Below are 72,089 nucleotides of genomic sequence, written 5' to 3'. Positions count from 1 at the left end.
ATTATGAAAGGAGACTTTGACTCAATAGGAGATGGACTGACAGGGGGGCTGCAGCAATGGGCTCAAACATACCAACAATTTTGAGCATGGTGCAAGACTGGCCAGAGTTTCCTCCTGCTGTACATTGGGTGGCTAGGAGTCAGAACTGACTCAAAGGCACCTAAGTACAACAACCCTCCACTTTCTATAGGTTCCGTATATGCTAACTTAGTGTTTGAAACGACTTTATAGGATGAAACTGCCATGTCTGATAAAGACTGGCGACCTTTTGTTCCACTTGTAGTTCAAAAAGAAGTCTGTCGAGTCTAAACACAGCTGCAAACACCATCAAAGAGGGCCAGTGTACCCTCCTCTTTATACGTCCCGGTTCTTTTTTCTGTCTCCATCATTTTATGTTATTGGGCACAAGCTGCGCTTATATGGTTATTACTCTTTCGAAGCAACCGTCTAATTCTTTGTCCAAGTTCATCATAAGCAGACGCTAACGATGCATTAGTTTCATAGAGGGAATTAGAAACAAACATGAGTTTTGTCTACCATTCTATGAAATGAAAATGAGCATATTACTGCCTGAAATAAAAGCAAAAAATAGGTTTGAATTAACAGCAAGATGGATATTCATTTGATAAGATTTAACTTTCAATTACTGTTATGCTCATGCATGGGTAAATAGGCAAAGAGATAAGATCCACAGTGACAGACTGGGGAAAGAAAGATAATCCTGCTAATTCATAAGACATCTGGACTATTCATAAAACAACAGCCAACATTTATAATGTGTGTATTACATTCCCACGGGCTTGTCTAGCTCTATCAGAGTGTTCATTTTACTGAAGACGTGTTGGACTTCGATTGTAACTTTTAAAGTAGGTTTCTGAGGAATCAAATCTTGTATGAAACTAACTAAATCTATCCGTCCAGATTGTGTTTTTAAAAGTCAAAAAATAAGATTATAGAACAGAGACCTAGTGATATTTGAACAGCAGGCATGTTTTTAAATTATATATATATATATATATTGCTGAATGTGTATAAATTTAAAACTTGTCAGTAGGATTTTTCCCTAAGATACATATCTTAGAATAATGTTTCCTTTTTCCTCCCTCGACAGTAAACTTGAGTGCTTTCGGTGCTCCTTGCTGGTGTAGAAGGTGTATGCTTCAGACGGCTCACTCCAAGAGCAGCAGTTTGAAACCATGAGCCACTCCTCAGGAGAAAGAGGAGGCTTTCTACTCCCGCAGAGAGTTAGAGTGCAGGAAACCCACAGAGGCAGTTCCACCTTGTCCTATGGGTGTCTGATGTACCTTAGGTCAAAATGCAGTGATATAAACCAGTACAGAGATGCCAAAGATGGTTAGTTGTTATCAGGAGTGGGGACAAAGACAAAGGTAAGCATTTCATTTGTATTCATGGTGCTGAGGTAATGTGGGAAAGGAGAGGGATAAAAGTGGAGCAACATGAAGAATGTAATTAATGTCACTGGATGGTACATGTGGAAGCTGCTGACAGTTGTGTTGTATATATCTTCACCAGGGTTTTTCAGAAGGACCTCAATATTTCACTAATTTCAAGGAAAACATTAATCTTCTGTCCCATACTGGATTCATGGCAAATTGCTCACAACCCAGACACTACCTTAAACACAATTTGTAAGACAAGGTCAAGGTGGGAGGCAGTTCTCAGAGGAGAGGGGCTGTCCAAACATCCTATTTAAGGCCTACTCTTAATTAGAGCATTTTTATCCAACGCCAGGAAGTCACAGAGCGTTCCAGTGTCCTTGCTTCCGTCTATTCTTCCTGTTTCTAGGTCCACTCTATTCTTAACATCCCTGGCTAGGTTAATTTGCTTGTCCTGAGTGATTAATTGCTGGCTCTGAAGTAAATATTCTTTGCCACATCAAATTTCTTTAGATACACTGTGTGTGGTCTCCTCCCTGCCTCCATCCACAGATAGGTCTCTGCCGTTATTGAGCACAAATACACTCTCTCTCCCCTCCCTACCTCTCCTTCCTGCAGTACCAATTCCAATCGAAGCGCATATTCCAGAGCTGGATAACTGCAAAAGGAGGACCTTCAGTGTGTTGCGGAAGCGTCAAATTAGTGGAATTTTGTGCTTCTGAAATGTGTTTCTACCTGGAAACTTTCCTTTTTGTCAAAATGTCTTAATTAGAAGTTGAATGTCAGAGAACGACTTGGCAGAATTCTCCTTTTCAAAATTTAGCATTTTCTTGCCCACTCAATCCAATGAACACCAGAACATATTTCAAATTAATAGGCAATATTAGATCTGTGCTAAATATTTCCACCAGACAAATAACACTAATTGCATTAACTTCTGTACAGCTCAGAGGACTGCAGAATACTGAGAAGGACAAGATGATCTTTAGTTATTCTGGGTTGAAACAAAGGGGGAAAAAGTAAGGGTGGAGACCTTGACCATAAGTGCTCATTCACAACCCAGCAGAATAAGTTGCGGGCACGCAGAAGTTATTCTTAATGTATCTAGTGACAAGTGTGAATCTTGCAGTTGACCGGGTGGAATGCATCTGTTTCTTAGGCCAGAAAGACTTACTGATTCACATCGTAAGATTTACCAGCAGCAAAGATCTGAGAAACTAACCACGGCTGGGGTTGGGTGTGGGGTGAGAGACCATTTGTTCCAAGAGAAAAAAAGGGGAAGGAAACAAATCCCAATATATTTCCAAGTCTCCAAAAAAAAAAAAAAAAGACCCACAAAATGTTGTTTAAAATGTGTGGACACATATCAAATTAAATATAGATGTATATATTTTAAATAAAAGATCAGTACAAAGTAAAGTGAACACATTTCACCCAGTCAAAATGTAGAACTGGAGGCATGCTTACGAGCCTGGATAAACTTTCAAACTACAGTCTAATCCTCATTAGCTATCCACAGAGTGTATTCAGCATGGGAAAGAACACTCAGTGCTTCACAGCATCAGGCAGTCGAGACTACTGTTCTTTCTAACATACCAGAGACAAAATATAGCCGAAGAAGTACAGTAGTAAATTATAAACTAGAAGAAAGTTCCACAGAAAGGGTAGTGGATTACAGCAACATCATTAATGACAGAGAATTGTAGAAATCCAAACTTCTTACCAAAGGAGTGTACTGAAATGCTGGGCTTTTGATACAATGCAGAATCCACTTTAATGTTAATTAATAGCTAGTTGTGCTCAAAGAACTGAAACAGAGCTAAATGTACCAAAACTCTTGGTGGGAAAAAGGGGGGGGACATGACAGGAGGGGTAGGGTAGTTACTCCAAGAGCTTATGAAATAGTCTAGATAAAGTATAGTCATATGGAGACCAGATGAATATCCAATAGGAGAGAGAGAAAGAGCCAAAAGTGACAGGTATTTCATGAAATTTGGCAGGTAGTAGCAATAAATTGGACCATCGGTTTAAGCTTTACATTTGTTCTCTGTGATGATATAAAGTAACCTATCACAAGGATCTCTGAGTAATCCCCATGGGAGTCACTAGTCAAGGACTAGCAATAGGTTCCAGTTGCCATGGAGTTCCATTTACACAAATACTGGCAAAGCAAGCCTATCGAAGTCGAGTCCTGAGTTTTTTGTAGTGGGAGTTATGGAAGATTACCAGGCCTTTCTTCCTGGGTGTCTCTTAGTATACTTGAACCTACCATGTTTTCATTAGCAGCCAAATACATGAACTATTTAGATGACTCAGTGACTCTGGTAATGGAAACCATTAGGAAAAGAGCATGCAGGGCTCTGGCAATGCAGTGGTAAAGTACTGTGTGCTGTTAACCAAAAGGTAGGTGCTTAAATTCAGCAACTGCTTTCCAGTGAAAAGATATAACAGTTGGCTTCCACAGAGATTATACTATTGGAAACCCTACTGGGAAATTCTACTCTATCCTAAAGGGTCGTTGTAAGTAGGAAATCATTAGATGGCAAGAGATATCCAAGTGCACATGATCTTCTATGACTATGGAATAGTGTCAGAACAGTGTACACAGGACATTAAAGGCAGAAGACTCGTTCCATTGGTTTCCATCACTTTTTAGACAAGAGTACACCCATAGCATTAATTCCTCGGCAATTGTACTTCTGGGCTGCATGTGTGTGCCTATGGTAAGTCCCGGAGGATCCATATGTTTGCTGTGACATAAGAGAATTCCAAGACAGGAAGCAAAGAGTAGATGACCTGGGTGGAAAAGTACTGCCTGAGGTTGCACACACAGAAAAGTGCTCAAAGCCTGTAAGAGACTGGGGAATAACACAAGTTGGAAGAGATGGGGGTCCGTGTTTTGGGGGTGACACTTCAGATGCAGCCAAAATAACTCCAGTTGATTTCAGAGATATTAGCATCTAAACAAGAGAAAAACAACAAACAAAAAATATATTGAGAGGCTTGTTTGAACAACAACTTGTCATGCAATTAACAACAACACCAACCAAAATCTGGCCACTGAGTGTCTTCTGACTTATAGATACCCTGGCAGCCCATGAAACACAAAGAAATGGCACAAACATCTGTGGGGGGAAGGGGGAGTTAGATGCTTACAGACATCCTCCCTGAAGGCAGTTAGTCAACAGACTATAGGGTAGCCTTCCCCCACCTTCTTGCTGGGGACAATGAACTATTTCTCCCTGAGGCTTGCCACCATTAACTTGGTTCCTGTAGGTGGGGTTCACACCCTACCGATAATGGTCTCTATCAGTTGTGTCAGGGAACAAGTGAAACCAGCTCTGTGGCATCCAAAGTTAAGTTGCCATCCTAAATCTAGGATCCGCCCATCTTGCCACATGTATACCCCCAATCCTTCCTCTTCCTATTGTGTGGATACCCATAAATCACCCCCTCCCATTACTGTATTCCCAATAGCACAACCCCTTCCTGTGATGTGTGTCCTTACCTGTAATTAGGGGGCTTGCATATCCCCAGAGAATATAAAAGCCTGGGTTAGCAGGATCTCTCTCTCTCTCTCTCTCTCTCTCTCTCTCTCTCTCTCTCTCTCTCTCTCTCTCTCTCTCTCTCTCTCCCTCTCTCTCTCTCTCCACCTGGACCAACAAGCGGGACTGAGGTGAGCATGCTACATGAAATGTGTCTGACTCCATTATTTGACTTTCTTCTACTTCTCTTTCTCTCTATAACTTTACTATAACCTTTACTTATTATTGCTGTACAATTGCATCTACCGGACCCGTAATGATGTAGGGCTGGCTTCCCCTGGCAAGCATATAAGAAATCTATTGTTTAAAGAGTGGAGAGATATACTGGTTTGACAAAGAAACTAAAAGCATTGGCCCACAAAAATTATGTGACACATTAAGAATTAAAATAGCTCTATTGATCCTAGTATTACACAGGCAGAAAGGAGGTGAGGAACTTGGGCAAAAAGGAGGTGAGCATATTCCCCAATACTCACGTCAGAGGTTGCCAAACAGAAAATGAAAGAGTTTCTGGGACCCTGGACCTAGGATTACTAGATAATGATAAATTCAGGAGCTCCTCCCAAAAAAGCAGGTCCAAGGAATCATCCTGGGACCCTCCATCCCAGGACAAATAGATATTTCCCGTTTTCTTCCCCGATGATTTTCTAATTGCCACGGAGCGCTGGGAGCTATAACTCCTGCTCCTGGTGCGGTGGTAACTACTATACGTTGAATTGCTAAGCTTGCAGCCAGCAGTTCTAAACCTCCAGCTGCTTCTCAGAAGAAAGATGGGGCTTTCAACTCCAATGAAGACTTACAGTCTCCGAAACTCACAGGGGCAGTTCTACCCTGTTTACAAGATCACCTGGAGTCAGCATCTTGATGTCTGTGAGGCATTTTGTGGGGGGAGGTCAGATGCTCACAGGCATCCTCCCTGAGAGTGATCAGTTGCTGGACTGCAGTGGGCCCCACTCCCTGCTGTTAAAGACAATGGACGCCTGCAGTCATCTATTTGGTTCCAGTAGGTAGGATTTACACCCTACTGATAATGGTTCCTATGGAGATCTAGAGAATAGGTCAAAGTTAAGCAGCCACCCTAAACCTAGGATCCGCCCATCTTGTCACATGTATACCCCGATCCCTCCTCTTCCTGTTGTGTATATGTCCCTAGACCACCCCTTACATTACTGTATTACCTATAGCACAGCCCCTTCCTGTGACATAGGTCCTCACCTGTAATTAGGGGGCTTGCATGTCCCCAGAGAATATAAAAAGCCCGGGCTAACGTTAAATCTCCCTCCACATGCGCCATCAGGAGGGGCTGAGGTGAGCATGCTACTATGAATCGTGTCTGACTCCATTTATTTCAATACTTCTATCTCTCATGCTCTCTATAACTTTACTGTGATCTTTACTTATTGCACCTACTGGACCCGTAATGATGTGTTAGGGGCTGGCTTTCCCTGACAGCGTTTGAGTTACCAAGGGGAGATTTTCTATTGTAGGACATCCTGCCCCTTCTTCAACATTGCATATGGAAGGGATATGAGGGAAAGGACAGTCCAAACAGCTGCATCTGGACAAATGGAGATGTAAGGACCACCCAGAGGTCTTAGACCTGGAGCTAATATCAGTAACTGAATGGGATTGTGAATTCTCTCTGGAAATGGTGTATGTGTGCTAGGGAGAGAAAGAATAGATACTCCAGTTCGCTGGGAGTGGACTGGCAGAAGCTGTTAGGGAGTTGCAAATATCTCTCTGCTTCTCTACATCCCAACCTGCTTCAATGTTAAGCTTGAAATAAGAATGTATTTCTGGCAAATGGAGCTTGAGGGGAAGCGATATATATGTTCATGCTCAATTTTAGATGGTTAGAAGACATTCTTGGGTATCTTCCTAGGTCACATTCTTGCCAGTAACCTTGGAGTTAACATAGTTCACATGATATGACTGAGTCTCCACTTGGATGAGAATTGCCTTCGACATTGGCCCAACCAGCATCGGGTTCTGATGTGACAGAATTAAACTTTCCTTGTGTTAAAACCCATGAGATTTGAGGTCTTATTGGTTGCATTCATTACCATAACTTATATCGTAAGAATAGTCAAATTCCAAATTTTTTATTTGAAATCTCATAATTTTCCAAGGGAAGTAAAACACTGTAATTCATCATTTAAATGAGAGCTTTTGACATCTATCTCTCATCTATCTATTTTGCTACATAGCTTTGTTTCAATCAGACTCCATTTAGAGACAATAGCGAAAGCTGCACATGAATAACACAATGAACACTATTGAGTTGTAGGGCAGGCATCACAAAATGTGTGGGAAATTGGAATTTAAATATGAAGCCTCCTCTTAGATGTGAACATGAACAAAAGGTGAACATGAACAATATATATATATTGTTAATAAAAAGTAGATATATATATATAAAGTGGATATATATATATATAGTGGATATATATATATATATATATATCCACTTTTTATTAACCCAAACACACACACAATCTCAGAAATCTGCGAGTGATCTGGCTGCCTTGAAAATGTCAGCTCAAGAGAAGCCTCATTCATAAATCCATGCCTGATGCTCTTTGTCCTTTAGAACTGACCACACTGGCTTGCATTCCACAACTACCCAAATATGAGGAACCCGTGCGCATTGGTTTATTACAAGTATTGTCGGTTAGAGGTTATTGGGGCGCTCACAGGTCCCTCTGGGGACAGAGAGCAATGGTGGAAGTGGCACAGGCAGAAACAATGCCCGGTATTACAATGTAGAAGCAGTTCAATGGAGTCATCAGGGCTGCTGCTCCACGCATGGAGATGTCAGCTTTTGCTGCCAACACTGACAAGTATAGGCACTGAAGGGCTTCTGGAGCTTCATGCCTCCTGAGCCTGGTTCGAGCCGCCCTCCCCACACAGTGCTTGTTTATTTGGTTTCTTTGTGCATCATGAGGTTCCTGTTCGGAGGCTAGACTATCTAACCTACTGTGCTACAACTGAAACATGAGATGGAAAAGTGAGTGGAAAACAATTTATCGGAAAGGAGCAGGCAGTATACAATCTGGGGCAGAGCCCCAACAAATGAAAAGCTGTTCAGAGGCTGGCTGGTCCAAAGTAATGCCCGACCTCCATGAGGGACCCTCACAAGAACGTCAGAGATGCTTAATGCATCTCTCTCGAATGGATGGGATAACAAAGAGAGGCCAACAGGGAAGCATTCAGTTATTACTATTCACGCCCTATCGTTTTAACGGGCACAAGAGTGATTAGGTGGTAGCGCAAGCACTTCAGCTCCCATGAGGGCAGCCAAACCCTTCTTTCAGTTCTATCAAGTTCAACAGCAATCAAGGCCACAGCTACAGAGAAGGAGCTCTAATGGACCTGCTCAGCCCCAGCCTATGGATGGCCAAGAGGAGCTAAGAGCTTTATAGGATGCTGAAGAAACTGACGAGGCCTCCGCTCTCTCCTAGGAGTGGAGAATTAGAGCAATTTTCCCGACAGTCCAGGCAAAGGTGAGCAGTGTGCCTGCATTAGATAGGTCGGTACTTCAAACCCGCGCATTCACTTTGCCCGAGGAGAACTGGGCTCTTAGCTCCAATCACACAGAGTAACCAACTCAGAAATGCACATCGGAAAAAGCCAGCCTCATTCCTAACAACCCTTTCACAACTATACTCAGATGTCAGTGAGTTTGGGTCTCATTGATTCCGCCTGGACTTCAAAGCCCAACCTTAGAAAGTGGATTGCAAACGCCACACATGCTTAAATTGCCATTTCGTTGAAGACAGAGTGTGCCAAATCCAACTCTTTAATAAAAAAAAGAGAATCCAGGCTTGCTCTCAGGATTGATTCCCTCTTGGTTGTGATAGGAACGAATCATCTGTGCTGATACTTAGGTTAGGAACGTCATTATAATGAAGTGTATAATTTAGCTTCGTCCTCGTTATGTCTAGAGGATGGCAACATCTGTACCTCCTTTGACAGCAGCTCCACGTGGCCCTTGCTGCTTACTCTGGCACTGCTAATGGACACAATTAAAAGGGAAGACTGATTTACACAACCCAGAGGAGCCCCTGGGAGCGTGAGGTTTATGTATCCGGAGATGCTCTTACATACAATGGCTTCATTCCTGATAAGCAAATTCTTCCCTTGATCAGTGAAAAACTTGGCTCACTGGAGAGAAAACCAGTATCAGGAGAAAAAGATTTTAACACATCTTATATGTATTAGTTTCAATCAAGGACCATTGTAGTTTTCTGTTTCCTTTTTGAATCAGAAAAGAAAAGGGGACTTCAGTCTTGCCTAGTCCTCAATCAGGGGCACCACCAGGAAAGACTGACAGATCTGTCAGGGTACCTGCCTTAACACATCATCACGGGTCCGGTAGGTGCAATTGTGTAGCGATAATAAGTAAAAACTACAGTAAAGTCACAAAGAGCATGAGAGATAGATACACATTTCATGGTAGCAATGCTCACCTCAACCTCACTTGGTGGTCCATGTGGAGAGAGAGAGGGAGAATTAATGCTAACCAAAGCTTTTATATTCTCTGGGGACATGCAAGCCCCCTAGTTACAGGTAAAGGTATATGTCACAGGAAAGGGTTGTGCTATAGGTAATACATTAATGGGACAGGGGTAGTCTAGGGGTATACACGCAATAGGAAGAGGAGGGATTGGGGGTATACATGTGGCAAGACGGGAAGAACCTGGATTCAGGATGACAGCCTAACTTTGGATGTCACTGAGCTGGCTTGACCTGTTTCCTTTCACCATTATTAGTAGGGTGTAAAAATTCCACCTATAGGAACCAAATCCATGACTGCAAGTATTTAGGGAGTAGCTTATTGTCCTTAACAGCAGGGAGCTGGGTCTACTGTAGTCTGGCGACTGATTGCCTTCAGGGAGGATGTCTGTAAGCATCTAATCTCCCCCCTAAAGGCTAGCAAAAAGCCCCTAATTTTGGCATGTCTTTGGGGGAGACAAAGCTGGGGGAAATTCTCTTTATAATCCCACACAGATCACACCTTCCTAGCTGCTCCCTGGGAGAATGATGTGGTGATCTGCTCAGGTTAAAAATATAGGGAAGGAAACCCTAAGGAGCCAGTTCTACTCTGTCCCATGGGGGGTGGGGTGGGGTCTATATGAATGGGAATCTTGTTAAAGGTGCCTAACAACAACTCCTCTTTCAAGTTCACAAAGGGCTTATGTTTGACCATTTAACTAAAGCTTGATGGTTTGAACCTGCCCAGAGGGTCACGGAGAAAAGGCCCAGCAATGTGTTCCCTTAAAGAAACAGCCTAGAAAACTCTATGGAGAAGTTATACGCTCTTACTTAGCGACAAGCAGCAACCAACTCATTATTTTCTGTTATGGCATTATAAAGGATAGCATTATATCACCAGGCAGCATCAACATCTACCATGCTCTAGTACATAGTTTCCCCACTCTGAGAAAATCAAAAGATACAGAAGAATGAATACATTTTATTTATCTTACAAGGAAAATGAATGTCCATCGCATAGGTGGATTGAGGTTTTAAGTTATATATATAGCATTTTTACTTTATAACTCACCATTGGCATTTAACCAAGCCACTACTTGGTCCATCTAACTTAACTTCTTAACTAGAGAAATGAAAACAAAAACAACAAAAAAATACTGGGAATGAGTGACTATTTTTCACATGCTGAGTCAGAGAACAAAAACAGGGACCCACATCTGTCCTTATTTTAGTTCTGTAAGCCTTGCATCTCTTCTCAAGAGATCAGCATGAGCAAACTGCTGTTCACTGGGATAATTATACAGTTCTCTGAGCTGTGAGCATAATAACACTGTGCGTGTCCAAGGGTTTGAACAATTTGGACTGATTTTGTATTGTGTATAATTCACAATAATCAGAATGGTTTGTCCATGCCCACCCCAACCCCTCTCTATTTTCCTTTAAGAGCAGCTTTCTTCATTTGATCTAGATTATTCTACACAGAGACATGCATTCACAGTCAAGTGTAACACAGATAAATCCCAACATAAGCCATAAAAAAAAAAAAGGTTACTTGTATTGGCATTTCCTCAATATGATTCTCCAGACATGTCTATTTGTGATGGTTGGAGCCCTAGAATGTAGCTGTAACTCACCAAACCCACTATCGCTAAAATGGGCGAACCGTTTTGATGACAGCTTCAATCGATGACAGGCTCCATAGAATAATTAAGAAATTGGAGAGAAATGAGAAAAGCCCTTTTGAAACATGCTACCAGAGCAAGGAAATGTTCTAACGTCTAAAAATTGAAGCGAACTTTCATTAAGCTACACATAAGATGATTCATTGTAGTTCAGTAAACAAGGAAAGTGATTTTTTTTTTTTAAAGCACACTTCAGTAAGCTTCACTCACTGGCTCATTTATTCAGTCATTTAACAAAGAATCATTTGTTTCCAGAAGAGAGTAAGCTCTCCAGAATAATGAGACTACACTGCTCAGACACCTTTCAGGAAGAAACTCAGAGATTAACTTGTGGCCAAATGTCTAAGAAAGGGAAATCTAGTAAGGATCTCTGTTTCTAGGGTGCAGTGGACTCTCATCTCTCCCACAGCTGTTCAATTTATATTGTTTTTCCCTTTAACTAAAGATACTCAAAGGAAACCAAATAACACAGAAAGTATAAATCAAATGACATCAATGTTGTAATGAACTCACCCCACCATTGTTTTCAGTTAATTTTAACAAGGGTTGTAATGACAAACCCCACTTTGCATAGCAAACCACCTAGCCATGACTTTAGGCCCATTCATAATAAACTCACAAATTTCTCAGCTATTGTAAAGTTACTTTTCTCACCGGGTTTATCACTTGAAATCCATCAAGATTAGCTGCATAACTTGATTAAAATTTTCTATAATTGGGTGTTTTCTAATCCACAAATATTTACTTACTTTAAATAGAAACTATCAGCAGCCTTGGAAAATGCAATTATTAAAAATAGTTTGTATTTTTTTCCAAATGACTTCTAACATTTAAATGTAGACATGTGATATAACATGAGAATGGAAGTATTAAGTTCTACTCTACCTGTTTATGGACATGAATAATAGGGGATGGCCCGGGAAAGTGAGGCCCTTTTAAACAATCTATTATTAAGTATTTCACTATATGAAATAGTTATGGAACACACATCTGTGTCCAAAATTGACCTCACCTCTTGCAAGTAGCACTACCAAGTGCTTGGCTGTCAAGTAGATGCTGACTCGGAGCAAAATGCTGCTTCAGAGGGTTTTTCGATGACTGATTTGAGTTGAGTCAAACCTCCAACTTTCCAGTTAGTGTATTAATGTTTGCACTATCCAGAGACTTACAAAGGATGGCTTACCCAGGTATAATAATCTGTGGATTGCATTTCAAAATCTTTCTCTAAGTCATTGTTCTTTTTCTTTAAATTCACCCATATGGACTTGTATTCAACTGTATATATGTGAGTTTCTGAATAATTAAAAATATCATCTCTCATATAGTGAAATTAGTATCATTGATGTGCCACTTTATACATTTTTGGTTCTTTGTTCAAATGTGTCATCAAGATTAACAAATGTCCTATAATTTATTTATTGTCGCTGCTGTAGTAGTTTATCTTATTTAAGTAGACCCTTTATCTATCTATCATCTATCTATCTCATCTATCGATATATCTAATTATCCATCTATCTATTCATTTGTCTTCTAGTTGATCAACTTTAAGACTATTCCACATTTCATAATTGTAATGCTCCAGTGACTATTGCTGTCTATGAATTTAAAAAGAACAACAAAAAAATCAGTTTCTTTGCAATTGGCCTTTAAACTTCAATAAAGATACCCTTTGTTGTTAGTTGCTGTCTAATCCACTTGAACTCACCATAACCCATGTGACAGAATAGAACTATCACAAAGACTTCCTCAGATTTTTATCTTTTCAAATGCAGATGGGATCCACAAGCTTTCACTCAGCAGCCTGACCACCTGACCCTTGTACCGCCAGCAGTCCTTAGGTACATATTCCCCAAAGACATGTGAACAAACATAGTATGAAGAGATGCAATTCATCTTAGGATTTCATTGTATTTTTTTTCCTAAAACTGATCTGCCTAAGAAAATGCATGTGATAAAGTTATGTCCTACTCGCCCTCTCAAAATCACCCCTCTTGCATTCTACATCAGCCTATAACAGCAGTATAGGTGGCATTCCATGTACACGGGGTTGCCATGAGCTGGAAACAGCTCAATGGCACCTGGCAACATCATAGTGGCTAAAAGTAATTGTACTGTTGATACCAAGTGCTAGCAAGAATGTGGAGTTATGGAATTCTCCTAAATTGCTAATGGGATACAAACTGTCTGATTTTATACACGCTGGAGAATGGTTGGCAGTAATTTAAAAAGTTATGCATACAATTTAGCATATGACCCACAATTCCACTCCTAGAGAAATAACAGCCTATGTTCACAAAAATGTGTACACCAATGTCCACAGCAACTCTGGTCATAATTTCCTCAAACTGAAAACAACCCAAGTGCCCGTCAGTGAGTCAATGGATAAACAATTGTGTACACTCTTACCATGGAGTACTATTTGGCAACCAAAAGGGTACATCTCAAAAGCATTAGTCGAAGTAGAAAGAAAAAACCACAAAAGGTTACATACACAAAAAGTTAATATCAACCTCTCAGAAAAAATCTGAAAAAGGCCCATCTGCAGTAACAGAGACCAGAGTTTGCCAGGGATGACAGGTGGCAGGAGTAGCATGTGAATACACAAGGGTCATTGTTCCATGTGCTGGCATGGATTGTTGACTCACAGTGATTCCGAGTCACAAAGTAGAAGAGCCACATAGATTGCCAGGTCTTTTCCTCAGCTGTGCCGTTGTGTCAGTACCGACCTTTCAGTCAGCAGCCAAGCTCTTTAAAGTGTTATTGCGCCACCTTACAAAGCTTAACACAAAGACACTTTGTGTTTGTTCTCTTGGGTTTCGTTGTTAGGGCGGGGATAATGTAGGCAAGTGTTCTGTTTTCTCATTTTTGTGGGCTTGTATGACTTTATCTCTGCTAAAATTCAGAGAATAACATACACAAAAAAGTCTATTTTTCTGGATGCCAATTTAAAACCAAAGCATATACATGTTCACTCTGAACATCACTGTATCTTATTGGTTTAAAATATAACAGCCTATGGAGTATCAAAAACAGTTTGAAACATCAGAGTTTTTAAGAAAGTCATTAGCTCTAAGGATTGGATAACATTATCTTAACCCAGCAGGGGTCACTTTTAATTCTTTGCTTTCATTGGAATTGTAAAATGATCTAATCTTGGGGTGAGTTAATGCATAATTAAATTAAGCTTGGGTATGACGTCTACATGATTTTAAATGTGTAACTAGAGTCCAATTAATCAATTGATTACTACCAAGAAATTATTTTCTTCTTATCTATTTATTTATGGTCTGAAAAAAGATGACTCTCTCCTCCTGTAAAGTTTTGCAGTCTTGGAAACTCTAGATTCCTGTAGCTTGACACAGAATCAACAGGGTATTTATTGATGAACAAAGTTCATATCCTCAATTTATACACATGTTTACATATATACATGTACAAATATGTGTGTACATGGATATATACGTGTGTTTATATGGAAAATATAACCATAAAATTGATGCTAACCCTGTCCACATTTCAAGTATCTGTTCTTGTTTGGTGATGTCTGAATTTTTATTTTTTAATGGTCTTTTGTCCTGTATAGATGTTTCCTCAGTTATTTTCTAGTCTTATTTTATATTTAAAGTGAAGCATTGTTATAGATTGAATTATTTCCTCCAAAATATGTGTGATAAATCATATCCCCTATAGCTGTGGTTATCCTCACACTTGGGAAGGGGTTTGCTTTTTTATGCTAATGTGGCAATAATCAGTATAAAGCACGTCTTAAATCAATCTCTTCTGAGTTAGAAAAGACCAGATTAAGCCAGCCAGCAAGCACAGATGGGAAAGATAAAAGTGAAATCTCTAAAAAAACCAAGAAACAGAAACTGAGAAGAGAAAAGGACCTTGCTCTGGCACCAACCAAGAAAGCCAACACCCTGCATTTCAGCGTCCTCCTCTCCTGAACTGTGAGAACCTAAATCTCTCTTTGTTAAAGCCACATCTCTGGGCTATTTCTGATATAGTGGCACTAGGACAGTCATCTAGAAAGGACACCCAGAGCATAAATACATACATGGAGGTTGCCAGATTAACTTGAAACATATATGTTGGCATTATTTTTATATTTACATGCTTTCTATCGTTCTTCTTTGGCTGGTCAGTTTCTTCAAAGATGAGTCTACAATCTCCTACTGGGGAATCATGGATGTCTCTGTTGGGTTGTTGGTACTGGGTGGTTTTCAAAGCACATGATGCACAACAGAGTCTGGTATTGTCTAATTGGCATTCCCTGATTTATACCCTGCAGAGAGTCAATCTCCTCCCTTCTCCCATGGCATGAGAAGAAGTTGGAGGTTTAAACCACTTCGTGGAGTTTCTAGATGATGAAGTGGCTAACGCACGTTGAAAGGCAACCACTGGTACCTTGAAAGAGAGGCCTGATGATCTAAGTATGAAAGGCATAAAAACCCTTGGAAACTCTATGAAGTACAGTGTTACTCTGGCACAGGCAGGTCACCTTGAGTCGACGCTGACCCCGCAGTATCGAGTGTGAGATAACTCTCTCTCTAATGTTTAATTCCAAATATACATCCATCAGTGGCAACATGAAACAACTCAACTAACTGCTAAGTCTTATGGGGACTGATGTTCTGTGGCACAAATGGTGCTTTGGTGGTCCCCACTGTAAGTTTAACATATAGCTTTTAGGAATACTATCAATCCTATTATCAAAGTGTAATGCTTCCTAGCTCTAAACATGGTGATGCTAGTGTTTTCTCTCCCATTTTCTGTTCCTTCTGTTTAAATCCAGTTTTAATGGGCCTTCTAAATTTTATTATTTCTTACGACCTCAAGTATACCTTCTCAAAGATATGTAGCTTCTTTTGATATACATTTTGAATTGGGAGATTTGGAGGATGGCGTCTAATGCATGCACTCGGGCATAGCTTGCCTCAAGCCATTTTTGAAGGACTTCTATGCGTGTGAAAGCTGGGCTGTGAATACGGATGGCCAGAGGAGAAGTGATGGATGTGAATTAGAGGGCTGGTGAAGAATATTCAACATACCGTGAACTATCAGAACAACAAACATATCTGTGTTGAACTGAACAGCATTTTGTTCTGTTGTGCTTCAGGTCCCTATGCGGTAGGACCAATTCAATGAAACCTGACAACAACAATTCAAGCAGATAACTGGAAGAGCGCATCATACTACAGTACTTTCTAATATCGATTAGAATACACTAAATCATCTCTTTTGGTAATTTATAGTGCTTGCAGGTTGGGCAGCTAATTCCAAGTTCAGCACTTGAAACACCAACCCCTCCGTGGGAGACAGGTGAGGCTTTCTATTCCAGTAAAGAGTTACCATCTGAAAACCTCACAGGGACATGTCTACCCTGCCCTACAGGATCACCAAGACTCAGCACCAAACTGATGACAGTGAATTTGATTGGGTTTGGTTCTAGGATCTGCTCTTTGCTAAGAGCCTAAAATTTCCTAAGGGGAATTACATTGAATAGAATTTGGAAGCAGATGTGATTAATTTACTCTAATATATATTAAATTATTATATTGTAACATATACAGACAGTGCTCTAGAGTTACAATGATATTTGAAAATGATTTACATACATATCTTTGCCAGTAGAGAGGAAACTCAGTCTAGACATGTGAAATAGTGCTGGCTTTAACATTTATTAGCCATGTGTGTATTTATTAACCATTGAACAGCAACAATATATTAAAAACCCTCAGTTTATTCCTCCATATTAAGATATGTAAATCAGCTACCAGAGAAAACATTCCATAAATCTGATTTTTTTAAATCAGACTTTTTCAGGCCTAAATTATTCTGTTACTTAAAACGAAAAAATATAAGTATTGACTTCAGCTAGAAGGTAGCTTCCTAGATAGTTGCGATGAAACTGTTGTCTTAGTTTATTCTTATTAAATAATGAAATAATTTGAGATCCCCCTTTCTTAAAGGATGATCTCCTCAATGAATCTTGTACTTTCTAAAAGTTTGGGGCGGGGTGGGGACAGGGAGAGAAAACATTTCATGTGTGTTTGTTTTGTGGCAATATACATCTAACATTAAATCTATCACTTCACATATGATCATTCAGACAGAGACAGCAAGCATATTCACACTAGTGTACAGTCATCACTACCCAGTTCTATGCTTTTGCATCACTCCTACGGAAATCCTGCAACTCTTTGGCATGACTCCCCATTTCCCACTTTGCTAGCCTCTGGTTGCTACCAATCATACAATGTGTTGTCTTTTGTGTCAGACTTCTTTGACTTCACATAATGTTTTCAAGGTTCATTCATATTGTAACATCTGTCAGTACAGTAATGTCCTGCTTAACACCCATGATACGTTCTCTGAAGTAGAATACTGTGTGATTTGGACATTGGGCAAACACAATGTCCAAGCAGGATTTTGTATTTAAAATAGGATTGAAACAGGCAGTCCCCAGATTGCAAATGAGCTCTGTGCCTAAGTTTATCTTTAAATAAAAAACATGGAATTCTATCTTAAGTCTTATCTCTTCTTAATTATATCTTTAGGTGAAATTTGTACTTAAGCTGAAAAGCTAGGTTAGCTCATAAAGAAAGTCAGCCTAATATTTTTTCTTAGTATATAATGTAGTGAACTTTTCTAAATCATTTTATTGGGGGCTCTTATCGCTCATATAACTATCCATACATCAATTGTATAAAGCACATTGATTTTACATACATTGACATCATTTCAAAACATTTTCTTTCTACTTGAGCCCTTGGCATCAGCTCTTTTTTTTCCCTCCCTCTACTACCCTCTTGTAAACAAGATAAATTATTATTTTCATATCTTATACCATCCACTGTCTCCCTTCACCCACATGCTCTGGCCTAGCTGGATTTATAATGTGGACATGGGGTCATGATTGTGAGTGGGGGGAAGCATTAAAAAACTAGAGGAATGCTGTATATTTTTTCAGTGCTATACTGCACCCTGGCTGGCTTGTCCCTTCCTTGTGACCCTTCTGTAAGGGGATGTTCAATTGTCTACAAATGGGCTTTGGGTCTCCACTCTGGCCCTGCTTATTCGCATTGATAAGATTGTTTGTTTTTATTTTTGATGCCTGATACCTGATCCTATTGACACCTCATGATAAGGCTGGTATGCATCTTCCATGTGTGTTTTGCTGTTTCCCTGTTAGATGGCTTGTTTATCTTCAAGCCTTTAGGACCCCAGATGCTATGTCTTTTAATAGCTGGGCACCATCAGCTTTCTTCACCACATTTGCTTATGCACACATTTGTGTTCAGGGATCGTATTAGGAAGGTGGGCACCCACTGACATGATTTTTAGTTCTTTGATATTTGATAACTGGTTCCTTCTACACCTCATGGTCAAACATGCTGGTGTGCTTCTTCCATATGGGCTTTGATGCTTCTGAGTAGATGGCTGCTTGTTTATCTTCAAGCCTTTAAGACCCCAGATGCTACATCTTTTGATAGCCGGTCACCATCAGCTTTCTTCACCACATGTGCTTATGCACACATTTTTCTTCAACAATCATGTCGGGAAGGTGTGTATCCTGGAATGCCAATTTAATAGAACAATGTGTTCTTGCATTGAGTAAGTACTTGAGTGGAGGCCCAATGTCTGCCCCAAACGGTATTTTAAGGACTTCCCTTTGTAGTGCATTCTTTTGGGGAGGGGTTGACATAGCTGGGGTTGGGTATGGACATGCAGACCTGTTAGTTTGCTGCTTCATGCCCATATGCTGTCTGAAAGGTTTAGCATACCAGGTTGAGGTCTGGTGCCTTTCTCCCTTCAAAATATTTTTAAAACAATGTTTGGTTTGCATGACAAAGTAGCACCCATTTGTTTGTTTTCTTTTGTTTTTCATAATGTAGTTATTGATCTCCGGCCAATATTTTAAGTTTTTTATTGAATTTAGGTAAAAAATGTATAGAATAGTCATCAGATTTATAGTCAACAAATCATACACTATCTGGTCCACTTTATCCATTAGAATCCCCTCAATGTACCATGCTTTTTATTTAAATCTTACTTCTTCCCTGTGTTTCCTGTTTCTATTCCTCTTGATTTACTAAACCTCTGAACTTTGTCCTTAGGCAAATCCGTTCTTTTTGATCAAAAATAGTTGACTGTTCTAACATGGAAGTAGGTCCATTTTAGAACTCAAAGGTCAATAATGTCCAAGGAGTTCCATCAGTTTCTATCCAACTAGAATAATTAATCCCTTTTATGATTTTCAGTTCTGTTCCCTAGTTTTTCTCCCACCCTATCCAAAAATTTCTGATGTGAGTAGCCAAGCACCACCTAGTTCTCCTCTCAGTGTTATGGTGACTGATGTTAGCATGACCCATCTGTCCAGTGGCCTGATTAGTTCCATGTATATTTTTATTTTCATTATTCTTATTTACTCCAGAGTTGGAGAGACCAATATCTGCACTGTCTATTGTTGTGCACTAGCTTTCAAGACTCTAGAGCAGTGGTTCTAACCTTCCTGATGCTGTGACCCTTTCATACATTTCCTCATATTGTGGCAACCCCGCAACCATAAAATTATTTTCCTTGCTACTTCATAGCGGTCATTTTGCCAATGTTATGAATCAGGCGACCCCTGTGAAAGTGTCGTTCAACCCCCAAAGTGGTCAGGACCCACAGGTTGAGAACCACTTCCCTAGTAGCTACTTACCTAAAGTAGGTTGTAGAACATTATCTTTGTGAACCATGTTATGCCAATTAACTTTGGTGTCCCCCAAGGCCACAGTCCTGTGCTCTGAAATCAACTGACTCCTTCTTTTAAGTTATTTAGTTATGTCTAGTGTTTTTTCAAATGTTTTTCCCTTGTGTGCTTCACACTCCTGAATAGATGTGCAGCAAAGGTAAATACATAAATACATCTATCGTATATCAAACCTATATATTTTCATGGGTTTTTCCTACTCTGCTTCCCTCATCTGCACATCAGGTGAGCCGATCCATGCATCTTCTTGTAGGTTACCACTACTGCAGGTTTATATCTAAAACAGTATTGGTGCAGATAACAGCATTTTCCCCTTTTGCCTGAACTCTTCCAAACTCCCCAGTGTTTTTATGAATCACTGTATCTGCTTCAAATATTTAATACAATAGAATTTACAGGGGCATAGTACTGAAACTATGAATGTATGAACTAGGATTTCAGTTCATACATCAATGGATTTATTCCAAACAAAAGCTGCTTAATTGTGTCTCTGTAAACAGTTAATGGCTTCAAATAAGCTTTCTCTGAAAAAGCTCATCTTAGTTTACTTCTGGTACAATAAAAAGGGAGAGTTTATATGCCATGATTTTTTTTACCTCAAAACAAATATCAAAATTTTAACAAGATTTAAATTGACATCATCCCAAAGCATGAAATTCTGCCAACATGATGAGAATTAATGGATCTATCATGTTAAGGATGGTCAGAAAGATCTCAAAGAGGAGGCAGAAGAAGGAAAACTATTGGCTTTGAGGAATAAGGCAATTGTGACTGGAGAACAGAGAGTGGTAGTAAAAGAACAGAGAACCACCTGTGATGGAAAAGCTACCGAATATTCAGATCTGACAGCGTTCAACACTTTGAAACCAAGTAAATGTCTTTGTCTCAACAACATTTGACTTAGTAGGTGTCAAAAGTGGTGCACTAAGAATAGGTAGTTCAAAGTATGGACCTTTCTATGAGTGGTTAAAGCAAGATCAAAGCTAAGGAAGATAATTTTTTGAGCAAATATAACTCAAATCCATTTGTGGATTTACCAATATTATCTCAAAGGTCCAACCAAAGCAGTGGCTCTTGAAGGGATCAACTGGACCAGTTAAATTCAAAGCAGCATGTTCCTTTTCGAGCTAACTGTATTCTATTTAGGTATTCATCAGTTGATGCATAATTGGGCTAGTTTCCTTTCTTCCTTCTTGTGAAGATTAGTGCTCTAAATATTTATGTACAAGTGAGATAGTTAAGGTTTATTGTGCCTATCTGGCTGATAAACACATGTGTGGTTAGTTGAAGAGCAGAGAGATAAATGGCTCAGTGAGCCTTGCCTTTCGAGTTCTCGGGTCTTGCTTTCTGATGGTCAGACTAGAGTGTAGCTGCGTTAGCCAGTTCCCTGCTTCAGCTGGATAGGCTCACTTCCTGCAAGACATCCCTGAGGAGAAGCCACATGGACCTACCCGATGCATTCCTGGGTGCTGGAGCAGCTGTGTGGAGACCCCTGCCAGCACTGAGATGCTTACACATTCACTGACTCAGCTTTCCTCCTGCAGTTGGCATTATTGTGTATGTTTTGTGATATGGAGGAGGACTTTGTAAATTGGTGTCAGACATATATGGGTTAATGTTGGACTTATGGGCTTGGACAGCACTGGGTTGGGATGTTTTCTTGATGTGCATGTACCCTTTACATAAAACTCTCTCTTATCCATAGGAGTTTCTGTGTATTTATTTCTCTAATGTACCCAGATGAACACAAGTTTGTTTGGGTTTTTTTCAATTTTGGAATTACATGTGTAGGCGTCCACAATTTGTGTGTCTGTTTGTTATACTGTGGTGGCTTGTGTGTTGCTGTGATGCTGGGAGCTATGGATTTTAAATGCCAGTAGGGACACCCACAATGAACAGGTTTCAGCACAGTTTCCAGAGAAAGAACAGACAGTAAAGAAGGACTCACCTTCCCACTTCAGAGAAAGTAGCTGCTGAACACCTGATGCACATTTTTGAAACATTGTCAGCTACTAAAGGCCTGATATGTGAAAGCAGAGTATTGTCAGAGATGGTGACAGAAGTGGGCCTCTTGGATCTGTAGGCACTTCTAATGTAGAAGTAGTAGAGTTGACCATGAGGATGTGAATGGACGAAAGCTTTGAAATCTTTGTTTGCTGATGGACCACAACTCAAGGTAAGAGGAAATAGCTACCAAAATCGACTAATCATCAGACCTTGAAATTAAGAAAGTGAATCTAGAAAAATTTGAAATGGTCAAAACTGAAATGGAACACATAAAGATTTATATGCTAGGCATTAGTGAGCTAAAATGGACTGACATTGGCCATTTTGAATTGGAAAATCATATGATTTACAATGCCAGAAATGACACAATCAAGAGGAATAACATTGTAATTATTGCCAAAAAGGACATTGAAAAGTCAATCTTGAAGTGTAATGCTCTCTGTGATAGGGTCATAGCTATCCACCTTTAAGGAAATACAATAATACAACTATTATTCAAATTTATAACCAAACACAAAAGCTAGTGATGAAAAAATTAAATAATTTTATCAATTTATTCAGTCTAAAGTTGATCAAACATGCAAGCAAGATGCAGTGATCATTATTGGCTATTGGAATTAAAAACTTGGAAATTTAGGGAGGAACAGTAGCCCGACAATATGATCTTGGTAATAGAAATGAAGTTGTTCATAGCAAATACTTTTTTTCAACAAAAGGTGATGGTACATTTAGACTTCTCTAGGTAGAATACACAGCAATTAAAGCGATTACATCTGTGGGAAGAGATGCTGAAGAAGCTGAAAATCACCAGTTAAAACCAGACCTGAGTATGCCTGTGGAATCAACCATCAATTGTTCATATGTAAGTCAAGGTAGAAGCTGAAGAAAATTGTTAAAGTTTCATAAGACCTGAAATATGACCTTGAGTCTATCAAACCTGAATTTTGGGAACATCTCAAAAACACCTTTGCTAAATTGAACATCAATGACAGGAGACCTCACCTATTGTGGGAAAATATCAAGAACATGATTAAAGCATAAATCAGATGATCAATAAAAAGAAAGAAAAGATCAAGGCGGATGTAAGAAGAGATTCTAAAATGTATCCTTAATCATTGAGTAGCTAAGGCAAATGGAAAAAATGATGACGTCCAAAAGCTAAGTAGAAAATTTCAAAGGGAAGCTTAAGAAGACAAAGTAATGCTATAATGAAAAGCCCTAGAATTAGAAAAGCAAAAAGGAAGTGCATGCTCTGCATAACTGACACTGAAAGGATTCAAGAAATAACTCAAGCCTTGTTTGCATGGTTGGAAGATGCTGCTGGCAACATATTGAACGATGCAGGAAGCATCCAAAGAAGATGGAGCGAATACACAAAGTCACTGCAAAAAGAACGGTCGACAGTCCACCACTGCAGGAGGTAGCATAAGAACAAGAACCAACGGTGCTGAAGGAAGCAGTTCAAGCTGCACTGAAAGCATTAGCCACAAACAAGGCTCAAAGCATTGATGGACTACCAACTGAAATCTTTCAACAAAGGAAGTAATTACTTGCCTAATCCAGAAGATTTGTAAGACAGCTACTTGAACAACTGACTGGAGAGATCCATAACTGTACCAAATCCACAGAGAAGGGATTCAGCAGAACATTAAAATTATAGAACAATTTGATCAATAACACATGCAGGTAATTGTTGCTAAAGCTCATACAAAGAAGGCTGTAGTACTGAAAGGGAGGTGGACTTGAAACATTTGCTGATTTAGATCAAGAATTACATCCTTCAGTATGAATTACAACTCAATGTAAAGGATTCTTACAACTGGACCACCAAGTGATGTCATACTTAATGGAGAAAAGACTGAAGTTGTCAAGGATTTTGTCTTGCTTGGGTTCACAATCAATGCTCATTGAACCAGCAGTCGAGCAAATAAAAAGTGTGCTGTATTAGGTAAACTTGCTACACAAGACCTCTTTAGAGTACTGAAACACAAGGATCTTTCATTGAGGAATAAGGTGTGTCTGATCCAAGCCACTATATTTTCGACTGCCTAATATGCATTTGAAAGTTGGATGTTGAAGAGGGAAAATCAAAGAAACATTGACCCATTTGGATTGTGGTACTGGGGAAGAATACTATGGGCTGCTAAAAGAGCAGACAAGGGTGTCTTGCAAGAAGTAGGGACAGAGTACTCCTTAGGGGCCAGGGTGGTGAGGCTGCATCTCACAATCTTTGGACATGATGTCACGAAAGAACAGTCCCTGGAGAAGGACATCAAGTGAAGTAGTATAACAGTGGGAAGAGGGAGGCCCTCCAGGAGCTGGATTGACACAGTGGCTACAAGAATGGGATCAAGGCTAAGAACACGTGTGAGGATGATGCAGGAGATGGCTGGATTTCTTTCTGGTGTGAGTAGGGGTGTTTGATGGCACCCAACATGTGTGGTTTGGGGATTGATGGGTCCCTCAGTAACTTTATAAAATTATATATAGAGATAGATATTTCTAATCAAACTGATCTCCAAAGTATAACCACTGTTATGTTGTTTCACCAACAATATACAAGGTTTCCAAATCCTCCACTATTTCATTTACAATTTGTTAATTTTTAATTTTGTTATTATGGCCTATTGTTTGGGTTGGTTTTTTTTCATTCAATCTCAACAACTTTAATTAAGTAGCTCTTGCCGCTTAAGTCAGTGAAGTTAGAGCTGTAGGCAGGTATTTATAATCCCATTCTTAATTAAAAATAAAGGTTTAACATTGAAGGCTTTTAAAAAATTATAATAGAAATATTCAAACTTAGTGTAAATGAATTGTTTGAGAACAACTTATAGTTAAGAATCACCTGAGGATCTTTAACTCATGGGGGAGCTTGTCGACAGAGTTTTATTCATCATCTCAGGTGGAAATGCAAGTGCTCAACATGTGGACAAACCACAGAGAACCCACTGGAAGCTCTGAGAACAGATGAGTGCCCTGGATTCCTATGTGTGACCACAGGACTCTTGTCCGGGGGCTAGAGACTATAAAGGAGTGGCCACAAAATCAAGACACCCCCCCATGCTCCCTCAGACACAAACTTGGGGTACTGACTGATGATGCTCTTCCACACCCACCTGTGGTCCAATATGGGAACCCTTTCATCTTTCATCACATTCATTACAAAAACAGTGAAAATATCAGGAAGTGACTGACCTTCTCTTAACTTTGAAGTTGATCTGTGGCTGGGATGGACCAGTGAGATAAAGGAGCGGTTTTCCTCTCAGAATGTTTTCCGTCTGGATCCTTTCTTCTTCGGTCTTTTGTTCTTGCTCCTCCCTGCCTGCCCTTCAGCTTTTTCTTTTTTAATTTCTTCTAGTTCTGCAAGGAGTGCTCCGTATCATCAGATCACTCTCCTCCTCAAAATCTTCACCTTCATTCTCCTCGTCAGTGAGAGGGGGCATCTGTGTCACATTGGCGGCAGGAATCTGGTCCTGCCTGACACTGAGGAAGAGGTTGTCTGTTCTCAGGCTGGTGGATCTGTTTTTCTTCCATGCGGCAGCTCTCTCGCTCTCTCTTCCAATTCTCTTCTGAAGTCACGACTGCGAACTTCTTCAGGTTTGTCTGCATTTTATCTGCGTTTGAGAGGGTAGGTCCCTGCTTGAACAGTGCTTTGACAGTTGGCTCCAATCAACTTCTCCTTTTCCTCTTCCACCTCTTGCAGGTTCAAAAGTTGGCCTGGCTGCTGGGGTTTTTTATATGCTCCAGCCGCTCCCTGCAGTTGAGGTCCGATGTGGCAGTCTCCAGAGATCAAACAGACACCATTACGCCTCTGGCCGCCCAGATACCTCTATGGTGGCCTATTGTTGTGATTGTTAAGTGTTGTCTAATTCTGGAGTTTTGATCTAAATTTCCCTAATGACACTGAAAAGCTCTTCTGGTACTTGTTGGCCATGTCTCTCTGAACTGTAGTATCAACTTACTTCTTGTTTTAAAATTCATCATTTTATTGGGAGCTCTTAGGGATGTCACAACATTCCATAATTTAAATGGCTCAAGCATAATTTTACAATTGCTACTACAATCAGTTTCAAAACATTTTCTTTATTCTCGAAATCTTTTATGTCAGCTCCCCTCCCCCCTACCCTTTCCCCTAGAACCCTTGTTGTTATTGTTATATATTATTATTAATATTCTATTATATATATTCACCTACAATTTGATGCCTTCGAATGGAGTTATATAATCATCATTGCTATCAGCACCCCCACCCCCTCTTCTCTTATTATCAGGGAATCATTGATCCTGTTGCTGTTTCTGTCGGGTCATCTGTCCTGGCATTCCTGCTCGAACAATCTTATTTATATCTCGAACTATGTAGGTATAACAGTATTAATGATTTCAAATACAAGCCTTAATAGTAAGGGGAGGAAATATTAAAGAACCAGAGGATAGTTATGAGTTTCTTCACTGTTCTGCCGCAGTCTGAATTCCTCATCCCCCCTCCCCCCATACACACAGACCCTCTGCAAGGGCCTCGCCAATTTCCTTTCAGGTGGGTTTCCAGTCTCAACTTGGTCCATACTCCTTCATGTCCATTTGATTGCTTGGTTTTGAACTTATGATACCTATTTCTATCAACACCTCATGATCATGCATGATCTTCCATGTGAGGTTTGTTGCTTCCCTGATCAATGGCCACTTGTTTGCATACAAGCCTTTAAGGTCCCAGACCCTATATTTTTAAATAGCTAGGCACCATCAACTTTCTTCACCACATTTGCTTGTGTACCCATTTTGTCTTCAGTGATATGTTGGGCAGGTGAGTATTATAAAGTGTCACTATATTAGAAAAAAACTTTCTTGTACTGAAGTGAGATTTAAGTAGAGGCCCCAAGTCCATCTGCTTCCTTGTTGAATTTACATATATGTATATGTAGAGACAAATACACTTACATTTGTATAGTTATACATTTATATATCTATATTTAAACATATATATATGTTTGCTTTCTACTTTTTTCTTCTTTTTCTTTTTTCTGTTCTCCTGTTCCACTATTAGGCTTTTCCCTTGTTCATCTCTCAGTAATTCATCTCAGACATTTTTCAATTGCTGTAACCCAACCAGGAACACTATACCCTCCTCCCTGTCAATTGTATAACCCTTATTACTCCCCTGTCCCTGCCATTACTGGCTCACCACTCACCTTCCTCTGCCTTCACCCCTCCCATTCCCTCCCTGAACCATTGGGCCCATCATTTTCTCCATGGGGTGGCTTGTCCTGCCTATTTTATTCAGATAGGCACCAGAGAGAGGGGCGGGTGGAGAAAGAGAGAGCGAGAGCACATAAATAGTTCCAAGTCTAACTGATGTCCGGATCCAGAGTAGGTGGTTCTCTCTCTGTTCAATAGTGGGCACCACCTGTTGTAATCCCACAGCCCATTCCCTATTTCTTTCAGAGTTCCCTATCCTGGGACACAGCAATTAGACTTTGTTAGTCCCCAGTCTTTGTGTCCAATAAAGCCCTCCCTGCAGGTCCCTGTTGCTCATCTCGCAGTCCGGGATGGAACAGTCTAGTGCCCCCTACCATCACGTTACACCTTTAGGCTATCAGTGTGCCCAGTAATCCACAACTAGTTCAGGTGAGGTGCCAAGTGCTGTCTCCAGATTCAGAAGTCTATAATCAGGATTTCTCCAGGACTCCATGCCTTCTCATAGGTCTCCTCAAATTACTTCTTTTTGTTTCTTAATCGAGCGGCTTATATTTTACTGGTTCAATGATAGAAGTTCTTTATACATTCTGGAACTCCACCTTTACTAGATAAATACGGTAATCTGCAAATATTTTATCACCTCCTGTGGATTTTGTTTCTGTACCCTTGAAAAAGATGTATTCTTAATGACTCTTGGCATGGATGCTGACTAGAATACAATATAGTAGTACATTAACAAACACACACATATATATATAAAAAATCATGTTCAATTTTGGGTACTGAGAAATGGATTACAATTGAGATGAAAAGACACTGGCTTCAGGAATTTACAATTTAGTAGAAACTAAAAATAAGCAAATGCCTTGCCAACGAGTCGATTCCACCCGGTTTCAACGGTGGTAAATATATACAGAGCAGGCAGCCTCATTTGCTTCTGCAGAAGAACTGGTGAATCTGAAACTTTTACCTGAGTTAGCAGCCAAATGCTTACTGCACTAGGGCTTCCTTTAGAAAAAACGGCGGTGTAAGAAAATTATTAACACACATTTGGATAAAAGGAAGCCTACAAGAATTGTACTTGAACCTCAATTGGAGAGTCAAAAAAGGTTTATCAGTGGAGGAGATATATGATTTGTGAAGAAGCTTAAAATATGTGAAGAAGCTAAGAAGAGGCTCTGACAAAAATTCAGGTCAGAAGCCATTATTTTAAAGTTCTCTCTCTCTCTCTGTTTGCTGCTTATTCTGAGTTGCCTTTTGAAATTTAATTCACCAGCATACTTCAGGAAGCCTGCAGACACATTTCTCCCTTCCTCCCTCTTTCTCTCAAAGCCGGCCCCAAATAAGAACATCAAATAAGACTAGGTCTAGAACTAGCAATACAGTCATAGGGGTAAATGACTTAAACTTTACCCTCTGCAGAATAATGTCTAAGGGGTCTTGCTATTGTTTTCTGTCTGTTTATGCATGCATTTGTAAATTCCAGCCAATCAGAATTGTTTTCTTATAAATTCGTGGCTCCTTTGTATTTCCTCAGTAGTCTCAAGAGGATGAAGATATGGAATTCTAGTGCCACTAAGAGTCCACTGAAGCCTGTCCCCTTCCACAGCTGCGTAAGACAGGCAAGGTAAGCCTGTCTCCAAGATTGAGTTTCATCTTTGTATTTTGAGCTCTTTGAGATTTACTTAATGAGTTCAATTTTGCTCTTTCTTTGTCTACTTTATGTTTTCTGTTTTCATTGTGATCTTGGAAGACTTGTTTACTTACCTTTTCTCTGTCTCTGCTAATGTCAGTAGTGTGAGCTCCTGGACAATTTACTCTCCTAGAAAAGTTTAAATTTATAGACTATCGGGCTCCATAAGCTGCAAATACAGGGCACAAGATGACCCATAAATATCAGTAAGGCAATTACAAAGTGTGAAAACCATTTAACAACACACGTGACAGGGGGACAAGCAGTTCAGAGAATGGGCCAGAGAAAGACTACCTATGAGACACCGGACAACCCTGCAACAACGCACACATGAGTATAAGCAAAATACACTGTCAAAACTCAGCCGCGATCTCCGTCAGATTTTTAAGACTGATGCTGGCTGGTGGTTTTGAACTGCTGAACTTGAAGCTCGCAGCTGAATGTGTAACCACTATACCACCAGGACTCCTTTGCTGGAACAATTTGAAAAATGAATCTAAATTACTACAATATTTTGTAACTTACTCATTTTCGCAAACTCCTATCAGCCTCCCTTAGTGACAGCATAATTTCTTCAAACTATTAGGGATATGAAGATATAAGTTTTCTAGCTTACAAGCTTCAATTATCCTAGTTTTATGGTAACTACTTAGGTAATTTGTTTTCTGCAGAATAAATTTTTGTTGATCCTGGAAAAAAAAAAAAAAGCATCCTAGCCCCCAAACTAAGAAAAAAATTATTGAAATATCTAGGGTTTCATGGAAATTGAAAATTTTGGATTCTTTGCCTCATTAACCCAACCTCTGTCTGTATAAATACTTGCAAACCTTCAAACCAATTTTTTTCTAAATTGACTGGAAGATCGGAATGCATAATTAACCTTAAAGAACCAATAGCACTGCTTTTAAATCAGCATGAAGAACTGAGAGAAACAACTGAAATACTTGTAAAACTTAAGGCTTTACACACCAGGTTAAGTGTAGATATTTCCTAGGTGAAGGCAAACTAATATTGGCTCTCAGGATGGACAGGAACACTGAGAAGGCACCACAAAACAATGAACTTTTACATAAATATCTGAAAACCTCGAAACCAAAGTATTTCCAAGTTGACTGACAACCACACCTGCATTCTCTCCTATTAGTGCCCTTGAGTCAATTCCTTGTGACACTTTGAGCCTGGGCTAGAAAGCCTGATCTTTCTCAGGAGGATCCAGTTTCAAACCACTGATCTTGTGGTTAGCAGCCCAAGCTGTAACACCTATGCCCCCAGGGATTCCTGCATTTGCATAAACTGTTCCTAACTCTCACTTCAGCTTCTCCTCATTTGCACATGAGTCTCCTGAAAACACTAGAGCTCTTAAACCAGAGGCATGGGGAATGTCAGAGACCAGTTGCTTACTAGTTGGTTCCTTCAACGAAGAGGTTTCCTCCCCCAACATAGAGCTGTTGGTACTCCAGTCAAATTCATTTAAAAAAATGCAGTTTTGTAATCCAATTTAAGATTTCCAAGAGTATACGTCTTTACAGGAACAGTCTCATCCTTCTCATTTGGAGTGGCTGGTGGGTTTGAACCACAAACCTTGAAGTTAGCAACCTAGATTCTAACCTATAGCACCACCCACTATGTTAAAAAAAAAACTCAAAAGGAAATGGAAGGGCAAGGTTGCTTCTAATCCGTCTATCTAGATGCGTGCTGATATATTATTTAGCCTCTAACGCCTAATGGCTCAAAGTATACTAGTTGCAGTTGTTAAAAAATAAACCTTAGCTCAAAATTATAGTAAAATATTTGATTATTTCATCATTTAACTCTGGTAATTTTAGGAGCTTGAGTCTCCACACGTAGGAAAAATAACCTTAAAACTTAAAAAGCACTCCGATGGATTAGAGATGTTACAGAACGTAAATATTTTATTTATGAAGGTAAGTTTCCATTGTACCCCACTATTTCCTGGACACTGTGTTCAGATTAACAGGGTAATTTCTGAAGATTTGGCATCCACCCACTCGTAGCCCAGGGAACTCTTGGAATTTAAAGAAGCGCTTTCTTTTTTACATCAAACGTTAAAGTCACGGCTTAGTGATTGACTATACTTTTCTAGCTCCCCCAAAACCAAATGTACCATCCTGAAGAGCAGTTTCTGGTGCTGAGGAGGACAAGGGAAAGTCCGTGCTTTTGACGTTTGGGTCGAGATTTTTTTTTTAATCTGTTAACTTTTTATTCCATGAACAATGGAAAAGCCTTACACGCTATCTGCTATTATATTGTTCTTGTTTTCAGTGAAGTGGAATTTGGGGGGGTGAATATGTGGGCTAGACAAGCAAGAGTCCAATCATGCAAAATGTTGTCTACTGATCTCAGGAGACTGGAACCGGTCTCGTGGGACCGTGGGAGTGTTTCGAGAAGTGAGTGTCATAGAATAGGGTGTATGTTTTAGGAGATCTACATGCTGACTCCAGAGAATGAACTGAGGTGTTTCAAAACTTCAGACAAGAAAAGTTATAGATGAAAAAAATGAGATGTGGATTAGAGCTTAAATTCTGAGCACTCAGTGAGCAGAAGGCTGCACTTTCCAATGGACCTCCTAAATCAATTTTCAAGGATCCACATGGGGTCAGCCTCCAGTGAAATCTTTTTGATCATTTAATCAGCAAGGTATATAGCAGTGCAGTATTAGAAAGTATATTAGGACCATTCCCCTGGCTAGTCCAGGGATGCATGTCCCAGCTTTTATGCATCTGCCTGGAAGTGCCCTTGATGGAAGTCTGGGCACTGGAAACGCATGGAGCACCAGTCTCATCCTGCCTGCCTCAGGACCAGCCCTGTAAGCTTTTCTATACAGCTGAATGTACATGTCACACTCTCAGTTCTTTTCCCTAGTCGGTTGTCCTGCCTGTAACTGTGCTGTATCGAGCTGCCACCAATCATGTGTCTGTAACAATTAACCCTGAACTTCGTGGTCCTATTTGAGAGTCTAGCCTTTTGTTAATCTATAGATGCCATTATGGCCTCATGTGGAAGGTCTCCTCATTTGGATGAATTGTCTTTCTCTTTGTCTTATTTTTAAAACTTAATAAAAAATGTCTCTATACATGATGTTTAGATTTGGGGTCTTTTTCTCCCAGACACCAGCGATGATGACAAGCAAGGTATCAGCCAATGCTGCTCTTACATCTAGTGAACAACTCTCTCTCTCCTCATGTGTTCATTCCCACCAGGTGAAGCATCTACAGGGACAAGGAGACATGCCAACTGTGCTTCTACCCCCTTCCTTCTACATCCACATTCCTAGCATTCCTAGAATCCACATTCTTAGGCTGCACTGTGCCTGGACATATTGGTGAGGCTTATGGTACTTTGCTCTCCTTTCCTTTTAATCTTACAATTTGGGTAGAACCCAAGGTGAATTCTCAAAGGGTCACTATTTCCCTTGAGAAGTTAAGACTACCTCATCTCCATCTGAAATAGTACAACTTAAGTGCGGATAACAATACTTGCATCAGGAATGTGCACTCCACCTCCTAGCAAGTCAGACTGGGGAACCAGACAGCCTAACTCAGGCCAGACTGTACCAGAAGACCAGCTCCCTAAAGCTATGTCCATAAAACACCCCTTAACCTGTTGCTCAATAAGCAGACTTTGAGAGACATAGCACTCTGTATCATCCTGGTACTCACTCACTCCCTCACTCCCTCACTCCCTCGCTCACTGTCATTGGGTTGATGCTGACTCCTGGTAACCCTGTAGAGCATGGTAGAACTGTCCAGGTGAGTTTCCAAGACTGTAGTTTTTTATGAGTAGAAAGCCCCATCTTTCTCTGGAGGAGTGACTGGTGGTTTTGAACTGCTAAACTTGCAGTTAGGCACCAATGTTTAATAACTATACCACCAGAACTCAAATATCCTTAATCTTCCTGACATCCCTCTCTCATGAATTGGCTTCCTTTTGTGCAACAGGTTGCCCTAAAAGCTCACTTTGGGTCAACAGATCTCTTGATCAAAATGCCCTATGCACATCTAAGGATCGAATTTGTAAAAAGGAGTAATAAGTTTTGGTGTATATCATGTACAATTTATCCGCTCTCTTTAGAATGCCACCATGTATACCCAGTCTCCACAACCATAAAATAACCTTGCTCCCCATCCATTCATCCATGGACTTACAATCTTCACCTTTATTTCTCCCCACACCCCAGAAACTGTTTTTGAAGACATCCTAGCAGGAAAAGACCTCAAGCACAGACAGTATTAAGTCACAAACGAGACAAAGACAAACCATCCTAATGAGAAAAAAGCACCAGCGTGAGGCCGTGACGGTGTCCAGAAGAAGCATTTCCACGATGCTAACCCTGTAACGTCGCCCACAAAGGGAAACACTCATGATGGCAAATCTCTACATTGCCGTAGCAGGCAGAAGCATGAAACCAGCAGAGGGACCATGATTTGGATACATACACTAATACAAACTATAGATGCTTACAGGCTTGTGTTGAGGCCTCTACATCATCTTGATCAGGATGTAACATGACCATGTAACTTTGGTACCCCAATCTGCAGTAAGGTTACATTCAGGCAAATCCCTGGAGCAAGAATACTCTTAGAGGTGTCCCGGTCTCCTTTTAAACATACATTTGACTAAAGGCAAAGATTTTAGATGACCTGTGTGCGGTGAGGATGAACCCAAGGGAGGGTATATTTATGTCAAGACTCAATATGGAATAGGGCACCCCTTTGTAGACCATATCTTTCCCCAAACCAACTTCTTAGAATTTAAGCTCTAAAACAGCTAACACCGTGCTGAATTCCTCAATCCTTATCTTACATATTCTGCCAGAGACTTTATCACAGCTAGTCAATTCTTTCCTTAAAAATTCCCGTGGTATGTAGAACACCTTAAACACTTGCTTTTCACTTAGCCTCTCTGGCTTCTCTTGTTCCTTTTCTGATTCTTTCTCATACCCTGATCCTTTAACACTAGCATCCCCTAATCTATGCTTCCTCTCCCCACCCCACCCCTCCATTGTTGGAGGGGGATGCCATCCACCATAACTTCTAGATATCATCCAATGTAATATTTTAAATACCATCCATATGTTGTTAACTCCAAAAATTCTATTTCTTGCTCTGACCTTACCCTGAACTCTAGTTAGACTCCCTGGTAAGTATGTCTACCTGAATGAATAATAAGCACAACAAACACTAAGATTCAAAGCAGAACCTTTGTTACCTACTGTCCTACTGCTAATCACCAGGTCTTGTTTATCACCGTCTTTTTACGCAGATCAATAACTTCACAGCCAGCCTTGAGTTCTCTAATATTTTCACACCCAACACAAATCCATCAACAAATCCTGCGTTCTCTAATAACATAAGAAAGTTTCCATCTACATGAATTTGAAGAAAAGACAACAGTCATCGATAGTAAGGGGAGTTAATGGAGTCGTTAAGTCTGGGCATGGGAGTTGGATATTCTAAAAATATATATAGGAGATAATTTTCTGGGGTGATTGAAATGTTCTCAAGACAACCCCTCAACCTGCTTAACCTTTTACAGCATTGTACATTCCACATTTTGGCCAAAGAACTTAACCTTTGGATACGAGATACTGTCACAGAAGGTTGGAACACACACCTCTTATATAGCCCATAATTTACCCATATTTTCCTTCCTGATAACCTGTCTCTTGTGAGCCCTTCCCTTGTGAGAAAATTATATTATAGCAAGGAGTCTCAGTTATGACCATATCCAGCCTGTAGAAGATGTGCAGCAAAGACAGTCATACCCTTCCTGTCACCCCAGGGCAACAGTACTTTGGCCAAGGAACCAAAATATGTCACCAGACCAACTCATACGTGAGAGGCCCAATCTGCCACATCATGTGCAGACTCATAACCCACCCCAACCTATTCATAACCGATCTTGGGAAATCTGTTACATATTCATAATCTTCTTAATTGACTTCCTTGTGTACATGTATAAAACTGGAGCCCCGCCCTATACCCCACACCCTTTTCAGGAACTCACCTTGTCTAGTCTCAGCTTACTCCCAGCTCGATGAACCCAAGTGAAGCTTTCCCCTTTCGTTTCTCTCATCTCCCTATTTGCTTCTCAGCCACGCTGCAAGAGACCTGGTCTGGCAGCTCTACTAGCCTCCACTCTTGAGCTGGATAAGGCTTACTCAGATGATGCAAAAGTGGTTCGTGTCAAATCTATTCGGACTCATGGCAGTGCAGGAAAAGACCGACACTCTGCAGGGTTTTGGGGATGGATCTTTCAAAAGGGGATGTCCCAGCTTTTCTTCTGGGTGAACTCAAATGGCTAACCTTTCCTTTAGTAACCAAATGTTTCACTGTTCACACCACCTGGGGACTCCAACTCAAATGGCATATGAATAATACTTTAGCTGAATCCTTCAGTTTTGTGCTGTTTGTATACTTTGTCGTATGCATGTTACATGTGATTAAATGGTAGATATGCAAATGCTTGCCTTCATATGTGTATGATTATGTATGTTGCCTTTTGTAATCGGAGGACTCCCCCCACCCTCTTGCTTCAGCATAAACTATTCTCATCCACCCTGGTGGAGGTGTTTGGTAAAGTGTTGGACTTCTAACTGAACGGTTGATGGTTCAAACCCACAAGTGTGTGCTCTGGAGGAAGATGAGGCTGTCTGCTCTGATAAACATCTACAATGCCTCCAGAGCCCCATGTTTTGGATTTGGGTTTCCCTCACTATACCCTTAGTTTGCCATACTCACCCTCTTTTCTCCGAGGTAGTCTAGTATCACCACTCTTGTCTGATTAAAGTTCTATTCCTTTATTTCTCTGCATTTTAAATATTAAAACTTTATATCAACCTTCTGTCCAAACCTTCAACAACTATCTATCACTTGGCCTCTCAAATACTGTTTAGTGTATAATTTGATCCAAAGTACTTGTCTGATCTCAATTCCCATCACTTGCCTCCTGGATCACTACATTGCAGACACACCTGCTTCTTTGCTCTCCTTCCTCTGGAAGCACTCTTCCTCCAAATATCCAATCCTTACTGGCATAACTCCCTCTTATTTCCACTCAGCTATGACTTGGTCATACAATATTTTACTGACAGAGTATTTTGTAAAGGGGCTTATCAATTTTGTTTTCCACTTGTTGAGTTAGATTGAATGTTACACTTGTTCCTTTGGAGCTAAGAAGGGAGTCAGCTGAAATAGATTTATAGGTCATTACGAGAGGTGACTCCTTGTGACCCTGTAGGATGGAGGACACCTGCCCCTGTGGGTTTCTGATAGTGCAATTCTTGATGGTATGAGAAAGTGTAATATTTTTCCTGAGGAGCAGCTGGTGAGTTTGAATTGCTGACTTGCACTTAGCAGGCCAACATGAACCACACTATGCCACCAGGAGTGTGGTCGCCTAGAGTACGAATCAACTTGATGATATTGCATTTGACTTTTAATCTAGGTGCGATGACATTGAGGTCATACATGTGGAAAGACAGCATATTGTTTCAGTAGATGACTAAACCATAGTCTCAAAGTTAAAGAATTGGAGACCTTGACATTGAACCTAAATATAAGGCTCTTTTTAGAGACACAGCGAACTTGACATTTGAAAGCAGAAAAGACTGTGGGACTCAGAGGGAAGAACTGCCATAGGCTTCATTTACAACATCATTGAGATCAAACCTCATGAAATACAGACCTTTTGTTTCTGGTTGCTGAGACAGAGTAAAATAGACATTCAAATTTACCAAGAACTTTAATTTAGCACCCTCTCACCTGCTAAATGTTCTTCATAGGAAAGCAACAAGAATAAATGATTATAAAGAAAAAAGTTTTGAATTGTGATGAGTTGTGTGAGCCCCCAATAAAATGATTCACACACAAAAAAAAGAAGAAAAACTGGATTTGATATTTAGGTGATTTTGATCTGAGGCATTGTAACCACAAGTTGAATGGATCCTTTGTTACTGCCCCTGCACATGTGAATGGGATTCAAACATGAACACAAAGATAATGATGTATTTTACAACATCTTCTACATTTTAAAAGGAATTGACATTGAGAGGCTCTGATATATCCGTGGGACAAAAACATAGACACTCAAAATTGTTCTGCTTTCCCATTTGCCATTAGTTTCTTTTCTCGAGAAAGCTATAAGAGGAGAGATTCAAAGAGGTCACAGTGAAACACGTTGCCAGACTCCCATTTAGGGTGATCAGGTTGAGATGATGTTTTGAGGATTAACATAGAACATAGACAAGATGTTGAGCATACAATGCTGAGCACCCCCTGATAATACAGATCCCAAATCTGAACAAAGAATTTCCCCCAAAGCAGGATACTATCAAATACATGTGCAGTCAAGGTAGCTGAGGTGCAACTGGTGAATGGGAAGAGTGAGTCATCTGTCACATAACCGGTTCCTGAGATGGCCCTCAAGATAGTTCACAGGCTCTGCGAGATGCTCAGAGTCTGGCTAACTGTGCCTTGGGCAGCTTCAATAGCAACATGGTAGCACTTGTTTTTGATGAATGACAGAAAGCACTGTGTTTTTCATGGAAGATACACTGGCAAGAGTTGTAAGGAGGTTCACTTACTGTCATCCAGTTGATTATGTCTCATCCCAACCCATAAGACAAAGTAGTACTGCCTCTGTAAGTTTCCATAATTAACTCTTTCCTGGGTAGAAAGCCTCCTCTTTTTCTGTGGATCAGCTGGTGGTTTCGAACTTACGGCCTTGCAGTTAGTAGCCCAATGTGTAACCCACTATGCCATGAAGCCTCCTCTGGAAGGGAAGAGAGAGCACTAATTAGATATAAAATTAATAAGCCAATTGGATAGAATGTTTTTATTGTTATTTTATGGATCCAGTGAAAAATGATGGACGTAACTGGCATACCATTAGGGTCAGAGAATAGATTTATCAAAGCATAGTTGAAAGCAATAATTGGGAAAAAGGAAAAACATTTTATGCTTTTTTCTGGTTATAAGATTTATTGACTTTGTTTTTCCAAGATATCGCATTACTTAAGGCTTTTTTGTTGTTTATTTAAAAACAAAACAAAACAAACGTATTTGGAGTCCGCATTCCAGTTTTCATCTGGTACCCTTCTGCTTCAGTCTGAGAAGACTTAATTGAGAATTTCATGTAGTACAGATTTTACAGTGACAAATTCTTATAGTTGTGTATATTTATTCCGTCTTCATTCTAAGAGGGCCACTCTCATTCTGTAAATAGTGTTCCACCAGCCTTCAGCCTCTGCTCACTTCACAAGAAGCCCATGCTTATCTAACTCATCATTTCACTAAATTTAAGGTTTTGTCTTTCTCTTGTTCCTTTCAGCATTTCTATCTTTGTTTTTCAGTCATGAACTTTATGTTCCTATAAAAAGTGTTTCTTTGCCCCACTATCATGACATCAATTCTACCTTAAAAATCAGATTAGACCAGAACATGCACAGATAAGAGCCCACAACACAGGGAATCCAGGATAGATAAACCCCTCAGGGCCAACCATAGGAATAGAGATTCCAGGAGGATTAGGGGAGTATGGGAGTATGGGGGGGGGGATAAAGAGAGAACCGATCACAAGGATCAAAATATAACCCCCTCCCAGAGGGATGAACAATGGAAAAGTGGGTGAGGGGCAATGGAGGACAATGTAAGATATGGGGAAAAAAATAAGCTATAACTTATCGAGGGTTTGTGAGGAGGGCGAGTGGGGGAGTGAGGTGGAAGAAATGGGGAGCAGATGTCAGGGCCCCAAGTGGGAAGAGAATGCTTTGAAAATGATGATTGCGGCATATGTACAAATGTGCTTGACACACTGGAAGAAGGTATGGATAGTGATAAGAGATGTAAGAGCCAACAATAAAAGTATTTAAAAATTTTTCTTTGAATGTGTCCTATTGCACATTCTCAATATTAAATTTGTTTCTTTAAGCAAATTTGGCTAAATTTTGCGTTAAATTCCTTTGGTCCCATTATTTCCACCGCCTCTGAGACTTCAATTTTGCATATTTTATGACTTTCTATATTATACTAGAGGGCCCTGAAACTCTGACAATGTTTGTAAAACATGTTTCCATTTGTTTTTCAGATCAAGCTTTTTGTATTGTTTTCACTGTCACTTTCTCTTGCTTTTAATTCAGTTAAATAGATGGCACATTTTCCCCCAGAATTAGAAATTTTATTATTGTTCTATAAATAGTTTTTACTTCTTTGCTAAGATATGCTATATATATATATATATATATATATATATATATACTCTTATTCAAAGCCAAATGTTAGCCAACCGGACACCCCCTTACTGAATGGTTGTGGGGAGGAGATGAACCAGGCAGGGTGCAGGGTAGCAAACTTGAAACATATAACTTTGCTCTAGTTCTTAACTACTTCCGCCCACCCACAATCATGATCCCAATTCTACCTTACAAATCTGGCTAGACCAGAGGGTGTACAGAGGCACAGATAGCAACTGGAAACACAGGGAATCCAGGATAGATGATCCCTTCAGGACCAGTGGTGAGAGTGGCGGTGCCTGGAGGGTGGAGTGAATGTAGGATAGAAAGGGGGAACTGAGTATGAGAATCTACGTATAGCCTCCTCCCTGGGGATGGACAGCAGAGAAGAAGGCGGGGGGGGGGGGAGACACTGAACAGTGTAATATATGACAAAATAATAATAATATATGAATGATGAAGGGTTCATGAGGTAGGAGGGAGTAGGGAGGATCAGGGAAAATGAACAGCAGATATTAAGGGCTCAAGTAGAAGGCAAATGTTTTGAGAATGATGATGGCAACAAATGTACATATGTTCTTGACACAATGGATGTATATATGGATTGTGATAAGAATTGTATGAGCCCCCAATAAAATGATTTAAAAAAAAGAAGAAGACTCTTATTTTTGTCCTTCCACAAAATTAAAATCTGTATGAATTAATGACATCGGAATTATCTTGGGATCAATCTCCATTGATTTTCTTTTCTCTTGTGCATAACTCATGCTTCACTGTCTTCACACAACTGAGTAATTGTGATTGTATCCTAGACATAAAAAATTATGTATTTGAGATTCTGGACTCTATTATATATGCAGGTGAAATGTGAACATTGGAAAAGGAAGACCAGAGCAGAATCAATGCATTTGATTTATGGTTCTGGTGAAGAATATCGAAAGTACCATGAACTGTCAAAAGAATATACGAATAAATATGTGAAGTAAGTATGCTGAGGGCTGATCTTGTGGATTGTGGACATGTCATCAAGAGACGTCTGGTCCCGGAACAGACCATCCTGGTGGGTCAGGTGGAGGGTCAGAATAAAAGAGAAAGAAACTCCATGAGATTCATTGACACAGTGGCTGCAACAATGAGCTCAAATGCAACAATTATGAGGAGGATGGGACCAGGCGGTGCTGCCTTTTGTTGAAGATGGGTTGTACCTTCTGTTTTAGAACCAACAGAACCAACTCTGAGGCATCTAACGACAATGAAAATATCCCCTTATTCCCAGTAGCAACGAACTCCCAGCCAGATTTTGACTTTTAACTATAAACTCCCACATCATACAATTCCACAGTTCAATACTATTAAGAAGAGCTGGTCAATCTTCACTACAATCATCTTTAGAACATTTCCTTCTTTCTTGTACTCACTGTCGTTGCTTTTCACTCCCTCCAGCACCACCTCCTCTGCTATGCCCTACACAATCATGAATCCAATTACTATATAGACTGATGTGTCCTGGATTTAATATATAAAAAAACATACAAAAATAAAAGAAGGGGTGGGGTAACCCCATGTTGGCTAAATAAAACAGAAAAACATCAAAGGAAATGAAGGCAGAAAAAAATTTAAAACTGAAATATCTTCAAATGAGTCAAAGGGGAGATAAATGATAATATGTTGTATTTTAACCTAACTACAGCTGCTGTGATCCACTTTGCAATGCTCTCTGTTGGATAGCAACACTATTTATATCCCTGAACTATGGTCTGAGGGGATCTGTTGGTGGCTTGATCCCTGTGGGGATGCTGCAAATGGATGTTTGCCTTCTGCATAACCTTCTGAAAATGAGCTGTTCAGGATGTAAGATACCATTCTCTTCTCTGGCTTTGGATTATATCTTTAAATAGCTAAATTATAGCAATTTGTGGGTGATAATTTCCAAAGGTGCTATTTGAAAATGTCCTAAGCAGGACACTTTATTGTCTTTTTACATGTGATTTCAATATTATAATGCTCCACAGGCATTTTCCAAAATATTTAAAACTCAATACTGAGCAAATATCGACAGGGAAGTATATTGCTATTGTACCTAACAAAGATGATCAAAACTCTAATTTCAAACCAATAATAATAACAATAATTGTAATAATAGCCATGGCAGTAATACTTAAGTATTTTTCATAACTATCATGCTTTTGACAGGTAGAATTTTTCATGCTTTATCAGTATCAATCTATTGATACCACACGAACACACACAAAGAAGCATATACTATTATTTACTCTGTTTTGCGCATGAGAAATAGAAGAAGATAATGGCTAGGCCAAAAGTCACCGTGTAGTAGAAACAAGACTTGCCCTCGGGTAGTCTGAACGTACTTAGGAGCCACGCGGCATAGTGGGTTATCCGTTTGACTGTTTGCCTTCAGGTCAGCAGTTTGAAACCACCAGCCACTTTCTGCTCCTCTAAGATCGACAGTGTCCACATCCCACAGGGGCAGTTCTACCCTATCCTGTAGGCTCATTCTGAGTCAGAGCTGATTCAATGGCAGTGAGTTTAGTTTGGATTTTGGAGTTTGACTGCTGGGTCTCCAACCCACAGGCTCCATCACCCCTGATTCTTCCCCACCAGGTGATCATGTACCTGAAGTCAATCAAAAGAAGTCTAAATCACATTGTTGTCTGTGCAAGTGTGTTTTGAAGCTGTCTTGTCTCAAGTTCTCTGAGAGTACTGGAATGAGAGGCAAAGAGATGTGTGAAATAGTGGCTGCCTGTGTATGTATGTTTTCTTAATCAGGGATCAGTGACTTTAACAAGAGTTAAAGGATCAGAAGGCTCTGCTTTGGGTGATTATTCCCATCACCATTCTCTGAATTTGCATGAAATGCCACAGATGATTGCTGTCAAAGAGTTGTCAGAAGACAACATCTCCCTAAATTTTGGAAACTAAAGGAGCCCTTGTGGCATAGTGGTTAAATGCTAGGGATGGCAATATGTTTGAGTTACAGTGATTTTGAAACCTACTGCTGGCAGTTGAACATGGTCTACAAGTCTGACAAGAGAAAAGTACAATATTTTGAGTCCTTTCTTATATACAAGAAATTCAACCTAAAAACAGGGTGAATGGAAGAAACCGAATTTTACTAAATACCCAACCCCTTTCCAACCTCAGATTTAGAGCAAAGTAGTTTGCAAAGGAAATATTTTTATCATGAAGAATGAAGATAACACAAGCAGCCATGTATTTATCTTCATTTTCCCAAAGATGAATAGCCACTGATTCAAGATGAATGCATAAGAAAATGACCCTGCATGCTCTGCTCTGGCAATTATTGTGAATATTAATTACAATTTCAAAAGGGGTTATTTTATAATGATAGAATTTTAAAGTTTGAGGGGGTAGTGGGCATCACTATATTAGAGTTTATAGATTTAGGAATCTGTACCTAACTCACATCAAGTAGTAGTTCACTCATTCAACAAAATCTGCTATGTTTAAATGATGAAGCTCACACGCTATGTCTGTTACACCATGAAGACATGTAAAAAGTGAAAGATGAGTTCACACAATAGAAAGAGAAGGTTACCAAGCCAGATCTGTGCATGTCAATTGCAGGATGACATTGGCAATGCCAAAGGAATGGATCTTATAACCTGGAGATCAATGAAATTTGGCTTCATTTCATTAATAAGGAAAGAAAATTTTTAAATTGAAAAAATTTTCCATAGAAAGCTAAATCCTAATATTTGCTTTCATTTCACAATCTCTGTTAAACATCAGTACCAACTTTTTAAAGGCCTTTGAAAAAAAAGATAACCAATTGACTCTTAGTGAATACTTCTTAGGTTTCAAAGATCCTTGCTTCAGAAAGTTTTCCCTTCCATATAATCATTTATTATTATTACTGTAAATTATAAAGGCTGGTATATTAGGTTTCTTAAAACTATTTAGCATGCTAATTGTTGTTTTTCAAGTGTTAGATGGATTGGCAAATTATATTTTCCACCTCCAGAAAAGAACTAACCCTTGCCACACGATAAATTAAAAGTATTAATTTCAGTTAATGATCAAATGACAACAGGCTAAAAAGGTTAACCTTGCAGAGTGTGTTTTGCAACACCATTTGAAAGCTAACACAAATTCCAAAGACCAACATTTTCAGCTTGAAAATGATCCCAAATACTTCATTCCCTAAATATTTGCACAAATAAAAATACTGAATACTAAAACTATTTCGCTTAGGAGGTTGATTCTTAATTTTTGAAAAGTAGAAATAAGACACTTTCCTTATTTGGGTACAATTTATGGCTATGACCCAGTAAGAAAACTAAGTTGTGCTCAAATTTGAAAGGACTTAGAGACCAAGATGGAATGAAATTTTATGAGGAAGGTAAAGAAAACTATGTTGTAACATCTGTTGTCTGTCGAAAGAAGCTTAACTAGTAATAACATTCACCTACTAGATGCTATTACCAAGGAGACTGGAAGCTTCAAGGCCCTTGCCCTCAATTCTTTTCACACTTGTAAGAAAGAATTCAGACAAGCGATAGGGGAAAGGTTTAAAGAGACACAGCGAGTTTACGTAAGTGTTGTATAAAGCACATATCATGCAGATACACATCTCAGCTAGTCTGAGAGCATGCTGCTAGATAGAAATTCAGAATTTTATATGGCTGATGGTGGAATGTCTGTGATCAGATGACTTTTGGGAGAGTGTTTCCCTTTAATAGGAAGTATGTATGCACCCAAAGTTCTTTCCACGCCCTAGTCTTCTGGCCAACACACTGGCTGGGTTCTTCCTGCCACTTTAAGGGGTGATGCAGTCATTTGTGGGGGTTGTGTGCACATCCTGCTTGTTTCATGCCATGCCATATTTTTACTTCCTACTCCTCCCTGCTTTGGGAATACTCTCCCTGATGAAAATTATTGATAAAATCAATGTGTTCTCCTTGTCCTTCACCTTCTTATTTGCTGGAATTCCTTTTAGGAGTCCTTATTCCCCCTACCCCAATCTCTCTTGCCTACCTAATAAATGAGAACAGTAGATTGCTGATCAGGTAGCACTAAACCATCTTCTGAAAACGACTCAATCTAGCATCCATAGAGATTGGCTTACATTGATAAAAATGTGCAAGGCAAAAGCTTATTTCTGATTTCCCTATACAATTTACTATGGAAACACTAGCAGGATTCCATTGGTCAATGAGGATGGGGGTAATAACACAATCTCATTAGTTAGTTAATGGGGGAAGGGGAAGCTGATCTATAGCAAAGCTAGGTTTAAATTACGTAAAGACAAGTCAGTTTGTCAACAGAGACCACCAATGCTATTTTTTCAATTACATGTCTATTTCCATTTCATTTAACATATCTGATGTGATGGAAAGCGTCTTCGTGAATCTGTGATTAAAGTGCTCAGTTTCTAACCAAAAGGTACAATTCAAAATCATAAGCAGCTCCTTGGGAGAAAGCTATGGAGTTCACCCCCATTCAGATTACCACCTTAAAAAGAATTATATGGTAATTCTGCTATGCCCTACAGACAGTTGCTGTGAATTAGAATCAGCTGATGGCAACGGGTTGATTTGTTGTTTTTCTTTTTTTGTTTGTTAAAGTGATGGTTATTTCAATTAGTAATTTAATCCATTTTTATGAATCTGTCAGTCGAATATATTGTTAGTCTTGGTACATTAGAGAAACAAATCCACCGAAACTCATGTATAAGAGTTTTATATAAAGGCTAAGTGCACATCAAGAAAACATCCCAACCCCGTGCTGCCCAAGCCCACAAGTCCATTAACCCATATGTCCGACACCAATCCACAAAGTCCTCCTCCTTCTCACAAAACAGACACAATAATGCCTACTTCAGGAGGAAATCCGAATCAGTGAACGTGTAAGCATCTCAGTGCTGGCAGGGGTCTCCACACAGGTGCTCCAGCACCCAGGGCTGCATCAGGATAGGTCCATGTGGCTTCTCCTTGGGGATGTCTTGCAGGAAGTGAGCCTTGATGGCTGAAGCAGAGAATTGGCTAAGGCAGCTGTACCCTGGTCTGACCATCACAAACAAGAGACCCGAGAACTCAAAAGGCAAGGCTCACTGAGCCATTTAGCCCTCCTCCCTTCAATTAACCCCACATGTGCTTACTGGCTAGGTTGGCACAGAAATGAACTAACTCGATAGTTCAAGGTGCTGTGGAGGATAAAATGATAGATAATGATTTTCTTCAAGATATTTAGAGCGTAGAAGAAAAGGTAGAAATTATTTGCTAATAATTTAAGTATAGGCATTAATTACAGCCCCATCACTTTGTGAACAACTACATAGTAGCAGTAATCATGGATGGTAAAGGGATTATGCATTGGGCTACGATCCACAAAGTTGGCAGGTAGAAATTACCAGCAGCTCCTGGGGAGGGGTGGGGGGTGGAAGACTGAACTTTCTACTCCTGTAAACAATTACATTCTCAGGCATCCAGAGCGGGTTGCTATGAGTCAGCCCTGAATGGATGGCAGTGAGCTTGGTTTCGCGGTTTACTGTGTAAGAATTGTAGTCAAGACTGCTTAATGGGCTTACTGAGTGCTACTGATCATGCTTAGTCAAGGTGACCTTGGGGGGTGTGTGTTGGGAGTGCTGAGTGGGGAATTTAGTTTTTAATCCCTTTTTTTTTTTAGGAAACCTTTGGGGAAGAATAAATTTGAGAGAGAGAGAGAGAGAGAGAGAGAGAGAGAGAGAGAGAGAGAGAGAGAGAGAGAGAGAGAGAGAGAGAGAGAGAGAGAGACTGATTTCCCTTTTTAAAGTCTGGTTTCTCTGCAGAATGACTGTGGGCTGATTCAGACACAGGCCTAAGGCAAACCTCAAATGGTCTTTCTTCAAACTTAGCTTGAGCTACTAGAACAGGACTCTTTGCCACGAGGCACCACTTTGATCAACAAGATGTTGACCGCCTCAGCCTCTCAGAGATCATCATGAGCTCTTGATTGCGCCTTTCCTAACAGAATGATTTTCTTACGCACCCAACGGTCTTTGACTGGACTGAGCATTTTATCCCTGTTCCATTTTTCATGTTTTGGTGCAGGTATTTCCATCCGTTGGGTGGACAGAGACTAAGCTCTTACTCAACCCAGGACTGCAGGCTGCTTCAGTAGTTATGAGTCGGGCTGAAACATCAGGCATTCCATGAGAGGGACACCAGGCTTTCTGCTCATGGGGAAATTTACAGCCTTGAAATCCACAGGGATGGTGTACTCTGGCCTACAGGGTTGCTAGCAGTCAGAATTGACTTGGTGGCAGAGCTTGTTAGCTTCCTCTGGGGTTCCCTCTGTACGAAACTGCTTAAGCTTGAGGAGGATTGCCGTCTTCCTTATGCAAAAGAAGAGCAATTATTGACACAAATAAATTTCAGTAGGCTTATTTGTCTACAATTCTTGTTGTGGGTCTTCCCCCTCGAGACCAAAGCTTCTAGAATACCATCTAGGCAAGACAAGAATCCGGATTAGGAGTTTCTTCATTGCTGTATCTTTCCTTTATTATGCAAGGCCTTCTTAAATGGCATTGATTTTAGAGGCTATACCTCTTGCTTGGACTTTGGAAGAATGTACAATGGTAGCTACATGGTATTAAAGAATTTCATGCCAGGTGTTGGTCATTTACAAAGGCATAATTATTCTGAGAAACTACAGCTCATTTGATATGGCTTGGATGTTGGCAATCAGGTGGCTGAGGGGAGGTGACGGCTATGCCTAATCCTGATGGGATTCCCCCTCTCCCATGTTAGCACTGAAAATTTCTACTGAAAGTTAAAAAGCCTCATTGAAAAATATTAAGAAGAGAGATTGTCTTGCAATTTTAGGAAGAATCTCTACAGAAGAACCCTAACAGATAATTGGTGCTCAATAAATTAATTTTTTAATGAATGAATAAGTAAATAAATAGTGACTTAACTAAGACAGCAGCAAATAAATGAAGGAAAGAAACTAATTCAGGAGATGATGAGAGGATACACTGTATCAATTTTGGAAAATGATTGAAGTATAGATTGATAAAAAGAAATCATACACCTATCTGAGGATACAATATCTGGATTTATAGCTTAAGACTTTTAAGCCATACTCATTCCCTTAGCAAGGAGTATATTTTGGATTCACAAATGACAGAGCTTTCCATCCATGATTGGCATTTATTAAAGCTGCAGGGGATGCTGGTTACTGTGGGACCTAGTAAATGTAGCATACATAGCGCTCCTACAACTTCTGGATGGAATTCCCATTAAACTCATGTCCTCAAAATTCCCTGCCCAAATTGGCATATAATCCCAGAAAAAGCAGCTGCTTTGATTTAAACAGTTCATATAAAAAGCAGCAGCACAAACTTTGTAATAACATCATTTCAAAAAAAAAATCACAAACAACCCACAAGTGATAAAACAGGATTCTTTGTTTATTTTTAAGGTTTCATTTCAATAGCAACACACTTTTGAAACAGATAATATTCATTTTTGCCTAAGATATTTTCAAATGCAAATGTTAAAAACACTCTGGGACAAGCCTTTGGAATCTTTCAACTTAATATACTCCAGCTGCCTTTAAAAAACAACCCAAAATATGATTTAATCTTACACTATTTGCCTGAACCTTCTGATTTTAAATGAAGTTGAATTGGTGCAGAATTAGATTACAGAAAGAAAACACTAAAATATTTTGTGGGTTGGGGAGTGAAATGCTTAAAAGTGGTTTTTGTTTTGTTTTTTATTTCATTTGGGGAAAGGCCATATTTATATTTAATCCATCATAGAATCATATCTATTTTTAATTTTAGAGGAGATGAAAAAGAATTGTGTTTATATTTGCAGTTTCTCTTAAGCATTGCAACAAATAATATAAAATGCTCTATTCTTATATCCCATATGGCCAAGTTTCATTTAGTATAATGTAGAATATGCTAAACACATATATAAAGATACTTCAATCAAGACTTGGTTAGATAGAAATTCATTATTCATTCCTAGATTACCAGATCCTTCAATCACCATTCTTATAAATGTGCTTCCTATTTTCATTAAAAATTTTATCGAATTTTAGACATCTCAAAAAGCTGCAAAAATACTATAGAGTTCTTTCATGTCCTTAAGTTTGCTTCATGTAATGTTAACATCAGATGTATATAACCATATTACCATGGTATCTTTGTCAAGAAAATAAATATTATACCTTATTAATTGAACTATACATTAAAAAATATTTACCTGTTTCCCCCCCCTTTGGTGTTGTTGCTGTTTTTTTCTGTTCCAGAATCCCAGACTGCATTTATTTGTAAGCATCATCAATGAGACATAATTGCACCATATGTCCTTTGATATGATGCACTGAAAAGACCATGTGAAAATTTGTGATATTTTTTATCGAAATGCATCACCTCAAACCAGTCATGAGAAAGAACATCAAACTAAGACAAATTTAAGTAAAATATGAATATGCAAATATAAAAGAATCAAAGGAAAATATAAGTCATCATTACCCTTAAAAACATTAGGTCATAAAATACTGAGTAGTTGTTATATATTGGAGGAGATTAAAAAGAAATAACAGCATTTTTTGCTTTCCATAGCCTTTTATCCAATGGGGGTATGTACATGATTTGGAAGTTCCTTTTATCTGCAGCACTAAGAATTACAGGGATTTGTGATCAGCTGAAACTATGCTTTTTCATGGAATGAAGATGATGAAATGTTGATATCATAAAGCATATGCCTTTGAGAATCTATTACCTGTCCAAAATATTTTATATGACCAAGTTATTAGAGCACATGAGTAAGGTTAAAGAATCTCTTATCAGATTTACTACAGTCTATGCATGATATTGTTTGTGAAAGAAATGTGTGTGTGTGTGTGTGTGTGTGTGTCTATGGTGTCCATCGCTGTTTTTCTAGAATCTTAAAAAGGAGAAGGAGACTTGTTAATGAGCATAAATATTTAATATTTGGTTTAAATGGAGGATACAAGTCAATGTTCTGGATCTAGGCAGAATGAAATTCACAACCAGAGAAGTTGGTAAACAAAGGCAGAATCCAGAGGAATCAGAGGTTTGTGTGGTTGAATTCCATTCCCCAGAGAAACAATAACAGCATGCTTACTTTATTAGTTTGGGCTGAACAGAGAAACAAATCCAGGGGTACTCATAAATGCATAATACAGAGCTTTATATCAAGGACTAATTGTATTTTAGGAAAACATTCAAGCCCAGTCCACTTCAAGTCCATAATGCCAATACTACTCCATGCATCCCTCTTCAGACTCATGAAGCCATATGCAATGATATAGAATGTAGGAAGAACACCTGCTGGCAGGTACAAAGTCCCATGGATCCGGTGGTGGTGGACACACCTATAGGGCTCTGGCAAGTCCCAAAGAGGTTGGCCAGCAGGAAGGTGGAGACAGAGAGAGGTAGTGGGGGGAGGGGGGGAGGAGATTCCAAGGAACCTTCTTATGAGAAGCCCTTGCTCACAAGGAGCCTGTGGCCTGGTTGACAGGCTAGACTCTACCCCTACATTTTTATATATCTTCAAGTTGGCATGAATTATGTACCTACTACTCCCACAATTCTGCGGATGCTCAGTCTTCTCTACGTTCTCTAATACAGAATCACCCAGGCATTTTCCTAAATCTGCAGATTCTGCAATAACAACTTCAACGCACATGTGGAGACAGAATTCTTAAAACTAAGGGCCTTGTGAGTACTGCCGGTGTTTCATCAGTTGTCAGAAGAGACTCAACCCCTAACAACAAAAAAGGGCCTTATGGGTAGAATTTTGGGGTGTCCTGAGACTGTGTGCATATGATACAAATTTTTGAGTCTTGAAGCACATTTATATTTCTGGATCTGGGTGTTTTAGAATGCCCAGATTTTAAGTGAGAACCAAACAAAAAAAAATGAAATAAACAACATGAGACATTAACAACTCATATCTTCTCAATAGTAATAAGCTGTGATTTGGCCACACCATACAGCAATTGTTATCGGATGTACATAATACATATACATATACGTCCTAAAAATTCGGTGATCTATCGCCATTATAATTAGCCTCAGTTTGCAGAATGGAAAACTGAAGTAGAGAGAGGTTAGTCTCTTGTTTGGGCGACTAAGGTAGTAAGGGGTAACTTCAGGTAATATCCTGGTCTTTGAGATTCCTGACATTTGAATTAAATCAAGACATTCCGTGGGCTTAATATTTTATTTCAAATATACCTACATAAAAAGGGGGGGGCATACCTTAGTACCATAAGAGTTTAATTTTTAGTAGTTCTAGTAATGTTGGGAAGTTACCTTTAACCTAGTAACTGTGAATAAAATGAAAATATTTCATGAAGCAGCTTTGAAAGAAACTACCTAGTTATTAAGATTGGGTACAGGTTTTCCAGCTTCCTTGTCTAACATGATGACACAGTTCTCCAGTGACCAAGCTTCTGTGAAAATTCAAGTAATGTAATTATTTCAGATGGGTACTAATCTTCTGGATATAGACAGACCAATTGCCAGTGACATTGAGGCCCTGGGCTGTTTCTAATATAAGAAATACTTCGCTCTTGAGTTCAAATAAATTCTCCTACTTCACCAATATAAACTTATATTTACAATGAACTATTATAGAAATTTTGTATTGAAAACAATCTCTATATTGGTAGTAAGAAACAGCACAATGATGGTAACTAAGACAGGAGAAAGAAAAGAGCTAGAAATAAGTATGATAAACTCCCAATACTTATCCCTACAACAAACTTGCATTTATTATTCATGGCAGAGTCACCATCATATAGTCAAAGATCCGAGAGGGGCCTTTTCTATTTAAGAAGTCATATATTTATTTTAAAGATAATCTAAAAATTGACAAGTGCTTTGTATAAAAATTCATGCATTTAAGATATAGAAATGCCTGTAATGCCTTCCACAGCAGATGAATTAGAATCTCTGAGCGGTGACATCAGACACTGATCTGTATCGGGAGTGCCCTGATTCTATTAGGTAGTCAGCAGTGAAAATCCTTGACATAGATTATCCAAGCAGCCACCTAATAACCCGTGCCAACCCTTGAAGGGAGTGCTGCCATTTGCATTTGTATTTACACTCATGTTTATGACAAATGACCTACTAATGTGATGTGTTGAACGTTTCATGTGTTGGCAAATGTAACTGGCAGTCATTAGACGGCTCTGTTCTATTATCAGAATGGCAATTGTACTAGGGCAGGCACTTACTGATGCTGAAATACTTCTCCAGTTGTAAAAATGAAATGCATACTTTACACTAATCATTCACAGCTGAAAAAGACCCTCATAAAAAAACAATACTGTCGTTTAATAAATGGCCTTTTAAATATTTGGCTTGTCATTATGAAGATGTGGCACGCCGATGGTGACACAGTAAACGTGGTTGGCTGCTGACTCAATGGCTGGGCTTTGAATGTACCTTGTGGCGCCACATGAGAAAGGCCTGGAGATCCGCTCCTGTAGAGACTATAGCCTACAGTCCAGAAATGTTCATGGGCAGTATTTCCCTGCGACACGGGGCTGCCATAGTTGAAACAAATGGGAAGGCATGAGCTCCGGTGGCTTAGTGGGGTACACACTGTGATGCAAACCATAAAGTTAGAGGTTTAAAACCACCAGCTGCTCCTTAAGGGAAAGATTTCACTCCCATTAAGAACTAGTCTCAGAAACTATGCTTTGACATTAACTCAAAACAGTATGTTTGCTATTTTGTTTAAAAACAGTTGTGAAGATGACATCAAGTCAATGGTAAGGCTAGGGTTTGTCAACTGTCCTATTTCAGGGAACACACTCCATGCAAGAGCATCCTCACTTCTGACACCAACTGCAAGTCTGGGGAGCTACCTCAAACCACTCTTAGTTTCAATAATGTATCAGGAGAACTCACAGAACATACACAAATAACTTGTTAACTCTCTTACCAACCGCCGTTGAGTTGATTCTGACTCAGAGTGACCTTATAGGACCCAGTGGAAGTGCCCCATGGGATGTCCAGGCTGTCAGTATTGATGGCAATGTACAGCCACATCTTTCCCCTACAAATTGATAGCTAGGTTTGAACCATCTCCCGACCTTTAATTAGCAGTTGAGCATTCCCTGCATCACCAGTCACTGCCTCAGCAGGCCTTCCATTGTACTCCCAATCATGCCTCATCACAGGGAAAAGACACAGGTTATAATTAGCTAAGTGAAGAAGCACAGAATGCAGGAGAAGCAGTGTATATGGAGCTTCTGCTACCTCTCCCCCCAGGTCAGGGCATATTATCCTCCTTCCGCTAATGTGCAACAATACACTCGAGATATTGCCAACCAGGCAGCTCACCTACATATTAATGTCTATTGTTTTTATAGTGGCCTGGTGGATTAAAAGTTGGGATGCAAACCACAAGGTCAGCAGTTCAAACCCACCAGGTACTCTACAGGAAAAAGATGAGGCTTTCTGCTCCCCTAAAGATGTATAGCCCCAGAAACCCACAGGAGCATTTTACTCTATACTATAGAGTCATTAGGAGTCTGAGTCAATTTGTTGGCAGTGAGTTTTTCAGCTTTTTGTTTTTACCTACATAGGATTGACTGATGGAGTAGCCATTCAGGACATGATCCAACATGCCATCCTAAATCACATGGTCGGTCTTAATGCAGTATTTGGAATGTTCAGCCTGAGCTCTCAATCACATCATTCAATCATCCATTCTCCCTCAAGGTCCCAAGTAGATAAATTCACATGTATCAAACATGACATCTTAGAAATGTCCTTCTAACTGCTTGGGTCAAACAACTTTTTTGGGAGATTAAATTCCTTACCACTCAGTAAACATTGGTGTTGTTGCTGTTTAATTATTTCTGGCAACTGAGGGAAAATGGGAGACTTAATATGAAAAAGAACCGATTATTACAAGGGAAGGGCAAATGAAGGTCCTGTACTAGTAATATTTCACAATATGTCACAGTAGAGGGAAGATGAATCATCACATCTTCGTGTAGCTGTACAGGCAACTGAATCTCCAAAGAAGTCAGTACTGTGCCAATTAGAATGGATTCCATCTGTGTATTCGCCCATTAATAATTATTAGTAGGTATAGTGATATAAAATAAATAATTGCACTTCGGAGTGAGAGATGAAAGTTATAGGCTGTGGCAGCCACCAAAAGGTACTTGAAGTCTTACAACCCCAGGTACTTTAAGTGACCCCAACTGTTTCCACGGCTGATGTCTGCGCAGAGATGCAGTACTTCTTAAGTACTGCTCCCAGCAAATGGACCAAACTCAATGACTGAGCCTATTGAAGCAACATCTTGCCTGAGAAACCAGGAATGGACCTCTGAGGGTGCACTGTAGTGTCAAACTCACCAGTGCCTTTCCTGAGCTGCCTGAGCTGTCCCACACACTGCTAGCCATCCTTTTTCACCGAGTTCGTTTACTAAAAGCCAAAATCTGGCTAGCTCTCTTTCCTTTTGTTCCCCTCATAGGCATTTATCTTAATAAGATCCTTTTCATATTCCTTCGGATATCTATTTCTTTTTAAAAAATTTTTATTAAAGGTTTATTTTATTGGGGGCTCTTACAGCTCTCATAATAATCCATGCATCAAATGTAGACCATTACATGAATCAATGAGAGTTGTAATTGGTGGGTTAGAATAGGAGCTTTATTCTCAGTAATCACCAATTAGCATATTAAATTAATGTTTATTTTAGTATTAGGTTGTTGATTTTCTTTGTCCATAAGTAACATTTAAGCCAAACATTCTTATGTCACTACCAAAAGTATTAGAACTTTTTTTCCCTTTAAAGCTGGGGTGTATAGCATTTGAATTTGAAGAAAACTGCTTTATTTAAAAATTATGACTTGTCCTCCAGTGGTTTTCAAATCTTAGTGACCTTCCAACCTCATGGAGTTCCCAAGGATGAATCTTTACAGATGCAAACGATCACCTCTTGCTCTTGCAAAGCAACTGGTGGGTTTGAATTGCTGGCGGTCCAGTTCTCAGCTGAGCTCTTAACCAGTAACCACTGTGCCTGCTAAACTCCAACTGAGCAACAGCTTGCTATTATTTCCTTCAACTTGAGAGGGATAGGAGGAATCGTTTCCATGAACTTTAGCAAAGGGACTCCAACGGAATTGTTTCACTGCTCACCCATAGGCCCTTCTGAAATTAAGCTATGCTGCTTTTCTTTATCAGGCTGCATTCCTCAAGCACTTTTATCTGTTGTGGGTGCTCCCAGCTGTTGTGAAGTAAACACTGCCACCCGCTTCCAGTGATTTTACAAATGCACCAACTCCACCCAGTCTTGCTCATTCACCACAACCCAATTTTTAAATGCTTGTCAGATTTCGGCTTCAATCATTTCTTGGCTGGCTTCTTCATCAATGTAGCAAAGCCTAGAGGCCAATAAACAAGCAAACTTGAGCAGCCACAAACCACGGTGCCCCTAAACCACCGAGCTTGCTTGCTTAGCTTAGCTCAAGCTGGAGTGAATCTAGTCCATTGCTAGGTTTAGCAGGACTGCAATGAACAGCCATAGAAGACGTTGAGTTACATTAACATCTGTAAAAGGGATATGCTGCGGTGCTACTGTGAATATAGGAAAACATTTCTGTTAGTCTTCTACGTCGTTGTCTTGTTATGTACCTTTCCATCCATTCCTCTCCTAGGGACTCAATATCACAGAGTTGTGTGTTGTGTCTTGTTTTTAGCTTGTAATCTCTGCAGGAGGAAGATTACCAAGTGGTTCTCCCTGGGGGGTCACTGAAAGGGACCATGTTTTGTCCCATGAAAGCCATGGTGCTTCATCAGTTAGACACTAGGCCGATGCCCCGGCTGCTGGTGGGTAATTAGAATCCAGCTATTTGCGCAGAGATGTCTCCCATGAAGATTACAGCGTAGAAAACACTGTGTTTATTTCCACAGTGATTGCTATGAGTCAAAATTGACCTACGGCATCTAGCGAGATAGGATCGTTGCCGCTCTGCACGCTAAAATAGTTTCGATGCCTTTGGGATCTAATTGACTTTTTGTTTTCTAGGACAAGAGAGAACATAGATAAGGAAGAAACACACAGCATTGTTTAGGGCACTGTCCTTCTAGTTGATTTATTTTTAAAGCGAGGCTTTCAAAATATAAGCGAACATAGACACCCATCAAAATATATACACACATCATTTCGAGAACACTCTGTGCAGACCGGAAGGGGTCACAGGAGGCCTGTACTCTTGACATGTCTATTCTATAGAGTCACAGGGTGTGTGTGTGTGTGTGTGCAGGAGGGGTGGATAATTGTAGTACAACATCACAGCCAAGAAATTGCCATTGGGATGACTCACATACCAGCGCAAATAAATGACGACCTCTCTACCAAGAAAGTAAAAAAGAACCAACAAGAATAATATCTTGGGCAATGACATATCGGAGAAGGGAACAATCTCTGAAATATATAGAAAACTTCAACAACTCAATGGCCAAAAGACAAACAATCCAGTCCCAAATACAAACAAACAACAAGAGCTGAAGAAGTGAACAGCCACTTCACCAACCAAAGAGAACATGAAGGCAGTCAAAACTACTACCAAAATATGAATGCAACCATTACCCATTAGGGTGCTACAAATACACTATAATCAGGCTCTAACTTACTCCTGCACCAATGGCCATGTTCAAAATAACAGACCATGCCACATCCTGGCCCGATTTGGGGGGAGTTAGCACTCTTGTGTACTTCTGGTGAGGTGGTAAAATGGTACAACCATCATGGAAAAGAGTGTTTTCTCAAAAATCTAGAAATAGAATTGCTTTATAAACCTATAATCTCATATGTAGGTGTGCATCCAAGAAATAAAAAAGCAATGACATGCAGAGACATATGCACAACTCTGTTCATGTTAGCATGAGTTACCATCACAAAAGGGTGGAAACAAGCAATATACACATACAATGGAATACTATAACACTATCAAGAATAATACAGAGTCGGTGAAACTTCTTACACCACGGATGATTGAACTATGCCAATTGCAAGAGGACTAATAATGTGTGGCCCTACTAATATTGAAGGTCAAGAATAGATAATGTGTGGTCCTATTATTCTCAATGGTCAAACATTCTTTGATTATTACTAAACATTGGGAGGGAGAAGGAGGAGGGAATAATTTTCTAGATGGAAGATAACATGCTATTTTGGGGGATCTCCAATCAGGGTGAAATAAGCACTGACAGAACAAAGTAACTAGACAAAGACAAAGAGATACTTTTGCTAAAAGCTATGTCACATACAACTTGCATCAACCTCCACAATAACCAAAAAAGAAAAGACAAACAAACAGGTGTGCAGCCATGCCAGCTGTTATGCACGCCTGCATGTGTGTGGGAAGGCTAGGCAAGGAAATGCACGTGCTTACAACAATGAATGCACGTGCTTATTACCATGTATCTGAAGAAGTACATGAAGGGACTTCCACATTTAGAAACAAAAGTTCCTTTACCTTTTAATTGTATTTTTGTACCAACTACTTGAAGCCCCCATTTATAAGCACACTTGTGTATGCTGCATATATGACAAAGCACATAGATATACCATTACTAGATATACAGACCATGGGATTGATTAACTGGGTTGCAAAACTTAGGGGGACAACTTAGTCAATTGGCATAACATAGCTCATGTAGATGATGTCTCCATCCTACTTTACGGAGTCATATCTATGGTCTTAAGGATTTACAAATGACTTTTTCCTCAGATGTAGGAAAAGAGACTAAAGGAAATCAAAGGCTCAAGGATAAATCTTGTCTGCAAGATTCGTAAATTCACAGAAACCAGAGTTGCTTCTAACCTTGGCGTAGAACTAGATGGTACTTGGCTAACACTACTGATCACACAATGGAAAGTCCTGGGTAGAATAGGAGAAAATCTAGAACAAAACTCCTATTTCTCAAAAAGCCTAAATAGAGATTAATGGGACCCCAGATTCCTAAGATATATTTTCAACTTAGATCTTAACCTTTTTCTGGAGGTAACCTTGCAGCCAAATAATATATTGGCTTCATATATATAATCACTTATGATTTATATATCACTTATGATATATATATATATCGCTCATACCCAGTTAAACACTAAGAGGCCACGTGGTCGTCTTTCGGTGCCATTGAGTCGATTCTAACTTTGAGTAACCCTGTGTGTATCCAAAACTGCAGCCCGTACAGCAGTAGAAAAGTCCCATCTTTCTATCTCAGAGTGGCTGGTGGTTTTGAACTGCCGTTGTTGTGCTCACTGGAGCGGCTTGATATCCTAAATGGTCAACATTTATCCCAAAATGAAGAGGAGCAGCTCCATCAAGGAAACAAGACAAAGAGAATGGAAATTGAAAATAATGAGAAAATTGGTACATTGCAAAAAATTGTAATAGGTGTCATGGAATGACTTGCATAAACATTATGAAATGGGAACCTAACTTGCTTTGTAAATTTTTATCCAAAACCATTCAAATGACATATTACATAAGAGTTATAATCTCCCAGTGTACTACTCATACATCAGTCTTTGTAGTACATTCCCAGGTGACTCCCATGTTAAGCCTATTATCCCACATTCAGGAGTCCCTGAGTAGTACAAATGGTAGCCAGTGCACTTATCCTTTGTCTGTCGCTTTGTCCTGTCACTTTGTCCTGTCGCTGTGTCCCACAGTGGTGGCTTGGGTGTTGCTATGATGCTGGAAGTTGTGCCCTGGCATTTTAAAAACCAACAGGGTTGCCCCAGGGAACAGGTTTCAGCAGAGCTTCTAGATTAAGAACAAACTATAAAGAAGGAAGAGGTTGTGCATTTCCGAGAGCTAAGCCCCTGATTCTTTCCGGATAGAAGAGACACCCAGTCAGATGGAATGCCGGAAGATTATTTCCTCAGGTTGGAAAACACTCAGAAGACGACCCGTGCCTTCTCCATGTAGCGCTGGCATTGGTGATAATGATGTGGATGGAGTAAAGATGTAAGACCCTTCATTTATTGATGTGGCACAACTCCCAAAGAGGAGAAACATCTGCACAGATACATTAATTATATTCATGCTATATGAAATCTAGATTTAAGAAAACTGGAAGTCATCACAAGTGAAACGGAGCACAAAATGATTGATAGCCGAGACATTGGTCAGGTGAAATGGACTAGGATCGACTGGGTGTTTTCTGCTGGGTTGTTTAGAGAAACAAAAAACCAGGGACACTCACATATGTACAAGAAAGACCTTTGTATCAAAGATTAATTTTCCATCAAGGATCATCCCAGCTCTGTTGCTGGCCAGAAGACTCTTCAGACACAGGGGCTTCAGGCAGGGGAGGCAGGAGGGAGGGAGATCACAGGCTGGGAGATGTGAAATCATCTGGATCCAAGGTTGGTGAAAAGGCAGCAGGATGCCAGTCTCCAGGGTTGAGGAGTCCCCATGAAGCTACTCCTGGAGACAGTGACAGAGTCCCTTCAAGCAGGAAGGCAAAGGACCTGAGAAAGAGAATTTCTCCTTGTCTTTCTTATAGAAGTGTACCACACCCTTAAGGAGAAATCATTAAGCTGTGACCTAATTGATAGATTGGACTCCATGCCTACACTTTCAAACTGGGTCAGGTTGACATAAAAGCTTTCTGCCACACATAAAATGAGAAACCTATGAAAAATGGCATGATATTAATTATCCAAAAGTACATCTGAAAATCTGTTTTGAAGTACGATGCTATCTGTAATAAAATATCTAGAAATCTCCAAGAAGCCAGTTAATGCAGCTATTATTCCAAGTTATAAAACACACAGTATAGCTAGCAATAAAATAAAGAAATTTTAAAATTCCACCGACTTTAGAAAAATATAGTGTGTTAATCTGGGTATTTTAGAGAAACAAATTCACAGAAACTTATGTATAAGAGAGAATTTTATATGAAGATTAAGTGCACATCAAGAAAACATCCCAACCCAGTGCTGCCCAAGCCCACATGTCTAACATTAACCCATGACCTATGTCCAACACCAATCCACAAAGCCCTCTTCCATCTCCCCAAATAAACACAATGATGCCGACTGCAGGAGGAAAGCCAAGTCAGTGAGTGTGTAAGCATCTCAGCGATGGCAGGGGTCTCCACATGGGTGCACCAGCACTGAGGGCGGCATCTGGGTAGGTCTATCTAGCTTCTCCTCAGGGATGTCTTGCAGGAAGTGAGCCTTGCCAGCTAAAGCAGGGGATTGGCTAAGGCAGCTGCACCCTGGTCTGACCATCAGAAAGCAAGAGACCCGAGAACTAGAAAGGCGAGGCTCACTGAGCCATTTCTCTCTCTGCCCTTCAATTAACCCCACATGTGTTTATCAGTTAGATTGGCACAATAAACTAGCTACCTCATATAGTTCCATTGGCATATGATTCATATGTCATACCATGAAGCATTCCATCATATTCAGAAGAGCTGTGTAATCATCCCCATCATCATTTCAGACAGTTTCTTCTCATACACCTGGTTGTTAACTCCTGATTTTTCCCCTACCATGCCCTTAGGTAATTATGAATCTAGGTACTGTCTCTACAGATTTATCTATCCTGGATTTCATAAACAGAAAATCATACAAAACACAAACAGGAAGCAAACAAACAAAAGAACCGACACCACCACCAACAAAACAAAACAACTTTCAATTGAAAAAAAGAGCAGAAAATATTACAATTTAAAAAAACACCTTTAATGGGGAGATCAAATGATCAGGTGTTATGGTTAACCGAACTACATCTGCCACAATTGACTTAACAGTGCTTTGTCTAACCACAAGTCTTTCCACATCCCTGGTCTATGGTTCAGAGAGGATGAGGACACTGCAAATTTTCGGCCCCCACTATCATCAATAGCCTTCTCCAATCCAGGTGTTTAGAATGTAAACTCTGATACTGTTCCTTCCTTTGGCTTTTGATTTTATTATTCATAATCCTTGCTTCACACTGGCTCCTGTGCTTCTTCCATGTGGACTTCCACATTGATGCCTCACTTAGATAGTTTTTTGAAAGATGAACCTTTAAGACCCAAGATATTGTCTAGCCTGATAGGCACTATCTGAGTTCTTCACTGTAATTTGCTATCGTACCCATATCATCAGTGATCTCTTCATGAGAGCCAGCATCAATCTGGACCATGTCATATGATCTAGTAGTTCTTAGTTTGGGGGTAGAATTAAGTGAGAGCCCAAAATCTATTCATGTATCTATGACTTATATATGCCTCTGGTTCGTATTAGAAACATCATTAGCCTTTCATGATAGAACACTATAAATCATCCTCTTACAGCATAAAGGTGATATGTCACTACTGAAAGTGTCATTAATTTAGCAATAGTATGGAATTGAAAACACTTATTGAGAAAAGGAAATTATGGAAGGATAGGATGGATTTTCAGAACCCAATACATAAATCATTGCCTGGTAGAGATTAAATTCTCATACACTATTTACAAATACAAAAAAAAATCTTGCAGTAAAGTGCATTACTTAAGGCAGAACCATGCCTATCAGATTAATGCATGTCAGAAGAAAGCAAGATTGGCATTAAAATAGTAGAAAAATGGTAGTCCTCGTTCATCTTCCATTGGGTACCCTCAAAGCAAGAGATCTGAACCAAAGTCCAACGGCTATCAATTCCATAACCTTGGAATAGCAGTCATCTGCTTCTTCTCACAGTAAGGGGTGTCAGCCGTCAGTCTTAAGTCCAAGGCATTATATCATTTCCTTAAATCTCCTGCAGGTGAGTCTGAGGTAAAGCCTAGTCCCACCAATTTGGAGTTTCCATATCAAGTACTTCGGTGTGGCTTATAAAGGATGTTGTGTGCCTTGAAAGCACAGAGTCTTAACGCCCAGTAGTCTATAGCACGCAGGCTGGGTCATAAAGGTCTAGATAGAAAGTAGGTCAAAAGCATCCAATTAGGAATATAGTACCTGGGTTCAACCAATGGCAGGTTGCTGCTCTGAGTTGACCCACCAACAGAAATGTAATTGCCTTCTCTGAAACATGCATGCCCCAATCATGCATTTGGACTTGAATTTCCAGTAAGGTTCACATATCACACTTGTAGAAGTATTTTTTTATAGGTATCCAAGTTTCTTAGTGGTTACAAGTGTCCCTATACAGAAAGTGTGGGGTGGAGAATAAGGGGGATGGAAAAATGACATGGATCATGGAATGGTATGCTTGCAAATATCTTCTTGTAATTGCTATTGATAAGTCTCAAACCTGTAAATAAGTGAATAGGCAAAAGCGGTATGATAGATATACGAGGGGGCTTCAAAAAGTTTGTGGGAAACTTCCATTATTTTTAAATGTATTTTCCGTCATCACTGGGCTATTTCTTGCTGATTTGTTTGCTGACTTGCTCTTCCACTCACATACCAGGCACAAGGCCTTCCTGAAACCTTGCAGGGCTGAGAGGCACTTGGTAACATTGGCGAGGGTGGTTCTGCTTTATTCTCAATGGTCTCCAGGTCATAGGCAAGCTGCTTGATCATCGCGAGAGAATTTAAGTCAGGTTGACTCTTGCTTTGAGCTGAAAAGGTGCAAGGAGTCTCAGGCAGAAGACACTGCTGGGTGCGCCCGCTATGAGGTGTTCAGGCTGCTGGTTCTTCTCTGGTGCCCTGTGCTCAGGAAAAAGGATCCACCCTTGGATTTATTGATTTTTGAATGATCTTAGTACATTGTTATATGTCAATAACTGATTGGTCATATCGCCCTCTCCCACATTTTGTAAAACTGCCCCCAACCAAGGTGAGTTCTCCTCTGTTAAAGTGCCTTTTAAGATGTGTATATAAAAGGGGTGATAGATAGTTCTTGGGCATGAAGCATGTTCCCTACCATGTTGCTTGGGAGAACATATTAGAAGATTACAAGGCCTGAGAGCATCTTACCTTCTTGCTGTTCAGTAATAGATTCAAACCAAATTTACCCATTTGTGATTGGCTAACTTCACTCAGCACAATGGTTTCCAGGTCCATCCATGTCATGGGGTATTTCATCATTTTTATCACTGTTTTGCAAGACCACTGACCCCTTTGTAGCAAAAATCTTCTAACAACATAATAGCAACCACTCCAAACGGAGCACCCAGGGATCACGTCTGTGGGAAGAGATCATGAAGAAGCTCAATATTAGTACCCCCAAACAAAGACAGGGCTTACTGGGAACAGAGCATTACTCGCTCGCATGTAAGGACCACTAATTACTCAGATGGTTAGGACTGCAAGATGTGAGGTAAGCAGTTTGAAACTACTAACCGCTCTTCGGGAGAAAGATGAAGCTTTCTACTCCCGTAAAGATTCCCAGTCTTGGAAACTAACTTGGGTAGCTCTCTTCTGTCCCTAAGGGTCACTATGTGCCACAATGGACTCAATGGTTGTGAGGAGTTCAGGTTGAAGGAAATGCAATGAGACCCCAAATCCTATCCTCCCCTGAAGTTTAGGACGTTTGAAGAGCAGATTTGACACATTGAACACGTTGACAGAAGACCCGATGAACTGTGAGATGGCATCAAGAATATCAGGCACAAGAAAGCAAATGACCCATTAAAAAAAAGAGTGACCACATCAAAGCGGATTTCAGAAGAGCCTCCAAGCTTGCTCTTGAGGTGGAGCAGCTAGAGGAAATGATGACGTCAAAGAGATAAACAGAAAATGACAACGGGCAGCTCGAGAAGAAAAACTAAAGCAATGCAATGAAATGTGCAGAAACGAAGAGATAGAAGGTCAAAAGAAGACACTCAGCGTATATCAAGTTAAAAAGAAATAGAAGAAAAAATCAAGTCTCACCTTCCAACATTGAAGGCACTGAGGAGCTCTAGTGGCATAATGATTACATGTTGGGAGGCTAACCACAAGTTCAGCAGTTCTAAACAACAATCTACTCCCAAGGGGAATGACCAGGGTGTCTACTCCCTTTAAGAGCTCTAGTCTCAGAAGCTCACCAGGCAGTTCTACCTGTCCTACAGGGTTGCTATGAGCCAGCATTGACTCCATGGCAGTGAGTTTGGTTTAGTACAGGCAAAATATTGAATGATGTAGAAAGCACCCAAAGAAAATGGAAGGAACACAGTGAGTGTGAAAAAAATAATTGGACAATTTTCAACCATACTAAGAAATTGCATAAGACCAAACGATCAATAACAATGAAAGAAGAAGTTCAAATTGCACTGAGAGCATGAGGGAAAAAACAAGAAGGCCTTGGCAGAACACCAATTGAAATGCTTCAGGAGGCTGATGCTTTTCTGGAACTACTCTCTGATCTATGCTGAAAATTTAGAAGATAACTACCTGGCACACTGATTGGAATAAATGCATACTTATGGCCTGTCCCAAGAGATGTGACCCAACAAAATGCAGAAATTATTTAACAATATCATTATATCATATGCAAGTAAAATTTTACTGAAGAAAACTTGACAATGCTTGAATTTCAGAACAATTTGTTGTGCTCATGTGGAACCTGGTCCTGAAGCAATAGAGAGTCCTTTGTACAGAAGAAGGGAATTTGCATGGTTTAAAATAAGAAAATATATGTGTTAGAGTTGTATCCTGTCACCATACTTATTCAATTTGTAAACTGAGAAAATAAATCAGAAAAACTGGATTATATGAAGAAGAATGAGACATCTGGATTAGAGGAAGATTTATTAACAACCTGAGATATTCAGGTAAGACAACCTTGCTTGCTGAAAGCTAGAAGGACTTGAATACTTGCTGATGACGATTAAGAACATCATGGATTACAACTCAAAGTAAAGGAAACCAAAATTTTCACAACTGGAACAATAGACAACATCATGATAAACAGAGAAATAGAAAGGATGCCAAGGATTTCCATTTGTTTGGATGCACAGTGAATGCTCATGGAACCAGCAGTCCAGAAACAAAACCAGATTTTGCACTGGGAAAATTTGTTGCACAAGATTTTTTAAAAGTGTTGAAGAGCAAGGATATCACTTATAAGATGAAGGTCTGCCTGACCCAAGGCTTGATATTTTCAAGTGCCTCCATATGCATGTGAAAATTGGACATTGAATAAAGAAAATGGAATAATAAATGATGTATTTGAACTATGGTCTTGGGGAAGAATATTGAAAGTATCATGGACTTCCAGGAGAACCACAACCAAAAAAATCCTGTCTTGGAAGACATCAAGCCAGAATCATCTTTAGAAGCAAGAATGAAGAGAGACCAGTTTCTGGAAATATTCATCATGCTTACAAGGAAGAATAAGTCTGTCAAGGAAATGGATTGATACATTGCATGCAACAATGGGCTCGAACCTAACAATGATTGTGAAGATGGAGGGAGCCCAGTGGTGTTTATTTCATTGTGTATATGGTTGCTATGAGTCAGAACAAACTTGATCACACTAACAACCACCAATGAGGGATGGCTCAAAAGAAAGGGATGGGCATCTACTTCCCAAAATTCAGCCACTTGAGGAGCATTGGTGGTTCAGTGGTAGAATTCTCGCCTCCCAAAATTCAGCCACTGGAAACCCTGAGGAGCACCCATGTGTATACTCTGGTAAACATGGATCATCCTGATTTAGTATTGACTAAATAATTGGCTGCTACTTCACATCTGAAATGGGGGGAGCGAGGGGCATTTTGAAAATTAAGAAAAATATTCCATTACTGTTTAGGGTTTTTTTTTTCCCATGAGCCTTATGAAAAATGGAGCTTCAGATTTAATTTAGCTTTAAGATGAAATCTTTGAATTTGAATCTTAACTAGTATCTTAGCACTTGAGCTCAGACCATTCATTAGTCTAAGGACCCTATTCATTCGTTTAAGGACCATACTTTGACCACCAGCCATCTAGGAATCTCCAGATTTCCCAGCAGCTCCATCCAGTACATTTCCGCTTGCATTTTATTGGTAACAAATCTGTCACCTGGATATCTTTACCTGTAAGGAAACCAAGACATAGAAACTTTCATTGGGCACCTTGGTACTCTAAACATAAGAAGAATTCTTATCTCCAGATAAGAAAGAAGGAGACACGTCTTTAGGATGTAAGTAAGAGGATTGTCAAAAGTATTACTATTAGGGTTCTTGTTCATGCATGTGCAAATATATCCCAAAATGTTTATAAACATGCCTCTCTGATCAAAGGATGTAGGCAAGCAAGTTCGCTGCACAATGCGCTTGTTGACATCTTAAGGTGTCCTCAGGACAAAGGAAGGAGGAAGCGAGTTTCCAGTCCCACAGTGGTTTCCGAGGGTATCTGCCTGGGTTTGTTAAATTCAAAGCAGAGATATCAGCTGAGAAGATTATGGAAACTGCTTTGTGTGGATCCCAAAGGCATAATCGTAATCACTTTCTCAAAAGACATAGGATCATCATACCGGCTTGTTAGGAAGCCGTTTCAAGAAAATTTGAAACTGTATCGGTGAGAAAAAGCTTAAGAAAATGGCACTGAGGATTTTTCTCGCTTTCTCTCATCACGGTCACTCATGTGCGCATCCTTCTAGGGTTTTCCACTGGAGGTTTCAATTGGAAAACCTTACTCCATTCACCCCCAACAGCCCTAATCTTGGTCCTTCAAGCTTCTTTTTGTTCTCAAAGCATGAAGAACATTTGAAAAGAACATGATCCAAGCCCCTTGAAGATGCCAAAAGGCTGTCCTGACATGTTGCCGATGGAAGAGCACAATTCTTTGGGAAAGGGTTCTCAGTGACATTGAATTGATGCTAACGCGTCGTTCCCACCAGCACAGGGCAGCACTGCCCCTGTGAGTTTCTGAGACTGTAAATCGTTATGAGCCTAAACAGCCCAGCTTTCATCCCCAGAGCAGTTTCTATCTTCTGATCGAATGGTTAGCAACTCAACTTGGAACCACCATTAAAAAAATCCAACCCGAAACCTCAATGCTGACTCAGAGTGACCCACTGAAACCGTATCTGTTTAGAGAGTAGAAAGCCCAGTCGTTCTCCAAGGAGCTGCTGGTGGTTTTAAACTGCTGACTGTTGGAATAGCAGCTCACCGCTAAACCACGACACCACCAAGGCTCCTTGACCCACTCCCAGGGGCCGCCAAGCTGTGACTCCAGACTCATATTCAGCAATTTTGGGATGCACATGTAGCTCTGAAGTAAAATGGGGAAAAAAAAGAGAGAATATTTGTAAAGACATATTTATTGCTCTTGAATAATTTAAAAATTGTTGTGAGGCACAAGATGGGCTCTTCTGTCTCAAAAGTTTGCTGACTCCTGCACTAGGCCACCCTGGCTCCTTAGGGAAGGGTAAGCACTGGGAACACTCATTGGAAACGCACAGAGCTCAATGGGGGAAATGTCAGGAAGCAATCGCTTCACATTTTGATGGTTCTGGTTTCCTAAATATTTCAATGATTTTTAGCAGTATTTTCATTTACCCTGAATATCCTTAAATATTTAACATCACATGAACTTAAAAATGTATTCTTTATGGCACACTGAACTGAACGAAAGGTACTTGGTATCTAGATGTCTACTGGCCGGCAGGGTCTACTAAACCAGGTGTTTCAACCACCCAATGCTCTGTCCAGTAATCATGAAGGTTCAGGAGAACCAAATTCTCCCTGTGAAGTTTCTGAGGAACTGCAAAGGCAAGCTGGCAGTGCCTGATGCAGACAGGAACCGAGCTGCGCAAAGAAAGATGATCACCGTCACGTCAAGTCCAACTTATGGGGTTCTTGTGAAGGTTAGACTAGCATTGTGCTCCTTATGGGTTGCAATGATTGTTCTTTGTGTGTGTGTGTGTGTGTGTGTGTGTGTGTGTGTGTGTGTGTGTGAGCTCACCAGTGTTTTCTTCCAAAGAACCTCTGGGTGGGCTCACACTGCCAACCCTTTGCTTAGCAGCTCATTAAGTTTCCCATACAGGGAATGACTATTACCTAATTTGCAAAACAACTCTTCCAGTCTGCTTCAGAAAAGAGAGCAACCCCAAGAAGCCTCTAGTGAGTAGGGGGCAAATGTGATCAAGTTAACTCTTAAAGGTCAAGCCCTTTCTTTCTTCAGCAAGACTTCCTTCAGAGGGTCACTCATGACCTGTTTATACCTGCAGGAGGAGAGGGGAGATGTCAGTGCTTTCATTTACCTGGCTTCAATCTAGGAAGAATTCTCAAATACTTTTTTCTTCAAATTTTTTTTTCTATCAAGAGATTGCTCACCATGTAGATTTTATAGTTGGAGAATCACTGCCAGGAGGTTAACTGGCTGATGGAAGAGGCACAGAACAGTGTAGAGTGCTCTAATTCCCCTCTTACCTCCTGCATGCTGGGACCATTTGGAATGATTACTATTCTTCCCCTTTTTGTAATAATTGAACTTGAAAGGGAAGTGGGCACTGAAATGCCTCGGAGCAAAACCATTTGAAAAGATTTTTCCCTTGAAGCTACAGAATGCTCTGAAAGCTTCTGCTCATTGGCCGCTAGTCTATTCCCCGTAAAATTGTGACCAAGCCCCTTCTCCATGAATCCGCACTATGCAATGAAAAAAAAATCTATCTTTACTCATTAAGATACTCCTATTGCTTCAAATGACTCTAAAGCTCCTTCTAAAGCTCAAAATATTGTGACTCAAAAAGATCCAGGCATGTGATTCCCTTGGCTAACAGAATGGGGCACATCAGTAAAAATGACATAAAAGCAATAATTTGCATTTAAAATGAGTCATATTTCATAAAAATAAAATGTAATGGCTTTCAATATGCATTGGCTCCTTTGCTCAGGAAAAAGAAAACATTGCTTTGTTGTCACACTTGATGACCACGTTGAAGTTGCTCTGGGTACGGCTGCGGGGCTCAGGGCTTGGAGAGTGGCTGGCCACAGCACCACAGATTAACCACTGTTTGGTGGGTGGTTGAAGCTGCAATCCCACGACCTATCACAAGATAAAGGGCCACATCGTTGTTCTCCAGCCACCTAGATCTTTGCTCCGAATCGGTCACTTGGCTCTGAATGTCGTCCTCGAATGGGAATCATCCCAGTCGCGGGGGCTTAGGAAAGATTGTTGTCCTTGCTAGTTCCTGGGAACTCAGTGCCAAGTCACGGCAGTGTTACAGAGAACAGAACACAACACTTAGGCCTGCTCCATCTCCATCCTCATCGGTATGTTTGAAACCACTGTCGAAACTTGACAGTATCACTTTATTCTCTTGGAATCCAGATTCCTGGGTTCACCAAACGGGGTGACTGCCCCAGGCCATTTGCCCTTAGACGTATACTCTGTGAAGTGTCTTCCTAAGCTTGGATTGATGGTGCCTATTGACTTGTACGTACACCTACTTGCAATAAATAAATGTGGTTACATTAATTTTTGTTGTTACTGTAAGCATTTCAGGTTTTCACAGGCTCTTGACAAACTTTCAATCTACTGCTTTGAAAGTTTCACCGATGTTCTGCTTTAGAAAGCCTGGTGTGTGTTTTTTCTTTTTTTTTTTTTGCTTTTTTTCTATCAATTGGTCTTTACTGATGATGTGTTCAAAGGAATCAGTACAAAGTCTTGTAATCCTTGCAATTAAGGAAAAGTTTCATTGCATTTCTTCTAATATGGGGATCCTGGTGGCCTGTTGGGTGCTAAGTGCAAGGTCAGGAATTCGATAATTCAAAATTATCTACACCTCTGCGGAGAAAGAAGAGGATTTTCTACTCTGTTCTAATGAGTTGCTATCAGTCAGAATTGAATTCATAGCAATGAATTTTTCCTTGTCATTCTGATTTGATCATTAACCCGGCCCATGGTTTATTAATATTTTTGCCAACACAACAGTTTAGATGCATCAACTCTCATGTCTATCTGTTCTTCTTTTTTGAAATCTGACTTTCCCATGCTTTCTGGAAGAGTATGAATGACTTTCATCAAATATAATCACAATACTAATCAGAGATTAGCACAGTATGTGTTAGAAGGAGTTTTTTGTCTCCATAACCATACCATATTCTTTCTTCTACTTTCTCTAAATATTACTTTTTACTATTAAAATTATTCAAAATAACAAATTAATCATCACCTTTCTAATTTCAAGGAGATTTTATAATATTTTGTTATTCTTCCTGTATTAGATAAATTCCTTTCATAAACATGGAGAAGCTACATTTTTTCTAATAATTGATAAGGAAAGCATTATACTATATTAATTAGAGGTAGTTGGAAATAACTCATACAAAAGTCATTTAGTGAGTATTTATTTAATGCTCACTATATGGGTTAAGTTCTGCACTATTTTAAGAGATGAGGCAGAACAATCTAGCCATAATTCAAATATTCAGGTAGCTCACATCCATTTAATCAATTTCCACAGGGCGTGTTCAATCAATTATAATCCTTATTTAGATTCTTATAATTATGGGATACATTTATGTGAGGTTGTTTTCTAGCAGGAATGGGGAAAGAAATCATAAAGAGTCTTTACAATGTGTCTAAAACCTACTCGTATTTATTCTAAGTTTTCCTGGATCTCACTACCTGCCTTCATTTTTTGGTACCCCATTCCCTTCGCACAGGGGTGTTTGATCGTTTCTGATACACAGCTCTTTCCTATCACTAGACTGCGATCTCCATTGGTGAACACATAGACATGACCTTCCATATATGTACTTTCTGCTCATTCCCCACACAGTCCTATCCATTCACATTGCAAATACAGAAAACTCTCTTACTACAAGAGCCCAAGACATGCTGGATGGGTGGATGAACGGATTGACAGCCATACCCAAGTAGAATGTCTATTAGATTCACCATTTATTGAAGCCACCACCATATGTAAATTCGACACGACGCCTTCATTAGTTTAAATGTATTGCTTCATGTTTCTTTGTAAGACTGAATAGTTGTGCTCTGTAAGGAGCCCTGGTGTCACAATGCCTAAGAACTTGAGAGCTAAGTGAAAGGTGGGTTGCAGTTCAAATCCACCCAGTGGCTCTGTGGGACAGAACCTGGTGAGCTGTTCTAGTAGACCTGGCAGCCTCTGGGGCTGCTTTCTGTCAGATGACGTTATTATGAGTCAGAAATCAACCCAATGACACTCCAATACATTAACAACACAGAGACCTTATGACACTATGCAGGATCTACCTCTATGATTTAAATGAGAATAACAAAAAGATGCATAAGAGTTTTTGCCTGAAGTGATATTGCTAAGTAGATAGATTGTGAACCTAGCTTTCATCGTTTCCCGGCTCTTACTAGTGCACAATGGACTATGTGCAATGGTAAATGAGAAATTAAAGCAGTATCAAGGATGTCTTTGACAATTCATTATAAATATGAATAGACAGATTGTTCACCAGGAGTCAGCCAAAGGCCTGGGAAGAAGGACAGAGCTCCCTGAGTTTATATGTGCTTATGCGGCTCCAGAATGTGTACGTAGCATGTCTAGCAAGTGCTGCAGCTTTCCATCTGCTTTGGTGATGCAGCCGAGACTGAATTCTCTGTGACCATGGCCTGTGTAGCTATTCGGTTGTTTTTGGCGCCCAAGATGAAAAAAAAAAAAACCTTGAAAGATAGAACATAAACCAGCAGGAAAATATTGCAATGCTGAGTAAAATGAGGTCCGTGTTAAAATCAGTTGCTATGGACTGGATGTCAACTCACAGTGACCAGGCTCATGTGTTCCAAAAAATGAAACTATGCTGCATAGAGTTCTCAATGGCTGCCGTTTCTGCAGTAGATTTTCAGGACTTTCTCCCAAGGTCCTTTTGGGGCGACTGAAACTACCAATCTTTTGCTTAGCAGCTAACTGTGTGGATGCCTTGCACCACCTAGGGACTCTGGGTCATAGATGTTTCTTATTTATAAAATAAATAAATGTTTTAAAATAGGTGGCAACATAGGAAAATGAAACAGAAGAGCTTATCTGGTTTTTTTAAAAAAGAGTATGAACTTCTTTCATGTATGAAAGAATGGAATTCACACACGTACTTTTTCTCTCCCAGCAACACATGCCATGCACATGTCGAGTAGTTTGCATCATTTGAGAGCCAAAGAGGAAACCTCACCTGCCCCCAAGTCATCTTACAACAATGCGAGCATAGAACAACAATGCTATTGTTCCTTGAATATGCCACTTACATAGGCTAGGATGCCCAGTTGTTTGGTAAAATATTAATCTGGACGGTGACTGGGAAGGTATGTTCATGTGGTTAAGTAGGACAGATTGTAGGCCATAAGCTGGTGGGTCTTGTTCCATCAGCCGAAGGACATGAGAAAAGACGGGTTTCTCGAGGCAGAAGGAGTCAGTCTTAAAACCGGAGCATAGTTACTTTGTCAGAATTTCTACACCCACCTCTGCCTGGCCTACCAATTTCACACTCAAGAGTGCCACAGTCCCCAACCTGCCGCCAGTCCCCACAGCCATGTAGGCCAATATTTGAAAGAATATCTCTCTACTTCTTAGCTAGGTCCTTGTAGATAAAAAATTCGCAGCCTTCTGGGTGGGCAAAGAGATAACTGGAAAGAATAAAAACTTCACTTTTTTCTTATCTCTATTTTGATATTTAGATTTGACCATTTAAATATATATGAGCATATATTTAATTAATTACAGGATGTTGTTTGTTAGCTTGTTTTATTCAAAATCTTGAGAGTGTAAGGCTCATGCCTAAACATGGGTTTTATTTTTTTCTCTTTGTCCTGTAAAGCCTTCGTGTGTTTTCTCTCTTGAGTATCATCACAGTGGGTCTCTTAATAATTCATTACACAATAGCACTTTATTAAGTGGCTATAATGTAAGATATGCTACAGACATATATATGCAATACAGATGATTTTTTTAAAAAAACACCACATTTAGTGGAAGTGAAATATAGAATTCCACCACTAACCAAATGAGCTTTGGTTAAGTCATCCAATTTCTCACAGTTTCAGTGGCATTACTTTCTAAAATGGGAATATTAATACCTTGCCTGTCTAAAAACAGAGAAATGGCCAAGATGATCTGGTGATTTCCCCAAAGGCTGGAAATATTTATGATTCTCAGGAAAAAGTCAACAAATGACACTTGTGAAGGACATGGTAATAATCAT

At 39.8% G+C, this 72,089-nt stretch overlaps 1 pseudogene; it reads right to left on the bottom strand.

Annotated features, from left to right (window-relative positions):
* Positions 1 to 25,062: 25,062 nt before the first annotated feature.
* On the bottom strand, positions 25,063 to 61,572 carry LOC142442339 (spliceosome-associated protein CWC15 homolog pseudogene; annotated as a pseudogene).
* Positions 61,573 to 72,089: the final 10,517 nt, after the last annotated feature.

This window comes from Tenrec ecaudatus, chromosome 1, assembly GCF_050624435.1.
Source record: "Tenrec ecaudatus isolate mTenEca1 chromosome 1, mTenEca1.hap1, whole genome shotgun sequence".
NCBI classification, from domain to species: domain Eukaryota; kingdom Metazoa; phylum Chordata; class Mammalia; order Afrosoricida; family Tenrecidae; genus Tenrec; species Tenrec ecaudatus.
Note: the sequence above shows the minus strand (reverse complement) of the source record. Positions and strands in the feature narration are given on the sequence as shown.